Raw genomic sequence first — 72089 nt, 5'->3', positions numbered from 1 at the left:
CACCTGTGGAACGGTCGTTAGGACACTAACAGCTTAAAGACGGTAGGCAATTAAGGTCACAGTTGTGAAAACTTAGGACACTAAAGAGGCCTTTCTACTGACTCTGAAAAACACCAAAAGAAAGATGCCCAGGGTCCCTGCTCATCTGTGTGAACGTGCCTTAGGCGTGCTGCAAGGAGGCATGAGGACTGCAGATGTGACCAGGGCAATAAATTGATATGTCCGTACTGTGAGACGCCTAAGACAGCGCTACAGGGAGACAGGACGGACAGCTGGTCGTCCTCGCAGTGGCAGACCACGTGTAACAACACCTGCACAGGATCGGTAAATCCGAACATCACACCTGCGGTACAGGATGGCAACAGCAACTGCCCGAGTTACACCAGGAACGCACAATCCCTCCATCAGTGCTCAGACTGTCCGTAATAGGCTGAGAGAGGCTGGACTGAGGGCTTGTAGGCCTGTTGTAAGGCAGGTCCTCACCAGACATCACCGGCAACAACGTCGCCTATGGGCACAAACCCACCATTGCTGTACCAGACAGGACTGGCAAAAAGTGCTCTTCACTGACGAGTCGTGGTTTTGTCTCACCAGGGGTGATGGTCGGATTTGCGTTTATCGTCGAAGGAATGAGCGTTACACCGAGGCCTGTACTCTGGAGCGGGATCGATTTGGAGGTGGAGGGTCCAGCATCATCGGACTGAGCTTGTTGTCATTGCAGGCAATCTCAACGCTGTGCGTTACAGGGAAGACATCCTTCTCCCTCATGTGGTACCCTTCCTGCAGGCTCATCTTGACATGACCCTCCAGCATGACAATGCCACCAGCCATACTGCTCGTTCTGCTAGACAGGGATGTCAGTGTTCTGCCATGGCCAGCGAAGAGCCCGGATCTCAATCCCATTGAGCACGTCTGGGACCTGTTGGATCGGAGGGTGAGGGCTAGGGCCATTCCCCCCAGAAATGTCTGGGAACTTGCAGGTGCCTTGGTGGAAGAGTGGGGTAACATCTCACAACAAGAACTGGCAAATCTGGTGCAGTCCATGAGGAGGAGATGCACTGCAGTACTTAATGCAGCTGGTGGCCACACCAGATACTGACTGTTACTTTTGATTTTGACCCCCATTTGTTCAGGGACACATTATTCCATTTATGTTAGTCACATGTCTGTGGAACTTGTTCAGTTTATGTCTCAGTTGTTGAATCTTGATATGTTCATACAAATATGTACACATGTTAAGTTTGCTGAAAATAAATGCAGTTGACAGTGAGAGTACGTTTCTTTTTTGCTGAACTGTGTGGGATCACTGACAAAGTGTCACGGCCGTCGTCGGAAGGAGACCAAGGTGCAGCGTGGTGGGCGTACATTTTCTTTTATTTATAGTAAATGTCGCCAACAAAACAAGAAAACAAAGAAACAACCATGAAGCTTAACAGGGCATTAGTGCCACTAACAAAGATAACTACCCACAAACACCAAAGGAAAAAAGGCTGCCTAAGTATGATTCCCAATCAGAGACAACGATTGACAGCTGTCCCTGATTGAGAACCATACCCAGCCAAAACATAGAAATACCAAACATAGAAATAAAGAACATAGAATGCTCACCCAAATCACACAATGACCAAACCAAATAGAGACATAAAAAAGGCTCTCTAAGGTCAGGGCGTGACAGAAAGCACCATTTGTGGAACTTAAAATATTTATTTTAGCTTGATGTAAAAAAGTGTTTTGAAAAAGAATAATTTAGAAGAAATGAATCGAAAAAGTCTCATGATGTGCATTGACTTCAATATGAGTGTCACGTTCCTGACCTATTTTTATGTTATTTTGATTATGTTTAGTTGGTCAGGGCGTGAGTTGGGGTGGGCATTGTATGTTGTGTGTGTTTTGGTTAGTCTATGGGTGTTGTATGTGTATGGGATAGAGTATTGTTAGGTTGTCTAGTTATGTCTATGGCTGCCTAGATTGGGTCTCAATCAGAGACAGCTGTCATTCATTTGTCTCTGATTGGGAGCCATATTTAAGGTAGCCATAGGCAGTAGGCTTTTGTGGGTAGTTGTCTTGTTTAACGTTTGTTGCTTGTCTGGGCACTTGCGTTATTTAGCTTCACGATCGTTTGTTTGTAATATTGTTTTCGTTTCATGTTCATCTTCGTTCGTTTAATTAAAAGAAGATGGCTTATTTTCCTCATGCTGCGTTTTGGTCCGTCTCTCCTCCACACGATCGTGACAATGAGTTTGAAAGGTAAAAAGGTCCACCACTTTAAATGTACCTTGTGCGAATTTATTCTGACAATGTCTTTTTCATTGAAATTGGTAAAGCACATCCATACATAAATCATTTGAATATTTGTACCGTGCAATGAAAAACTAGAACAGCTTTGAAATGGGATAATGTGAAAGCTACTTTAGCGGCAAATTAAGTTCATGGAATTTAAGATGACAGCCCGAGGCAACATATAGGTCTACTGAGATATACCTTAAGATTAAATCAAAGGTGAATTTTTCATAAAAGTGGATGAATAGCGCATTGTTTATTTGCATTAAGACATCGATTTGGCCTTTTGCTTTTTTATGTTGGATATTTTATGAAACTTAGTACTGTCATGATCTAGAATGAAAGAACCTGCATCAATTGAAAAATACATATCCTATAACCCTGACATTGCTAAAAGCTCTAGGCATTGTACACTGATCTAAAATCAGCTGTATTTAACATAACCCTAACCTTCACTAATAGAGGTTAAAAAGCTAAACTGACCCTGGATCATTGCTTAGGGCTACATTTATTTTCTACATCAGGGGGATGGGGCAGAGGGGACCTAGGGATGGGAATATAATATGACCCAACCAATGAGAGACTACTTGAAGTACTTTGGGGACCATACAAAAATACATGGCTTTGAGATTAAAACCTTGGCCCTTCTTTTTGAACCTCGGTTAATTTGAACTATCTGACTCTTCGACCTACTGATATCCTTTGAATTACCCCCCTTTATTTTAAAAAAAGTGCTTGGTAAATGAAACCATAACAGCTTTCTTGGCTGGCCAAGCCATAATAGCAATGCATCTAGGTTACAACTAGCTAGCCATTGACAACTTTAATTAATAAAGAGCTACAATGTTCTCTCAAAGTTCAATATGCATTATTTATAGATATGGATACAAAAATACACTTCTAAAAATATGTATATATATATATATATATATAACCTTCATACAGTGTATATATATATATATTACATTTTTTTTCATATTGAAAATGAATAACAATCCATAGGGAAGTCTAACATGGTAATATATTTGGAAGGACCAGTAATTATAAAACTAGGCCATATACCAATGGGAGATAATTAACAGTAGCAAATCCCTATGAGGTTTTTAGGAAAAAGAGTCTTTGACAAAGCCATTCAATTATGTCCGTCCCACTGGGTCTGGGTATATAGAATATAGAATGTCTATATTAGGTAAATGACAAATGGAAGGTTCCAATAGGAATGAGCCATGTGAGGATATGGTGGACTGGTGGTGGACGTTGAACCCCCAATGAATAGGTAGCCATTAGGCTGATGTCTTTGCCACTTTCTTTGCATCTTGTCAATCTTGTCAATGTGGATTTGTAAGAAAACACAGTTACAACACAATTGAGTAATTAGTATAGTTAAAGGGATAGTCCACTTCCCCAAAAATACATTGTTGGTCATTTTTATACATTTGAAGTCGAATTGTGTCCATGTTCCACATTGTCTCCCACAGATTGAGCTCATTTGTTTTCTTCTAAAAGTGAAGATGTGCTTCATATGTATTGACCTGTATACAGTACCCTGCATCATGCTCATCTGTTTAATGAGGACTGGCATTAGTTAAGAAGTCAGGCTGATAAAGAGTGACTTGGCCCACTATATACAGAATAGACCTCAATGTCTAGTTGATCTTACGTACTCTCAGAAAGAAAACCTACTGTAAAAATGATACATAAATGCTTCACAAATCATTTATAAGCAAATGTCACAATATATAAGCGTGATATAACAGGAGCTTTCTCTCTCACACACATGCATGTGCGCACACACACTTTTTTGGGGGGTGCTATGGCGCCGCCAAAGATGGTGGATAAATGAAGATGACCCACTCAGGCCGTTTACTATTGAAAAAAAATGGTCAGTTCCGACCTGCATGGCTCTACCTTAAGGCACAAATGCATTAGCAGCTGGGTCTGGTCTGCTTAGTTCATTGACTGTATATGAACCAGAATTTTTTTTTTTATTACATTTATTCATATATTATTGTTTTTATCATGACATTTTTCTATCAGCATTTAGTTTTTTGATTGCTTATGTATAAGTTGTAATTAATTGGTCATCTTGAATGAGTTGAAGACACATTTTGCCAGTTTATGGCTAGCTAGCTTGGGGACTGTTTGGATTCAAGTGAATTATAATGCCACCGGCTTGGAAAGAGAAGCAGAAAAAGTGTGCAGAGATGGCTCGGTCTAGTGGATAAACTACCACTCTGACTGTTAATATGGTGTGGTGAGCTTCTAGCGCCTTTGTGGCAGCATAGTTTAGCATCACCCAAGTGGGTTCTACGCGGTGCTAGTGGAGAGAGGAGTGGCTAGCCAGCTAGCTAACTAAAGACCTACATCCCGGAGCACAGAGGACGTGAGCGGACAGCTAGATGTGGTGCCCAGACTCCGGACCTGACTGTCTTTCTACTCAGACCGGCTCCCTTCTCCATTCATCCATCAATCAATGCTTCCTCCTCTCCTAATGCCATCACATCTGCTTCAACTCTATCATCCATCATCTGTTCCAGTTCCATTGCGCTCACAATGTATTGTTGTTTGTTTGCTTGTACTTGTATATGCAATTCAGCTTTTAGCTGCCACGAATGCAAATAAAAACTAAACATGCACATGCACGCATACACACACACACCATCTGTTGTCATCCAGTCCATATGCAATTTCACTCAGCATGCGCATGGTTCCAGTGTACTAAACGGGAGGGATGGGGATAATAACTGTGTCCTCCTAATGGGCGGAAGAGACAAACAGTAGTCATGAAATCAACAAGCCGAGTCCAACTATGAAGCAACTATAATCTATACCTACTGTAATGTGTTGATCTATTTCTTTGGGGGAAAACGTGTCTGCTAATGGCATATATTCTATTACACAGAGGCACATGACTAGCTGCCATGACCTCTTTCCTGTGCACAAACCCCCTCTTCAAGTTGCATTACAAGCTCATTAAATAGCAAGAAAATGTTGCTTATAACATTGGGAGAAACATCAATCTTGGACGTCATATCAACTTCAATGTCTTCTTTGAAAGGGACACAGTTCAGAAGTGTGCAGGTTGTTATGGCACAGCATTTTCATTGGCTGACAACACATTTTTTACCCAACCAGAAAATAAGTTGTTGAACACATAAAGGTTTGATTGGCTCAGTGCCTGCAGTGATTTGAGATCCAATAGGTGAGAGAGGCAACGGATGTTCGGGTTCATGCTATGCTATTAACATTCAGTATGGGTGATAAATTCCCAAACACATGGTCCTGGGGCTTGCGATCGAGACCAAAGTGTCGCAGTGGATTTTAATTAGCCATTCTACTGCTCTAGCTCTTGTGGCAAATTAAGCCTTGCATGGTTCCAGAAGAACAGTGAGAGATCAGCTCAGGTATGTGCACTGAGTCTGTATCTAGCACGCCAGAGAGACAAAGAAATGGGTCAGAGCGAGAGAGAAACGGGAACATAATGCTTCCATGTTTGACCAGAGTCACTGTATACCAGCCCCCTTCAACACCTGCAAAAAAAAAACACATGTTGCCTGGCTAAAAATAAGCTCGCCACAAGGACTCGGAGACGTGTGCCAGGCCAGTTGGATATTCAGGGATGTACACTGTCCCTGTTAACATTTACAAGCTGTTTGTTTTTTTCCTAATATGACCTTCCCAACAGAGGCTCTCACTATCAGTTTCAATATCAGAAAGGAACCGAAACCAAGATAGTATTGCTAATAATGATGCTTTAGTAATTGGGATTAACAACCATGATTTTGCAATATCACCATTGCTATTATGTGTGAAATACTGGTGCTTATACATGGCAGTAGGCATTCACTTTGTATGCTGGGTGAGCACACACAAAAAGCCACCCAGAAGTACTGTAGCGGCAGGGAAGTTGCTGTTATTACAATGACATATATCTGTGGTGCATCACTGCTTTATTTTCCCCATTAATCTTCTTACTTCAGCCATTATTTCTGTTGGTCCCCATCTAAACCTAATCTTCTAAAAGGTGAGATTTATTCCCACACCATGGGGCTATTATCCCCAGCGTGAATTAAGAAAAGGACATGTATTTCATTTATCTGACACAATGTACTAAAGACCCCAAATTAAACACTGTGTATCTTCTAGTCACCCGGACATACCGATACACAACTGCTAATGCAAAAGAATGGGTTCTAAGTTGAGGAAAGCGTATACAGTACGAGTGAAAAGTTTGGACACGCCTACTAATTTTTACTACATTGTAGAATAATAGTGAAGACGTCAAAACTATGAAGTAACACATATGGAATCATGTAACCAAAAAAGTGTTAAACAAATCAAAATACATTTTAGATTTTAGATTATTCTAAGTAGCCACCCTTTGCCTTGATGACAGCTTTGCACACTCTTGGCATTCTCTCAACCAGCTTCACCTGGAATGCTTTTCCAACTGTCTTGAAGGAGTTCCCACATATGGTGAGAATTTGTTGGCTGCTTTTCAACTCATCCCAAACCATCTCAATTGGGTTGAGGTTGGGTAATTATGGAGGCCAGGTCATCTGATGCAGCACTTCATCACTCTCCTTCTTGGTCAAATAACCCTTACACAGCCTGGAGGTGTGTTGGGTCATTGTCCTGTTGAAAAACAAATGATAGTCCCAGTAAGCACAAACAAGATGGGATGGTGTATCACTGCAGAATGCTGTGTTAGCCATGCTGGTTAAGTGTGTCTTGAATTCTAAATAAATCACTGACAGTGTCACCAGCAAAGCACCCCACACCATCTCCTCCTCCATGCTTCACGGTGGGAACCACACATGCGGATATAATCCGTTCACCTACTCTGCGTCTCACAAAGACATGGCGGTTGGAACCAAAAAACTCAGATTTGTACTCATCAGACCAAAGGACAGATTTACACCGGTCTAATGTCCATTGCTCGTGTTTCTTGGCCCAAACAAGTCTCTTATTCATATTGGTGTCCTTTAGTAGTGGTTTATTTGCAGCAATTTTACTATGAAGGCCTGATTCACACATTCTCCTCTGAACAGTTGATGTTGAGATGTGTCTGTTACTTGAACTCAGTGAAGCATTTATTTCAGCTGCAATTTCTGAGGCTGGTAACTCTATTGAACTTATCCTCTGCAGCAGAGGTGACTCTGGGTCTTCCATTCCTATGGCGGTCCTTATGAGAACCAGTTTCATCATAGCACTTGATGGTTTTTGCGACTGCACTTGAAGAAACTTTTTAAGATCTTGAAATGTTCCTTATTTGACTGACCTTGATGTCTTGCTGGACTGTCATTTATCTTTGCTTATTTGAGCTGTTCTTGCCATAATATGGACTAGATCTTTTACCAAATAGGGTTATCTTCTGTATACCAACCCTACCTTGCCACAACACAACTGATTGGCTCAAACGCATTAAGAAGAAAATAAATTCCACAACTTTACTTTTAAAAAGGCACACCTGTTAATTGAAATGCATTCCAGGTGACTACATCATCAAGCTGGTTGAGAGAATGCCAAGAGTGTACAAAGGTGGCATCAAGCAAAGGGTGGCTACTTTGAAGAATCTCTAATATAAAATATATTTTGATTTGTTTATCACTTTTTTGGTTGCTACATGATTCCATATGTGTTATTTCATAGTTTTGATGTCTTCATTATTATTCTAAAATGTAGAAAATAGTAAAGATAAAGAAAAACCCTGGAATGAGTAGATGTGTCCAAACTCTTGACTGGTACTGTATGCATTGGAAAATAATATACACACAATAGTGTTCCCTGTGTTTCCATTGTGTATCCTCTAGTCACCCAGACCCACCGATACACACCTGCTAATGAAAAATAATGGGTCTAAGAAGCTGAAGAAAGCATACAAGAAGTATTACCAAACACTACCATTTCCCCCCATTGAGGTATGCTACTTCATGACACATAAAATACTGTATGTGTCTCTGAAAAGAGAAGTTCAACTGAGTAGGACTTTACATTAGACGTCACCATGTGACCCTTGGATCCCACAGTGCAGAGGTATTCAAACTGTACAGCAGCAGGACAGTGAATAGACATGCAGCCGGGGGAGAGGCAGTGGCAGGAAAAGCAGGCATAAGGGCACGGCTTTACAGTGTGTGTGTCCTGTGGGGGTGGATGGTGGATGTGCATGGCTGCGTGTCCCTCTATGACAGCTCCCTGCCCGTGAATCATTCCGAGCCCTTTGGGCACCATCCACAGGCTCCAAAAGACTGTAGAAAAGAGAGAGAGAGAGAGAGAGAGAGAGTCACAGGCTATGCCACCATGGCCAAGGCTAAGTCCTGTCCTCATCCTACAGCATGCCTTACAGAGGAGCCTTGGGATGACACTGTTCATGATATACAATACATGACGGTATGTATGCAATACTAGCTAATGAGAACATTAAGTTCCCCCTCAGCGAGGCCCAGCTGATAATCACTGTGATGTGCTCAATAGGGGACTATACATACTACGATGACTGTGTAGTCAGTAGCATACAACACACACACACACACACACACACACACACACACACACACACACACACACACACACACACACACACACACACACACACACACACACACACATAGCTGGTGGATGCTACATCAATCCAATGTTACATGCTCCCCTCAATGACATTGCATAATAGTTCATGTCTTGATACAGTGTGTGGGCAGGAGCTAAAATAGGACAAATCAACAGAAAAACTGAAGACAAAACAAAAACATGGCAGAGCTTTGTTTTAATCTAATTCTGCCTCTCTGCTGCTGCATGCAAGGAATGACATAACTATCTCATTTGGTTACTTCTCTGTTGTCTCAATCTTTCAATGCCCCCATGCGGTTACTTGGGATACTACAGCCTCACCCCATACTTTGTATTCAAACACAGTTCTTTGTGAGATAATTTCCCTCATTGGATGGATTGGTTAGAACGATGTAGAACATTCTGGTCCTTTAAGGCTATTGCGATTGTGATTGACAGATATGAGTACATACACTTGATTGTGTTGCTGGTGATATTCATTCCCCTTTGATCATGCTACACTATATGACCAAAAGTATGTGGACACCTGCTCGTCGAACATCTCAGTCCAAAATCATGAGCATTAATATGGAGTTGGTCCCCCCTCTGCTGCTATAACAGCCTGAACTCTTCTGGGGAGGCTTTCCACTAGATGCTGGAACATTACTGCGGCGACACGATCTCGACAAATCATTTATGTATGGACCTTACTTTGTGCACAGGTGGAGTATCAGGCTGAAATAGGAAAGGGCCACCCCAAACTGTTGCCACAACGTTGGAAGCATAGAATCATCTAGAATGTCATTGTATCCTGTAGCGTTAAGATTTCCCTTCACTGGAACTAAGTGGCCTAGCCTGAACCATGAAAACAGCGCCAGACCATTATTCCTCCTCCACCAATATTTACAGTTGGCACTCTGCATTGGGGCAGGTAGCGTTTTCCTGGCATCTGCCAAACCCAAATTCGGAATACCAAATGGTGAAGTGTGATTCATCACTCCAGAGAACGCGTTTCCACTGCTCCAGAGTCCAAGGGCGGCGAGCTAGACACTACTCCAGCCAACGCTTGGCATTGCACATGGTGATCTTAGGCTTGTGTGCGGCTGCTCAGTCATGGAAACCCATTTCAGTTCTCGTGCTGACATTGCTTCCAGAGGCAGTTTGGAGCTTGGTAGTGAGTGTTGCAACCAAGGACAGATGATTTCTACACGCTACGAGCATCAGCACTCGGCAGTCCCGTTCTGTGAGCTTGTGTGGCCTACCACTTTGCGGCTGAGCCGTTGTTCTTCCTAGACGTTTCCACTTCACAATAACAACACTTTCAATTGACCGGGGCAGCTCCAGCAGGGCAGAAATTTGACAAACTGACTTGTTGGAAAGGTGGCATCCTATGACGGTGCCACGTTGAAAGTCACCGAGATTGCATGGCTGTGTGCCTTATTTTATACACCTGTCAGCAACGGGTGTGGCTGTAATAGCAGAATCCACTCATTTGAAGTGGTGTCCACATACTATAGGTGTATGTTGAGTTCAGATTGACTCAAGGTTAATGAGAGGTCAATGCATACTATACCTTGGCATTAGACATCAAGTGGAGCACTAGGTACTTTGGGTAATAATGGATTTTCCATTTGTATTCTAAATATTTAATGCGCTAGGATATTCAAGGATTATTTCTCTGCATAATAGGTCTTTGGATATCAGTCTCCTCTGGTCTTCTTCCTTTGTAAACAGCCTTGTGTCCTTGTGTTGTGCTTAGGGGGAAATAAACAGTCCACTTAATGCAGAGAGTGATTTTTATTATTTATTTCCTGTCTTCCTTTGTCCTTACTTTTTCCACTTTTCGTTTTTTGAAACTTTTAATGCGGTCATACTTTTGTGTATGCCTGTTTCCAGTTCAAGTAGTGTAAAACTGTGTGGTTGCGGTGAAACCTCTGCTAATGTCAACGCTGGTCCGGACCAAAAAAAGACTGTGCTAATTTGTAGAGATCAAACCACACTAAGGATGTCAACAAAAGCCCATAGAATGGCCGATAGGATATCGTTCTACCATAGTCCTTGAAGAGAAGGGAGGAAGGCTGTCTGATAATGGTGGGTAACTGACGTCAGAAGCCTATTACTCTGTCCAGGGTTGCAGGGAGTCACTGAATGGGAGAGGATGAATGATAGAGACTTCAGAGTTAAGTAACTGCCATGATTAGAGTGCTCTGCATATTACTGGGGGAAGTCTGAAAGGGAATGGGGACTATATGCAGAGATTTCTGTCAAGCTATGTCTTTTTTACTGATTGAAGACAATTGAAAAACCATAGAATGTCTACATCAGATCTTTTTTTGTACAATGACATATAGCAAAACATTTGCTGTTTTCCAGATTGTGCATATCAATGTATTGATTTATTTTTTAAACAAGTGGTATGCAAATCCTTTAAATTGAATTGGGCCTTAGGATAGGGGCAGAGGGAGGCAGGACAACATGCATGGGTTTCTAGAGCTAGCATGTTCTCCAAAAGCCACACAGTAACTCATGGTTCTGGAGCACAGCAGGTTTACCATCAACTCCCATGCTCCTCTTCTGGTTCTGTAACAACTTGGCATGTTTAGGACTTGAGTCATGCTTTTGCTTGTTGCTGTAAAGGCTGGGAGATATAGTATTGTACATACGATTTACTGCCTCTGTCGTCTGAAGGGGGCGCCATGGAATACACTAAAGTGTCTATTGCTTTATGGAAACGACACTGGGAGCAGCCACATACAGCCAGAACAAGATTGTGTTTACACATTTTTATACAATTTTTACAAGCTATAGCACGTTCATGAATTTTAAAGCAGATACACTTAATCTGCGGTAGCCCAGAGAATGTTAGTATGGGTTCAGCATCAACATAACCTGTGGCGTTATCGCTAGGGCTCACATGTTGTCCTTGAAACAGTACAAAACTCCTGTAAACACTCGTAATCCCTTGAAAAATAGGTGGATAAGATGTGCACAATGATGTCCCCCCCCTAGATAACACCGTAGAATTACATAGAGCTAAACAGCCCTGTGCAACATTGTTGTTATTTGCTCTAAGAAGATGGACTAACTAATGAAAGGAATGTGTATGCAGGATTTGCTCCATAACTCTTTCTAAATGAGTGTTTCATCATTCTTATAGATGCTAACTGCTATCCAGTTGCACACCTCTAAATCGCAGTGCGGAGCATTGGGACTATCGCATTACTTCCATAATATTTTACTGTATAATTTCCGACGTAATTGACCTAAGGGCCCGCAGGGGTCATTAGAAACATACTTTCCCAGTATGTGTTTTATTGCGGCTGTTCATTTTACGACGGTAGTTAAGTGAAGTGGAGGTGCTACTGCCAGCTAGCATGCTGCTTGGATCAGCGTTTCATCCTCCCGAAAATATTTGCTTTTTCTACTTTCTTTGAGCCTCTGACGCTGCCGTATTTCAAGTGCTATTTAAGACTGTGGGGTATGATTTAAAATGTATGTGCCTCTGCGGGGACATCTCATCCAGGGGAGACAATGCACTCAGTGTTTCCTGGTCGTGTGAACGGCATGTTTATATCCCATGAATGGAGGAAGGGATCTGAGAGCGTCAACGCAGGTGGGCGTTGGGATATACAACCCGAGCCACTGGCAATCTGCCAAAATGGACCTTGACCAAAGATGCCCCACATTTAGCCAATACTACTGATGGAGTTTTGATCCACGATACGTGATGTATGTCAAGGCATTACCAAGTTGTATGTTATATGCAACGACTGCATTGACATATACGTATAGTCAGTCATACCACTACAGACTGTGATGTCATTGACATTTTAACAGCAGTCTAGCATCGCTAAACTCAGTTGATGGTTAATGTAACCAATCACGTCCTAAACTGATGGAGAGTTTTACATGTTTTGTATGTAGACCCCTTTACAGAGGTGAAGGTGACACTTAGCATATAACCATTTTCTATTTTTCTGGGGTGAAAAGCCAAAACCTCTCTTGGGTTTTTCATAGTCATCTCAGCAGTTAAGCTGGGCATAGACCAGCACTTCAAAACAAGCATTACCATAACACACCCGGGGAGATAATCAATAACGCCTTGGGGTCATGCACTGTCTGTTACAGAAATGTGCGTTCCATCACTAAAACAATTAACAACGGGAAGAATCTGTCAGTCAGCCTTCACCCTTCCCTTGCCTCAGCCCCCCTCTACCTCCCAACGCAACGCCCACACAATCGGGTAATGGTGGGTGTGCTAGCCAACCAGCTCCAATAGTCCCAGCCCCTGCATCGCCCTCAAGTGAGCGCTGTGGCGCTAAGCCTCTGTTTGCCTCCACAGCTTAGTCATTAATAATGGGAAGGGATCCACCCCGCGGTGACCTGGGAGATGTAGTCTGTTCCGTCACAGTGGTGTTGCCAACTAAGTGCGGCTAATTGAGAAGGACGGTGGGGGTGTCGCTGTGTGTGGGTGTGGGTGTCTTGCTGCATTATGTGCTATTAAGAACCTGGGAGCACTTGAAAGATTGAAAAATAATTATAATATTGTAGTAAATATGGGGGGTAGCCCCAACTGGGACTCCAACCCGGATCTAGCAACTGTCAACCCAAGACCTTAACCATCATGCTACGATGTCTGAGCCAGGTCACTAGGTGTTGGTTTAAGGTTGCTACATTGGTGTCAGAGGTGGGATGGCTCCCGTGAGGCCATCGGAGAGGCGTGTACACATGAGAGACTTGGAATAGAGAAGCACGGGGACATGCTCGCTTGAAAGAAGGAGGTAATGTCCTTCCTTCAAGAGAGCGTGTCCCCATGCTTCTCTATACCAAGTCCCTCACGTGTTCACGCCTCTCCGATGGCCTCACGGGAGCCATCCCACTTTGAATCGCCGCCAGGGACTCAAAACTGGGTGCAGCGACCATCAAGTCATCACCTTAACCATTACGCCAAGAGGTGGAACCGCTTCACGAGGTCGCTAGGGGTTGGGTTAAAGCTGCAATATGGACCTTTTTGGGTGACCTGACAAATTGGGCGAACTATTCTAATTTCTAGCAACCATGAAATGGCTGAGCAAAGAAGCTACAATATACAGATTTATGTGCGCACACACACGCACAAACAGCCTTCACCCCACACACACACACACACTCCACCCCCCCACACACACACAAACATATACATCCTCCAAATTCATGTACTTAGAGTGCTCATATTCTCCACAGCCACATGGTAAGTGCTTTGAGCACAGCCACTACAGTAACTGATGTATATATGCGTTTCCTGACCAGGGTGCAAAGACAGGAGATGAGCAGCTATCCAGGGGAGCCCAGGTTCCAGTGTACGTCCCACTTCCTCCCATCATTCACTCTGCTGCCTCTCTCATCGCTATGTGTTCACTCATCTGGGCACTCTACTTACAGCTGTACTCAGGCCAGTCACCATGAGCCAACAACTATTTCTGTAACATCCGTTTTGAGCAGTGCCTTCATCCGAAAGCTACAGTACCCACGATAAGGATGACTGTATTTGTCTCTGTTGATGTTGACAGTGGTCAAAGGATATCCTGCTCACTATGTGAATGTGGCATTACAGATTCTACTGTGGAATAGACTTGTATATTGTGTTATGTTATCACCTAACCAATCGTTGTGCAGGTCCTTTGTCACCTAGAGGGAAAACAAATGCAATCATCCAATCTGGCAATGCAGTAGGCTACTATATTGTATTATTCCTCACTCCATGATCCCCACATCATGACATACAGGGTTCTTTTTCAACTGCCGTGTGTCAGCACGTCTGTGTGTGTGTGAGCAAACAGCTATGGGCATCTTAAGTCTCCAAACACCCTGGAGAGCCTAATAGCTGTCCATCATCAACCAGGAGTGTGTCAGCTCTCAGCACTTAATCAAAGTGATGAAATCCTATAGATGCTCCTCAATGTCACCAGTGATGTGAAATTCAATTGATGGGTGTATTTGATTTTAAACGGCATCAGTAAACAATGGGGGAATTAAAATACAACTAATTCTAATTTTGTTTATTTGAGAAAGAAGATGACAAGGGGGTGGGGGGTGGGGTTGTGTGTGTGTGTGTGTGTGTGTGTGTGTGTGTGTGTGTGTGTGTGTGTGTGTGTGTGTGTGTGTGTGTGTGTGTGTGTGTGTGTGTGTGTGTGTGTGTTCATATGTGTGTACATAACATGAGTAGGGGAGGTATTTAATCCTCTATGATTTAATTATTTCAAAAATGTTGGGAAATTCAACAGTGCCCTCTCCTGTACGCCGATGGTATCCTCTCCAAAATGACCTTTTCCAGGACAGTAAAATCACCCAACACATATTTGCTTAGGGCTTTGCTCAAGTGAGAAGAATACAAACAAATCACATGAATGTAGCCCTGTAAATCTTCTAGTCTTAGGAATGTAAATTGAGGACTGAACAAGTGGGTCTTGCGTTACCGGTTGACCGAGCGCGTCGATCTTTAAAGCTCCATTTCCACCAGTGCACTTCAAGTTCACCCGTTGACATGGTTCTATTGAGCCATCTATTGTCTGACAATGCCAATGAGGAAGATTGAAAGGATTCAAAGCCGCACGAAGGAAGAGTGTGCTCTGTTTAACAAATGAATACACTAAAGTACATGTCTTTGTCGACTATCCAATTTAAATACATACTGGTAAGATAGTGTACCATAAAATATGGATAAATCCATGTAATGACAACCAAAAAAGACAACAACATCACTCGATTTATCCTGAAAAAGCTAATACACAATCTAGTCTGCCCCACTGGGCACAGACGTCAGTTCAACGTCTAGTTTTGATTAACATTTGGTTGAGTTGTCAACTAACCGTGAATTCAATGTGAAATCAACAACAAATGTCAACATGTCATTAGATTTAGGTTAAAAGTTGCGTTAAAAAAGGCAAAATGCCCTTACTTTGATGACTTTTTGCAAATCCAATCAGTTTTCCACGTCGATTCAACGTCATCACATACATTTTTGGGCTTGAAATTATGTGGAAACAACATTGATTCAACCAGTTTTTGCCAGGTGGGCAGTGTCTCGAACTACAGAATATTTGATGAGGTAATTGACAATCCCTAAACCAGCATGTATCCAATTTGAATACAGTGTGAAAAAACAAGACATGGACTGTAGTGTTGTAGACAAACAGATACAGCTGCTGTTTCCCTGATCTGCCCCAGGCCCCAAACGCCACATTTTACATAATGTTTACCTGTAATTAGGTGACAGATATCGGGCATTTGAAGAGGCTAGGCAAATCACCTTCATTACCAAAGCTGCTCATTATCGTAATGAGCCGATTTCATTATCGTTTGGAGGACTTTCATCTCTGCTACCAAACAAGACTTGTTGTTCAGCACTCCAGGGGTGCTACTTGAGTTGACTCACAAGGGGGTTTGGGTCGTGGTGATGACAGGTGTTGTGAGGAGTTTCTGACTGCAAATAACTAACTATAATCCCCTCCTGTTGGACTCTAGTGACGACTCTACTGCTTTCAGCAGGAATAGTCCTACTACATTGGGCCCCGGTGAGCTCTCTGAGTCTCTCTGATAAGTAGTCAATCTGTTTTATGACCTTTAATGGCGGATCAAACTGCTTAATGTTGAACAATTTTCAAACCCCACCACACATGCCTCCAAACCAAATCTTTGGCTTAATCTCCTCTCCCCGATGACCTCTTCTCTTTGTTTGCCTCGTCTGTCGCTAATTGTTCTCAAACGCTTACCATTAGCGTCACAAACAACTCACAGCCGACGCCAGGTCTTATCTTTTGGACTGATCTTTTCTTCCTGTGTACTCATTCACTGGCTGGCTCTAAAGAGCAAGGCCTCAGCTGGAGTGACCCGCGCAGTCGTGCAGGGAACGCTAGGTACTAAAGCCGTTGAGGTGCATTTAGGAGGATTTAACGTTTGATGGGGGCTCAGAGGAAGTGAAGGGAAGCTGTGGTAGACGACCTCTGAAGCCAGAACAGCCTGAGCTGGGTATTAGCATTCAACAGTGTGCCAGTCAGGGTCCCCAGGGATGACTTCCTGGTCACAGTCGGCAGATGAAGGTCATTGGCAATGGGAGGTGTACCTGCAGCAAAGGCCCTGTGTGTGTTGATGGAGGAGTAATGGAGGGCCACAGGAGCAGGGACTCAATGGGTAGGATTTGCAGCACAAGAATCTGAGACAAGGTACACACACACACAGAAGGAAAGAGAGAGAGAGAGAATCACAGCGTATACATTAAAACGTGCAGCAACTCTACTGCACATACGTTCTATGTGGAGCAGGTTGTGGATGCTCTATGTCAATTTAAGCAGTAGCTAAACATTGTAATATTTGTTCAAATTGATTCAAGAGCTTTACCAAACAGAAGCCCCCCCCCCCCCCCCCCCCACTGTGTACATATACTGTATGTATTTTAGATGAGGGCAAATACATCCAGAAATGGTTCTGCACACAATCACCATGCCTGAGAACATGCAGTATTTCCAGCACTCGTCCACAGTGTGCACTGTGCAGTGTACACACAGGTAATTGCTGTGATTAAGCTGTGCAGTAGACAAAGCTAACAAAAGTGTGTATCTCCTCTCACTACGGGTCCCCTACACACATATAATGCATTTGAATGACAATAGTATGGATTTGAAGGCTCTACTGACTCTTAATTTTAAGATTAGCAAATTGTCACATGATATACGGTATTGTGTTATATAAGTTATATAAAATGTATTGCTTCACATCCAACCCTTGTTTTTGTTTGACGAGCAACATCAAAATCAAATAGTTCAGCTGCCAGCCATCTGCATGAGCAAACTTTGTACAGACAGACAGACAGACACAATTAAATGGCAGGATTGTATTATTGGAATATATCAATAAGTACATATGTAGTTCAGACAGAAAGTTCTAAAAGCTCAAATGCTATCCCAAATAAACAGTTCTCTACTATGCTTTGTTTTGTACACTGCCCGAGTAGATACTGTTCAATCAGTAGGTGCAAGCAGCCACTGTAGTTTTGGATCCCTCATCCCCAAAGCTGCTCTCTGTTTGAATTTGTATGGCAAATCACCAGAAGGTGGCAATGCAAACCAATAGAAATATCATGCTTCCTGTGAATTTGATTTAGAAAGATCAAGCGTTGTAAAAGGAAGCATTAATCAAATCATCTGTGTCATTGAGAAAGCAACTACCATACTACTGGAGACATGTGCCTATTGTGCAAGCTGACAAAAACTTAGAAAAATAAATGTTTGTGTATAATGTCACTGACTGAACCTAGATGTACTTTTAGATAAACAAGGCTTGTCTGGTGTGGTCGACCAGGGCAGGCTCTCAGACTATTGTGATTCAGTTGTAACCCAAGCCCCTTTAATTAACACACAACCTGTCTACTTACAGGACCAATGGACCGCGCCGCCCACCCATTACACAATGACCTAAATGGGACTAGAGAGGAGTCTATTACGAGAGGGGAGGACAGGCCAGAACAGACAGAGAGAGAGCAGCATGTGGTGTGAGGCCTTACCCTGAGGCTGTCCAGCCCTTCTACACGACCAATAGAAGCTGTCCACTCTCACTGATCGTGCTTCTGTCCGCAATAAGCCACTTCCTGTCTAGAAACAGGAAGAGACACAAAAGTCAGTAAACATAGTAAAGTACACACAAAGGGCTTTCAATCACGTACAATAGAACACCAATTGTATTGGCGACCTTGGACCATACAGAGGTGTTTATTTTTAATTGAACAAGCCTCAGTGGGACAATAAACCGGATATTGCCAGGTAGTCATCTTTTGTCCTAGTCGGTGGAAGGAGAGATATTGCCAGGTACTCAAACTTTTGTTCTATTCAGTGGAAGGGGAGCTATAGTCTGTCACACGACTATTAGTGAGCAGCGTATCAAGTGAACGTCTCTGGGGTAATAAGTGTGTAGACAGGTGTCTCGTTGTCCAGTCTTCTGGAAAATAACCACTAAAAAGCAATATCAATCTTACTGTGCACGCTGTTCTTATTTATCGTGTAGTATGATTCTGCACAAAGAAAGCCTACCCTCGGTTTATCATACACGCATAGTCACTTTAACCATATCTACATGTACGTACTACCTCAATCAGCCCGACTAACCGGTGCCTGTATATAGCCTCGCTACTGTTATAGCCTCGCTACTGTTATTGTTCACTGTCTTTTTACTGTTGTTTTTATTTCTTTATTTACCTATTGTTCACCTAATACCTTTTCTTTTGTTAGTTGCACTGTTGGTTAGAGCCTGTAAGTAAGCATTTCACTGTAAGGTTGTATTCAGTTGTATTCGGCGCACGTGACATATACACTTTGATTTGATGTGAGCTTGCTAAGTCAATAATAGGTTCATATTCAGCGGTGTGTAGCAGAGGTAATTTGGTGAACGAGGCTTGAATGATGACTAACCTCATACCTGAAGCCTGGAGACTTTAGTTCACTTCCAGTCAGAGTTAGTCTGGAGTTGCCTGGGTGACTCCCGTTTTGATATTCGGTCAGTCTCATTGGTGCATGTGACTCAGACCACTCAATTGATATCTGTCAGCCGTTGCAGAGAGGGGGAAGAGATGAAAGAGGGATTAAGTGTACCACAGGGTGTTTCCAAGATGTAGGTCTTCAGTCCTCATGCAAGGTTACCAACCACAAATCTCAATTCTCTTTCCTTGATTCCACAAGTCCTCTCTCCACACCTTCTCAAATCACATTGGAGGTTCCTCCCGTCTGGCCTTCTCTGATGAAATTTGCGAAGGAAATGAGGAGATGCAAGAGACGAGGAGACACGAAGAATCAAGGAAATACAATTGAGATTTACCCATATACTTGTGTGTTAGGCAACCGTGCATGAGACCTGAAGACTCGTGTTAGCTGCCAGGGCTAATGCCTACGTCTTAAATTGTTTGCGGGTTCAACACATTCCACATGGTTTGATTAGTCACATTAAGCAGTAAACAAGAGCTCAACAGATCCAATACCGATCAGCTGATGTGCAACAATATACTGAAAAAAGTCCAACAGCCAACCTACTGTATTGCACCCTTGCAGCCTGAACATGACCTGAAAATATCACATTATGTGCTAGTGCCAGTGGGCCTGTGTAATCATGCCTATCTATCCGCTGTTGATGGAACAATTTGATCCAACTTCCTCTTTCTCCCCCTTGTCCATTAAAGGTATTCTCCAAAATGCTTAATTTATTTCAAATGTTGCACTTCTGGTGATATTGTGGTGTTGATCCTTTTTGTCTCGAATGTTTGTGTATGCAATTTGTGTATGCTTTTGGCAATCATATTACTTTTGTGTTTTTCTACCTCAGGGTACATCGGTTGTGCTTTCCCAAATGAAAGCAGAGCTAACTTGGTCACACGCTGTGACGCTCATGGAAAACTTTTGTTTGCTTTTTCCTCACAGGTCACCTGCCCAAAGCTTTTCTGGACACAGAGATTGTTTTTCCCATAAATTCCCTTTATCTCTGTTCTCTGTTTGCAGATAACATATTTGTTCTGCCAACAATTCATCTCACTGAAGATTACATCCCAACAGATTTGCAACCACTGCAATGACCCAGACTGCACGTGCAGTCGAGCTGATAGACCAGCCACACACTCTCAGGATAGTATTATAAACACTATTTCCTCACAGCAGGTTTTCAAAGAAATTGTGCATTTCCGTACTATAAAAACAACAAAATCCCCTTAGAGAGTGATATATTTGATCCACTCTATTATCTATTAGTAATGTCTATATGATGCTGCCTATATAAAACAAGAGATATGTGCAAGGGGATCTACAATGTATTGATGCTCTAAGGTAATACTGCATCAATGAGTGGCACCGCAAAATGTATTGAATTACAACATCTAGACTTGCTTAACAACTGTAGGTATGTACAATGTTCAATGGGAATACTATACCAGACAAATCAAATCAAGTGTAATTACAAACAATCATGATATGTCATAAAGAAGGAGAAAGATAACCCTTAGAGATGTTATTTGCTATTGGACAGGAAACACAACTCACTATACCAAACCTTCACGTTCACTTCCCTCATCATTGGTAGCCTTCGAGCTAATTTGAACTTTGACACAAGCAACATCAAAAAATATACAGCATGCTACAGCCTAGTGTTTTGTTGATATGCATCATAATATAGTTAAATGCTTGTTATTTGGAATAGAGTCAGAAAGCAGTAGTCATGTTTGAAATACTCTGTTGTAATTTAGGGATTTAAGAATAGATCACAGAACAATCTGCTGTGGCTCATTTACCATCTTTCAGACAACATTTTTGGTTTGCTGTGGAGATGTTCCACTGTTTTATTCCAAATGGTCCTCAACTGATGCTTCAGAAAAACAAATCAACCATATCAGTGACATGGCAGCAGTAGGCCTGAGGTATATTGACTAGGGACCGAACTGAAGCAATGTGGCCGAAACGAGAAGGGCCCTTTCTGACCTTTGTTGTCTAACAACAAATAGGTGATTTTGTTTTTCTGTTGCAAAACGTTTGTTATGATGCAAAAACATTTTGATACGTGTCCGCAAATGAATAAACACATGGGCCGTTCATTTCGATCATGATAGGCAGAGTCCTATCTTGAGATGTACACTGAGTGTACAAAACATTAAGGATACCACCCCCCTTTTGCCCTCAGAACAGCCTCAATTCGTCAGGGCATTGACTCTACAAGGTGTCAAAAGCGTCCCACAGGGATACTGGGCCATGTTGACTCTAATGCTTCCTTTTTATGTAAAGTTGGCTGGATGTCCTTTGGGTGGTGGACCATTCTTGATACACACAGGAAACTGTTGAGTGGCACCTACTACCATACCCCGTTCAAAGGCACTTCAATATTTTGTCTTGCCCATTCACCCTCTGAATGGTGCACATAGACAATCCATGTCTCAATTCTATTAAATCTTTAAAATCCTTCTTTAACCTGTCTCCTCTCCTTCATCTACACTGATTGAAGTGGATTTAACAAGTGACATCAATAGCTTTCACCTGTATTCACCTCATCAGTCTGTCATTGAAAGAGCAGGTGTCCTTAATGTTTTATACACTCAGTGTATGTCTGCAGTGCAACACATCTCCCATTGATATTGACATTGGGATTTACAATGCAATTAAGGGGATGTCTGAGTCACATAATCACATCTTAAGTTAGTGTCTACGAAGTGTCTCAGAGTAGAAAATTGGTTGTAAGTGCTGAAAATAGACATTTTACTCCTACTCTCATGGGTAAAAATAAAAGCTATGCATGAAGCCTCTTTAGGCATAAGACTTCCATCTAGTTGACAGATATTTAGGAGACCTCATGAGCTGGCCTAACCAGTTAAGAGTTAGCAGCAAGTGTCTTGATAATAGAAAAAGGCAGTGAGTCAGTGGTTCCTGCGCTACATGCAATTGCTTTGGAGTTGTTGAAAGAATGTTTGGCTATTTCTATATGATCAACCCCTAAATAATCTAGACCTACATGCAACAGCGTCTCCTGCACTTGACAATGATTTCAAGTGAGGCCTATTCCACACGATAGGCCTAAATACCTAGAACCACAAGGCTAATACATGAACAGGTTGATTTCTTTCAATTATTGGATTACCTACGTTATGTTATTTCAAGTTATACCTATTGAGCGCAATATCACGTTGTTAAAAAATATGCCTAAATTGGGCATGCCACTTGAAGGCATCTACGGCTTATGTTAACTTTGATTCTGTTTGATTAATATGACAGACCTTTCAAACGTTGTATGCAACATTATCGGCAAGTTACTTGATGCCTAGTGTTCCAAAGCGATTTAGCGTTATTAAATGGTGTGATAGAAGAGCGTATTGTTATATCGGTAATATTGTCAAGATTTCGCTTTTAACAACCATCAGAATTGATACAGAAAAAGGTTATGCATGCCAACATATCAGGCAAGAATAAAGAGTAGGCAAAGTGATCAACTGACATTATTGACCCCTTTAATAAATAAAAAATTCAAACATTATGGACTAAATGTTCAAATCATGTTGCTGCTGGATTATTTTGCTGTGACAATATAGGGCAAATTAAGATCCTATCATTGTGGTAACTTTGTGGTACCTCAAACTGTCATGAGAGAGAGATGAGAGTTGACTTTACTGTCTGAGCAGTGTCTTAACATCATCCTAAAACCTACTCTGAGCTGGGAGTTTTTTTGGTCCTAAAACAGGTTTTTAAAAGGATTCCTTAGGACCTTTTTTGAAACCCTTTGTGGATGTGGCCCCTGGATTTATAGAACCTGTATGTCACATTGTTAGTGTCTGCCTCTGATGATTGAAACTGAAAAGGTCAGAATTTCAACTGAGTCTGGACATGTCTTCATGCATTCCTGTATGCTGAGAATCTGTTATTACACTGCCAATGCACAGTAATACTCATAACCTATACATTTTGTTGTACTATTTGCTAGTGTTGGATGCATGATTTCTATGAGATTATTATTAACATTTTTATAAAAGATTACAGTAATATAATACAATTATGATTTTCTCAAAAGTTTACATTGTGATGACACATTCCATCTAATTACTACAATAAATCAAATGTTCCCACACTTCTGGCATCAGAGAGAAGTAAAGGAATGTTTATTTTCTTTTCCTACCCTACCGTATCACCATCAATTAGATAGAAAACAATCCTCTGTCAATGTAGCTAATGTTTTACTGGATTGTGAAACTCTGCCAGGACAGGTTATTCTACTAGTTACTGAGAATCTGACAAGTTGGGACCTGGTTCCTGTGTATTAGTTTCTCATCAAGGGAAATGATGTGCTCACCTCACTAACCTCCCTCATTTCACTAGCCCTCATTGTTATAATTTCATGTTTGATGAAGGCTGGGCCTTGAAACCAGCTCCGTAGATACGAAACAGAGAAAATAAATAATGGAACTGTTAGAAGAAGCTGTAATCTAAAGCTTTGAATTTACATATATAATACTTACTGTATATAGGCATCAGTTGATACCATTTTTCATCACAAATAAAGATAGGCGGCCACCTTGACTGTCCCCTTGTCACGCCCTGACCTTAGAGATCCCTTTAATTCTCTATTTGGTTAGGTGAGGGTGTGACTAGAGTGGGTAGTCTATGTTTTTTATTCCTTTGTTGGCCGGGGATGGTTCCCAATCAGAGGCAGCTGTCTATCGTTGTCTCTGATTGGGGATCATACTTAGGCAGCCTTTTTTCCACCTGTAGTTTGTGGGATCTTGTTTTTGGAACTGTGCTGTTTAGCCCTACTAGACGTTACGTTTCGTATTTGTTGTTGTTTCGGTGTTCATTTAATAAATTAAAATGCACGCCTACCACGCTGCACCTTGGTCTGATCCTTCCATCGACGAACGTAACACCCCTAAAGATACATATATTAGTACACACTGTAATTGATTGTCTGTGATCTCTACTATCAAAATGTGATCTACAATATCACTGTGTTAGGGTATAAGTTTAACATGTTTACCCTGAATATGATCTTTGAACTCATTTGGGGGGTCTGGGTTGATGTTATACCAGTTTACAGACACCTGTGTTGCCTACTCAGATTAAAATCCCAGTATTTTATTGTTTCCCAGTTTCTTTTTATTTCTACAGGGTGAAGTGGGGTTCTCATGGAAAATGGCCAGTAGTGACATGCCTACGAGGAAGACAAAAAGGATCAGTGGGGGGTAGCACGGTTGAGTCAGACTGTGACAGTGTGTGGGGAGAGTCAACAAAAACAATGAGGCACATCGTGCCTTCAGGTCAAAACAAACAAACTCTCAACAAATGTAGAACTTCCAGTGAGATTCGGTTTGCTCAAAGGTGCTATATTTGCATCACCATACGAAAACACTGGAGCTAGACAGCTGGGCTCTAAACTTTGTGTGATACCTGCATATTGATATTTTGTCAGATATTTACCTGAAAGGCTGAAATTCAATCGATAGTGGATAATGTCTCAAACCACAGAAAACATACAAGTGTGATAATGCACACAAACGTAAACAGTCCACATCTGTGATTCAAACAACAAGCCCAATGGCTTTGATTGAATTCTAGCTATATCTTCAAATATTGAACCAGTCTCATTCAAATACTTCCAAGACCTCTACTTTCGAAAGCTGTTCATGAGTAGTTAGTGAGGATTCAGATAACTGTTATTTACTTAACGGGGGGACAAATTCTGATTCAAATGAGATGTTACGAAGCAGTAAACCAAATGAACAAATGTTGGACTAAATAATCCAACTGCAGATGGATTATTCTAGGTGTTATCTAAATATATCTTACCCCATGAGAGTATAATATTGTAAGTGAAGCCCAATGCATCTTCAGATCAGACAATCATTCTTTGAACATCTTCAGATCAGACAATCATTCTTTGAACATCTTCAGATCAGACAATCATTCTTTGAACATCTTCAGATCAGACAATCATTCTTTGAACAGTTTCCAAATGCGCCTGGCACAATCAGACAGAGATCTAGTAATGGTATAACTGTGAGATTCAATTGGAGTCAGATCCCATCCAAGCTCATGCACTACTGACCAGAAAATCCAACCATTGATCTTTCACATAGGATGAAGTATGCACAGGGTTCAATCTGTTTGTATGTATAGGCCATTGTATCATAGACTGTGTACGGACAGTTGTTATAAGGATGATTCCTTAGCTGCCTTAGCTTCAGACCTTCACACATAACTTCCATTGTATGAGGTCTCAGTGAGTGACAGGTAGAATTGTAATGGAAAGAATGCACTAACAGGTAGTGTTGACATATTATTGGTTATTTACATTCTATGTGCTTTCAGGATAAGAAGACATTGTCAATGGGGGTGTCCTAAACATGTATACATTGCATTATTCATTATTCATGACAACTGTCAAACATGTCAACTGTCTTTAATATCTAGAAGGTGAAAACAGATCCATTGTCTCCTGTTATTTTGAGCATGAATAAAATATGATGCCTACTGCTAGCTTCCCTGATAGGAACTGTAAAAAGCCAGCCACGGTGAGGGTTTATTTTACTGTAAAACATAGAGTTTATGAGACCAGGAAACATATGTAAACACCTTTACAAGGTACTCCCTGAGCAGTAAATATTCCTTGTAGTTCACTTGAAATATTAGGATTCATGCTTACCACACATACCCATAAAGCACACGTCTACATACACGCCTACACGCACACACACCATTGAAATACTTTAGAATCTGCCATTTCTGACAGTTGCATGACCAAAGGTGATATTCACTGTGATCAAGGTTCTCAGGAAATATTTATATTTCCCCAAAACAGTAATAGTCACACAAACAAAAACATAAATAAAACATAGCAATAAATTACATTACAGTTCCAGATGAATCTCTAATTAATCTATATATACATAATGATATATATCATAAATAATGATATTATATCAACACTTGTACGGCTACTGTGGGCAACCTGACTTTCAGAACCAGATACTGATCTCCTAAACGCGTTCCACAACGCCATTCAATGTCATAAAAGTCAGTGAGTCTCGGGGGGAGGAGCCCAGAACAACTACAATACTTCAGAGCTTTCCGTGGCTCAAAAGCATGCAAATTATAAGGAACTATGCGAAGGGTCAGTATACCAAATAGACTCTACAGTTACACTCACACTTTGGTGGCTGGTAACTAAGCGCACAAGAAGTTAACAGAGAGGACTGACTAAGGAGAGACTAATAAAGATCTACATTAATTCATTAAAGATAAAGTGGACAGGCCAACACATCCCAAAATTGCCTCGGACTAGGATCGTGTCGGGTGCAACACTTTGCAATATCATGGAAATATCGGATTTGTAAACGCCGACAAGTCTTCTACAAAAACAAGAGAGAACAAAGGTAAACGTTAGTTACACCGGTATGCCAAGTCTATTCTCTAAAGAAGATGCTGTGAAATTTAAATAAACAGTTTGAGGGGACTTTTGATGATTCGCATCCTTACGTCTCCACATGGATCAACCTCTCTAACCCAAGCATCATTTGGATTAGCCACAGTCTTTCTCACTCTGCACAACGGGTAAGTAGCCTATCATATCATCCGAACGAGAAGTCTCACAACTGTAATAAATTCGTTACTTACTTCTCAAATTAGTTTGTTGACAACCTTTCTTTAGACTGGTAGGACATACAGTCACTTGAACTTCCTGCGTCTATCTTGTGTGGTATCCAGGTGTCCGTTCGATATGTCGAGGCTTGTTCGGACTAGCTGGGAGCTCGCTTTCCTCCAAATAACCTGCAGACATATCGATTTTATTATATTGTTATTTTAACGTCCGGTGTGTTCTGGCCAATGCTTTGCGTTTTTAGAGATTGCAGTTGGAAAGACAACTTAAAAAATTGTTATCCTCCATTTGCAAATTGAATTGTCTGATTCAATACGTGTTTAGTTTGTGAGGGCAGTTGAATTACTCGAAATCAAACTGCTAAAGTAACGTTACACCTGGGTCGACAGACACGTTCAGGTATTTTACGCGCACCTGGCGCACCGCCATGCATTACATTCAGCCGTACGTACTGCAAATCTCCAGCAACGCATAGATTTACCCTACTACAATGAATCGTCCTTGGAACATGTAAAATGATTCAGCATATGCTCACCTAAAATGTTTCCTAGCGATTTCCATTGGTAATAATAGCACACACTAGTCTTACCATTTTACTTGACTCAAAATGTATTTGTGCAGACGTTCTCATTTCAACAAGTTTTGTGTGTAAATCAGTCAAGTTAGGCTACCACATAAATGGGGGGCATTTATAACATCAATCTAATATGGAAGGTACCTCCATGCAACCAGAATGCAATTACTCAGCTGTGCACTGTAACTGCAGATGGAATATAGTTTGGTAATGTATAAAATACGCAGGCCTAGGTTTTAAATTAACTACATTGTAGACATAAGTGTAGAAGAATATAATACATTGGGTAAAAATAGAACCGAATGGAATATTACTATGGATTCCATTTAAGTGCACGGTCTTTGAGCTAAAGGATGACCAAGTTGAGTTGGTCATCACATTTATGCACTCACTGTGCATTGAAATCTAACTTAAAACATGAAGAACGTGGTTACAATATATGGTTATTGTGCTACATTGTATTCATGCTCTGGTAGGATCATGTAAATTCCCATGTGGACTGTTCACCCGTGAACACTCCCACTAACTGTATTCCTGGTTAGGCAAGTCATTAAGTATTAATTAATGGAGGTGCAAATCAAGGCACATCCACAACATTGTTTATTTGTCATAATTCAGAACAGGGTTCTTTTTTAATGCTTAAATGATGCTACCCAGACCGTAGAGTTTGTCTTTTTCCCCCCCAAGAACAGGAAACAAACAAACACACAAACCGTATGAAATAGTTGCAATGGAACAGAGAGTGAGTGACCTTTCGTCTGTCTTGAGTGGGTGTGTAATTATCATCCTTGGACTGTGGGACTGAGGACCATGGTGACGTCTCTATAGATGCATGTGGGAGTAGTGGTTTCCCTGTAGGGCAAGCACATCACTTCCAATACACTGGAATAGAGAACTGTCCTTCCATTAATTGACCTGGGAACATTGTGCAGAGGTCCTCTACCGGGTTCATATTCGTGCACACAATACGGTGTGCAGAAGCTCCTAATTTGCTCTCGTGGCTCTCAAGTTGAGTTGCTCTCTGCCTTGCCTCCCTTAGAGTCCTTCAGCCATGAGCGTAGCATCCGGTGTGCAGCCGTAACATCCTCTAGTCTAGCCTCTAATCTGCTGGCTAAGCTACTTCTGTATAGAGACACTGTGGCCCTTATCTTTCAACACTATGTCTCCATAATAGAACTAAATAAGCAATTAGAGGTCATGTTGTCTTATGGTGAACATACACTGAGTATACCAAATATTAGGAACACCTTCCTAATATAAAGTTGCACCCCCTTTTGCCCGGGGCATGGACTCTACAAGGTGTCGAAAGCGTTCCACAGGGATGCTGGCCCGTGTTGACTCCAACGCTTGGCACCTACTACCATACCTGTTCAAAGGCACTTCAATCTTTTGTCTTGCCCATTCACCCTCTGAATGGCACACATACTTGAGACCCTGTCTCAATTGTCTCAAGTCTTAAAAGTCCTTCTTTAACCTGTCTCCTCTCCTTCATCTACACTGATTTTGAAGTGGATTTAACAAGTGACATCAATAAGAGATCATAGACGGACCAGGTGAATCCAGTTGAAAGCTATGTCATGGAAAGATGTGTTGTCCACTCAGTGTGTATGTCAATACACAAATGCCAATACCATACAGAAATACATAACATCACAGCACTTATCTATCCAGAGGGGCCATTTGAATCATGGTGTTGATTTGAAACTGGCAAGTTGGTGTACGTGACTTGAACATGTCATTTTGTTTTGAGTTGGGTTTAAGTGTTCTAATCTTGGCTTGTGTAATGGATCTACACAGATTCAAAGGATGCCAACAACTAGGCTACGTTAGGTCATTTCAACGTCACGTGGTTTTAGATGATGCTTCTGTAGAAAACAAGATGTGTCGTTGAGACTTTTACTGTCACTACTTTGTGTGGTGATGAAAAATTGTCACTTGCCAAAGTTATTTATCATGAGTCATTTAAAGTTGACAAGTTTTACAAGATCTCCCAGGTTTGGGCATGTCTGTGGTTTTGGTCATGCAGCTCAGTGCTATTATGATAGATTCTCTTCCTTTTACCTTAATGACTTGAGTAAAGACAACTCTTAAACAAGTGATGAGTCTTCTATAATCCAATGACTGCTTCTGTCAGTGTTTGTGATATTCTCAAATGATCTCATCCAAAGTCTCCTTTAAAACAGAATAATACTAACTAGGGAGTAAGGGAGGGGTATTCCTTTAGACCAGATTCTGCAGTGTTTTACATTACTGCAGAGCCAAGTGCCTTGATTGTGACAATGATTCGCACATCTGCAGATATCTTTCTTGCAAAACATATTTAAAGTCACTTGGTACATCTGACTGATAATCCTTGTGAAAAACAATTGCACCAAATGAGTTAAACAGACCATTTGAAATGCACGCCTGCTAATTCGGCTTTACCAGGGGAGCTGGGTGCCCCCCTGTCGCGCTGCTATTATTAGCTTATCTCGCATATGCTCGCTATCAACGAGGAGGGGCCCACCAGCCGAGCGCAATGTGAAGATATGTGCTGCATTGTTTATTGTGGCAAGTTGTGTGCACGGTGGTGTTTAGTCGATCAGGCACCAATTATAGCTATCTCGTCGGGGGATCAGCTGTGTGTGTGTGTGTGTGTGTGCTGTAAGATTGGCCGCCTGAGTGGAGCTGGGTTCGCAGCTGACGTGATGTAACATCATGGACGCCTGCTATCGCTCATCCGCTGTGTGTCCGTTATCAATGCTGTGGTGGGGCATCAGTGTTTGGTTGTATAATGGATGACATTGCTGTGGAAGACCACCTGCTCTGGAAGAAATGCCAAAATATGGAATATTTTGGGTATATTTCTGTGAAAGTCAAAGCCTCTGTTGATAGTGTTAAAGACACATCTTGGCCATTCCATTATTAAAAACTATGCAAAATACTGAAGCCTTTCATAACCACCCATAATTATACAGTGAGTGGACAAAACAGTAGGAACACCTTCCTAATATTGAATTACACACCCTTTTGCCCTCAGAACAGCCTCAATTAATTGGGGGCATGGACTCTCCAAGGTATTGAAAGCGTTCCACAGGGATGCTGGCCCATGTTGACTCCAATGCTTCCCACAGTTGTGTCATGTTGGCTGGATATCCTTTGGGAGGTGGACCATTCTTGATACACACAGGAAACTGTTGAGCGGGAAATACCAAGCAGCGCTGCAGTTCTTGACACTCAAACCGATGCGCCTGGCACCTACTACCATACGCGGTTCAAAGGCACTCCACAATCCATCTCTCAATTGTCTCAAGGCTTAAAAATCCTTCTTTAACCTGTCTCCTCCCCTTCATCTACACTGATTGGAGTGGATTTAACAGGTGACATCAATAAGCGATCATAGCTTTCCCCTGGATTCACCTGGTCAGTCTGTCATGGAAAGAGCATGTTTTGCACACTGAGTGAATACAAAAGTAGTCTTGTTAGTGTTGTTGATGGTGGTAGAAGTAACAGTAGAAGTAGCAGTAGCAGTAGCGCTTGTATCCTGCGTCTGCAATGCTTAGAGGCAGAAAAGAGCAGCTATATGAGATAATGATTGACGCTTTAGCATATATGTCATTCCCCTTTACGGAGGATGAGTCAACAAGGCTATATCAGTGCAATGTAACCTGCTCTGCTCAGGCAGAGGAGAAGCATTAGGAGCATCAGTCACAGCAAACAATGGTCTCAAACGGCAATAGCTGTATTAGCTATGCAGGTTACATTGCTATGACTTAATAACAGGGTTGATACACTACATTGTAGTATACGCACCACTGTGACATTTACATTTGAGTCATTTAGCAGGCACTCTTATCTAAAGCGACTTACAGGAGCAAAATAGGGTTACGTGCCTTGTTCAAGGACACCTCGGCAGATTTTCCCACCTAGTCAGCTCAGGGATTCGAACCAACGACCTTAAGGTTACTGGCCCAACGTCCTTAACCACTAAGGTTACCTGCCGCGGTTATGTTAATACACCATCAGCGATGCAGGATAAGGGTGCGATGGAACCATCAAGCAGGAAGCCCCATTTTGGCGCGAGCACTCTGCCTAACAGATTGCACTTGAGAGCAATATGAAGCACACAGAGCAAACAGTGTGAATGACCTATTTGTCTGGCGATATATGTACCAGGATCATTGTGTATACTACAAGGGCCGCAGGGGACGAGTGATACACGTTTTATTTCCGAGGTTTCTCGCTCTTTTTCTTTCGTTCAGAATGCACCGTTTTCCCAGTAATTGTTTTATGACCTCTTACTAGCACAGTAACTGCTTGGTGATGAGTTGGCCTTGCTTACGTGCACGAGAAGGCATTATAAGGCTTCACTGGCCTCCAATGGATCTGTGTAGTCGCTTCGCCAAAAAGCTATACACATTTGATTCTGAAAATAGATGTGGGGCTGTTTTTTCCACTATCCACACCCTGTTGTCATCCATTGTATAATACCACCCAGTTACTTTTCAATAGTATACATTTTCTTTTTTTATTGGGTAAAAAATCGTAGATTTTTAACTCTACCCCCCCCCCCCCCCAACCCACATGAAGCATTTAGTGATAAAGCATTCAGACTTCGATCAGTGTACTTTTTTTTCTTCCACCAATGCAGTGCAGAGCTGTCATCCAACAGTGAGGCCTGTCATACCGCACAATACACCCAACCTACAGTATCAAGCTAGTTCGGTATCTAGGGAGAATCAATTAAATAGCACCTCTTCGTGTGATGATCACACATTGCTGTCTGAGAGATTTCCAATAAGAAAATTGCATGGGTGAGAAAATAATGTTTGCTCATTTGAGGGGGGAAAAAGTATTTTATTGATGCTACCTGTTCTTTAGTTAAAAACATGGATCAAATCCATTCTAGGCCATACCCAATTGTATTATTTAAACAGATGAAGTTTTCTACATTACCTTGTATATGAGGTATTGTGGCCATGTAAACACCATTCCAATGTTCACTAGGCCATGCATGTTTAAAGAATATGAATGTCACGCCCTGGCCTTAGTATTCTTTGTTTTCTTAATTATTTTAGTTAGGTCAGGGTGTGACATGGGGAATGTATGTGTTTTTTGTAGTGTCTAGGGTGGTTGTAAGGTTTAGGGGGTTTATTAGAGTAGTTGGGTTTATGTTTAGTATAGTAGTCTAGCTGTGTCTATGGTTGAGTGTAGTTATCTAGGAAAGTCTATGGTTGCCTGAATTGGGTCTCAATTAGAGACAGCTGGTTATTGTTGTCTCTGATTGGGAGCCATATTTAAGGCAACCATAGGCTTTAGCTGTTTTTGGGGAATTGTCTATGTTGAACGTAAGTAGTTTGTGTGTGCACTTGCGTTTGTAGCTTCACGGTCGTTTGTTGTTTTTGTATAGTTTGTATAAGTGTTTCGTTTCATGTTCATCTTCATCGTTATAATAAAAGAAGATGGCTTATTTTCCACATGCTGCGTTTTGGTCCGTCTCTCCTCCACACGATCGTGACAGAATTCCCCACCAACATGGGACCAAGCAGCGTAAATCAAGGCAGAGTGACTGGAAGCCCGAGAGGCTACCCCAAAAATTTCTTGGGGGAGGGCACACGGGGAGTGTGGCTGGGTCAAGTGGGAGAATTGAGCCAGTTCCCCGTGCTTACCATCAGGAGCAGTTGGCTAAACGAAGGTATGAGTCGGAGAATGTGGAGGAGTTATTGGACAGATTGGAGGAAAGTGAAAGGATGGGAGATTATGAGACATTTGAGGAGTTATTGGTGTTATTGGAGGAGAGCGAAGAGAGAGAGATGTTGATATGGGGGAGCATACAACCAGGTAAGGTTGGGAAGCCTCCTGTGCGTCTCCTGAGCCCTGTACGCACTGTTCCTTCTTCCCGCACTCTTCCTGAGGTGCGTGCCCTCAGCCGGGTACCACCAGTACCGGTACCACGCACCAGGCCTATAGTGCGCCTCGAGAGTCCAGTGTGCCCTGTTCTTCCTCCACGTACTAGCCCTATGGTGCGTGTCTCCAGTCCGGTACCACGCACCAAGCTTCCTGTGTGTTCCCAGAGTCCTGTGCGTCCTGTTGCTGCTCCCCGCACTAGCCCTGAGATGCGTGTCCCCAGCCCGGTACCACCAGTTCCGGCACCACGCACTAGGCCTAATGTGCGTCCCCAGGGTCCAGTATGCCCTGTTCCTTCTCCCCGCACTAGCCCTGAGATGCGTGTCCCCAGCCCGGTACCACCAGTTCCGGCACCACGCACTAGGCCTAATGTGCGTCTCCAGGGTCCTGTATGCCCTGTTCCTTCTCCGCACACTAGCCTGAAGGTGCGTGTCCTTAGCCCGGTGCCTCCAGTTCCGGCACCACGCACCAGGCCTACAGTGCGCCTCATCCGGCCAGAGCCATCCGTCTGCCCAGTGCCATCTGAGCCATCCGTCTCCCCAGCGCCATCTGAGCCATCCGTCTCCCCAGCGCCATCTGAGCCATACGTCTCCTCAGCGCCATCTGAGCCGTCCGTCTCCCCAGCGCCATCTGAGCCATCCGTCTCCCCAGCGCCATCTGAGCCATCCGTCTGCCCAGTGCCGTCTGAGCCATCCGTCTGTCCCGAGCCATTAGAGCCGCCCGTCTGTCCCGAGCCGTCAGAGCCGTTAGTCAGTCAGGAGCCGCTAGAGCCATTCGTCAGACAGGATCTGCCAGAGCCGCCAACCAGACAGGATCTGCCAGAGCCGCCAACCAGACAGGATCTGCCAGAGCCGCCAACCAGACAGGATCTGCCAGAGCCGCCAACCAGACAGGATCTGCCAGAGCCGCCAACAAGACAGGATCTGCCAGAGCCGCCAACCAGACAGGATCTGCCAGATCCGTCAGCCAGCCATGAGCAGCCAGATCCGTCAGTCAGCCATGAGCAGCCATATCCGTCAGCCAGCCATGAGCAGCCAGATCCGTCAGCCAGCCATGAGCAGCCAGATCCGTCAGCCAGCCATGAGCAGCCAGATCCGTCAGCCAGCCATGAGCAGCCAGATCCGTCAGCCAGCCATGAGCAGCCAGATCCGTCAGCCAGCCATGAGCAGCCAGATCCGTCAGCCAGCCATGAGCAGCCAGATCCGTCAGCCAGCCATGAGCCGTCCAGCCAGGATCCGCCAGAGCCGTCCAGCCAGGATCCGCCAGAGCCGTCCAGCCAGGATCCGCCAGAGCCGTCCAGCCAGGATCCGCCAGCCAGCCAGGATCCGCCAGACCCAGCCAGCCAGGATCCGCCATTCAGTCCGGTGCTGCCCTTCAGTCCGGTGCTGCCCTTCAGTCCGGAGCTGCCGTACCTCAGTCCGGAGCTGCCCCTTATCCTGGTGCTGCCCCTTATCCTGGTGCTGCCCCTTATCCTGGTGCTGTCCCTTAGTCCGGTACTGCCCCTTAGTCCGGTACTGCCCCTTAGTCCGGTGCTGCCCCTTAGTCCGGTGCTGCCCTTCAGTCCGGTGCTGCCCTTCAGTCCGGAGCTGCCGTACCTCAGTCCGGAGCTGCCGTACCTCAGTCCGGAGCTGCCCCTTATCCTGGGGCTGCCCCTTATCCTGGGGCTGCCCCTTATCCTGGGGCTGCCCCTTATCCTGGGGCTGCCCCTTATCCTGGTGCTGCCCCTTATCCTGGGGCTGCCCCTTATCCTGGTGCTGCCCCTTATCCTGGTGCTGCCCCTTATCCTGGTGCTGTCCCTTAGTCCGGTACTGCCCCTTAGTCCGGTGCTGCCCCTTAGTCCGGTGCTGCCCCTTAGTCCGGTGCTGCCCCTTAGTCCGGTGCTGCCCTTCAGTCCGGTGCTGCCCTTCAGTCCGGAGCTGCCGTACCTCAGTCCGGAGCTGCCCCTTATCCTGGGGCTGCCGTACCTCAGTCCGGAGCTGCCCCTTATCCTGGGGCTGCCCCTTATCCTGGTACTGCCCCTTATCCTGGTGCTGCCCCTTATCCTGGTGCTGCCCCTTATCCTGGTGCTGCCCCTTAGTCCGGTACTGCCCCTTAGTCCGGTGCTGCCCCTTAGTCCGGTGCTGCCTCTTAGTCCGGTGCTGCCCCTTATTCCAGTGGGGTTAAGAAAGCGGGTAGTGACTATGGTGGGGTGGGGACCACGACCAGTGCCGGAGCCGCCGCCGTGGACGGACGCCCACCCAGACCCTCCCCTAGACTATGTGCTGGTGCGCCCGGAGTTCGCACCTTAAGGGGGGGGTTATGTCACGCCCTGGCCTTAGTATTCTTTGTTTTCTTAATTATTTTAGTTAGGTCAGGGTGTGACATGGGGAATGTATGTGTTTTTTGTAGTGTCTAGGGTGGTTGTAAGGTTTAGGGGGTTTATTAGAGTAGTTGGGTTTATGTTTAGTATAGTAGTCTAGCTGTGTCTATGGTTGAGTGTAGTTATCTAGGAAAGTCTATGGTTGCCTGAATTGGGTCTCAATTAGAGACAGCTGGTTATTGTTGTCTCTGATTGGGAGCCATATTTAAGGCAACCATAGGCTTTAGCTGTTTGTGGGGAATTGTCTATGTTGAACGTAAGTAGTTTGTGTGTGCACTTGCGTTTGTAGCTTCACGGTCGTTTGTTGTTTTTGTATAGTTTGTATAAGTGTTTCGTTTCATGTTCATCTTCATCGTTATAATAAAAGAAGATGGCTTATTTTCCACATGCTGCGTTTTGGTCCGTCTCTCCTCCACACGATCGTAACAATGAATTCCTCACATTCCTTCCAAGATAACTGTATGCTCCCTTCATGCATTTGATACATCAAAAAAGGCAATTGTATTTTATTGCATTCAATGCATAATTCATTTTGAAGTTAATTGTGTATTCAGTTTCAAGTTCATTTCTATACTGTGAGAATTGCATTGACCTTATAATCGAGGATTAAAAGTGTATGCACAGTTCAGAAAGAATGGGTGAATGTGTTTTCTATAATTGGTGACCATGCTTTATTGTCTGTCTGAAGGGACTGATAATCTAATCAAAGTAGTTAAGATACTTATAGAAAAAATATATAAACAAATACTTGTGATTATTGATTTAACCTATGATTTTATGTTGTTTTCCAATTCCATTCTATGTTGGTAACATCTCCCTCCCTCCCTCTTTCTGTGTTGCAGATACAACGGACAGAAAATGCTACCCTGCATCGTTTTCCTTTGCTCATTTTTCACTGCTGCTTGTTTCCAAGACATCCAGCCCTCCAAGGCATTTCTGAGTGAATCCTGTGACTCATTGTGTACTTGTGAAGAAAAAGATGGCATCCTGTATCTTAACTGTGAGGAGAGAAATATCAGCAAGATCTCCCAAATCAAAGTGCCGTCAGCTCTACCTTTCCACCTCAATCTGTACAAAAATGACTTGGTGGAGTTGCGGGCAGAAGACTTGGAAGATTTAAAGAATGCCGTTTCACTTCATCTCGGGGCTAATAGCATACAAGAGCTTGAGCCTGGCGTCTTTAGTGCACTGGGCTCCTTGAAGAAGCTCCACATCAACAGTAATTTCCTGGTCATGTTGAAGGAAGACACTTTTCACGGCTTGGTAAATTTGGAGTTTCTCCAGGCGGACACAAACTTCATCCGTGTGGTCGAGCCGGGGGCATTCAGCAAACTCATCCGCCTCAAAGTTCTGATCCTCAACGACAACGTCATCGAGTTTCTTCCCAGCAATATTTTCCGGTTTGTTCCGCTCACCCACTTGGACCTGCGGGGGAACCAGTTACAGACCCTGCCTTATGTTGGCTTCCTGGAGCACATTGGGCGGATCATGGAGCTTCTTCTGGAGGACAATGACTGGATGTGCGATTGTGAGATCCTTCACCTGAAGATCTGGATGGAGAACATGCGTGCCCAGTCGGCCATTGGGGAGGTGGTCTGCAGCAGCCCCCAACACCTCAGGGGCACCATCCTGGCCAAAATCAAACGGGATGTTCTCTGCCCTTCTCACGCCGATATCAACTTAGAGGAGCCTTCCAAGTCACTGGACATGGTGGTCACTCCGTCTTCCAAAGTGGCAGAGATTCCGAAGTTGGAGGACGCCAAGGACGACGCAAAGATTCCGACACCTGCTTATGTTCCAGGGAGTCCTTGTGTGGACCACTGTTCTTGTCACAGTCACCCTGTGGCTGGGTTTTTAATGCATTGTCAGGACAGAGGAATTCAACGGATTTCAGATATTGGAATACTTGAGCAAAGCCCCACCAAGCTGGTGCTCACAGGAAATATGATTCAGAGACTGTTGAAATATGACTTGGTCACATATGATGGTTTGGAGTTATTGAATTTAGCCAACAATCGAATCGATTACATTGACAATGAAATTTTTCTCAGCTTAAGCAATTTGAAAAAACTTTATCTCAATGGCAACAGAATTGAAACCCTTTCCGCAACCATGTTCATTGGACTCCACAACCTTGAATACCTATATTTGGAATATAACATTATCAGAGAAATTGTTCCAGGAGCTTTTAATCCTTTGCCAAATCTCAAACTCTTGTCTTTGAATAACAATCTGCTGACTAGTCTCCCATTGCAGATATTTCGCAATGTGCCCCTCACCAAACTGAACCTAAGAAAAAATCTGCTCATGCACCTGCCTGTTAGCAACGTGCTGGACCAGCTTGACTCTTTAGAGCAGATTTATTTAGAGGACAACCCCTGGGACTGCAGCTGTGACTTAGTCAGTCTCAAACAGTGGGTTGAGAAGCTGAGGAAGGACACAGTCGTAGGCTCCATTTTGTGTCACACACCGAGAAAAGTGGCGAAGGCTGAGCTGAGAGCCCTCAGAAACGAGTTGCTGTGCCCCGGCCTAGTGACCTACTCCTTGCCCACGGACGTGGACGAGAGCGTGACAACCACAGTGGCGACTGACGGCACTAGGAGCGGTTTCTTCAGCTCCATCACAGACTCAGTTCCACTCTCCGTTCTGATCCTTAGCTTGCTCGTCACCTTCCTCATGGTCATCTTCTGTTCGGCGGGGATCGTGGTTTTCCTCGTGCACAGACGGCGAAGGAGGGTGAAGAAGAAACAGGCGGAGGAGCAGCCGCGGGAGAGCAGCAGCCCCATCCACCTGCAATACAGCATGTACGGCCAGAAAACCACACACCACACACTGGCGCAGAGGACCGGAAGCACCGTGTACGATGAGCGCTCACACAGCCCCATCATCCAGATCTGCCGCAACCCCACCTACTGCACTCAGCATAAAGAATATGAGACCGACCTCAATGAACTGGACGAACCAAAGCACACCTGTCGTAGCATCATGGAGACAGAGAATACTTCCCCTCTCACAGGCTCTAATTTGAAGTTCAGAGCTGTGACGTCCGACTGCCCAACTGAGTTCGTAACACTCGGAGATGCGAGCTCCCTCTATAAAAACATACTAGAGAGGGAGAGGGTTAGGGAGCTGCAGCAGCTCGGAATTACTGAATACCTCCGGAAAAACATGTCCCAGCTGCAACCAACGGTAGAGATGCAGGTCCCAGGATCAGGACACCACGAGGAACTGAAATTAATGGAGACTATTATGTTGTCGAGACCGCGGAAGGTCATGGTGGAACAAACGAAAAATGAGTACTTTGAACTCAAAGCTAACCTACACACCGAGCCAGATTATTTGGAGGTTCTGGAGCATCAAACTGCGTTTAACTGATAGAAAAATACAATTCATGGTTTTATATTCAACTCGAGAAGTGCCTTGTCCAAAACTGCCATCTTATATTTTCACAATCTAAGACCTACATATCCCACAGCGGTCTTGGACACACAAGTCATTTGTAGCACAGAATGTACTGTAGAATTATCTATTTTTTTGTTATTTTGTTTTCCTATAGACATACCGCACTTGAAGTTGCTGATATAACAGATATTTTGCCCAAATGTAATTATCGGGAAGGCAAATAGGTACTGCAGGGGTACGTTTTTGTTACCAGTTCAACTTAGATCTTTGGCAGGCCTCAATGTTTTCCATCAGCTCTGTCAGGTTGTTTCCATCATATGCCATAATCAGCATGCTCAAAGTGCCGTAGACTTAACAAAATGCCAACATGTATTCTGGGTCGCAATGATGGAGTGCACATTAGTCCTGTCGTTCATTAGATTTAGCCCTTGCATTATTTCAATACCACATTTTGTATTCCAACCAGTGGGGAACGTGTTTAAACAAATCCACTTTCTCAAGACATAGCACTTAAAAGTCCCAGTACATATATAAATCATATCTTGTATCTGTAAAGAAAAAATGCATTGCACTAATCAAATGCCATTTAAAAGATGGTGCATGACAATCAACTTACTGTTCAACAACAGTTTCTGTGTATCGTTGTTCCTTTCCTGCTACTGAAGGGGACACAACTACTGATGTGTATAAGAACCTTTTGTTTGAGTGTAATTTTTACAAATCAAAACCGACCAGTTTCTCTCAGCATGATAAATGTTCAGGATATATGCGTTCACTATATTATTCTGATTGAGTAAGCAACCCTGTTCAACTCTGAAAATGTTTTATGTGAACGTTATTTTTTACCAATGAAGATTAAATTATTTATTCTGTAAATGTTGTATATATGTTACACATTCTATGTTATTTTGTGCCTTCAGTGTTGTGCAGGTGAACATGTATTAAATGTAAATAAAGAATTGCAATACTGCAAACTTTGAACAATCAAGATTCAATACAATCGATACGCTCTTCAGTCCTCTAAACAGATTGGGTGCAGGTATATTCCAGAGCCTGTTGCAAAAAACGACATTCTGTCATTATCAGTTGAGCATAAAAGTGACCAAACATCTAATATTATAGCACATTACGTGCTCAACAGGGGCGTGGGTGAAAGTATGATGCTATTCTGCGCAGAGGGCACTTAAGATAGTAATGACATTACATTGTTATTCACACTCTTATGCATGTCCTCAATGCTGCTGCATGTTTTGTATTCCTCCCATGGACATACAGTATAGCATTATATACCATCTGTGTGCTTGTTTGAATAAATCAATCTCATAGGTAGGTTCATCCTGGTCATTTGACACAAAGTAGAATTTCAAATTAATTGCTATATAAATATATCCACACAGACGCACACACCGAAAATCTCTTTAGTGTCAAATCCGTGCTCAAGCCTGGCTTCCCTAGTCACTCCCTCATCGCCCAATATGGCATGTCAAGTCTTTCCAGTTCTCTGCCATGCAAACACAAGATTTCCCCCTTGCATTATTGGACCCCCTTCTGAGATTGCTTATCCACAGTGCTTAATTACTGCACAACAATGGGGTATAGCAAATTCCCTCTGCACTTCTCCACACGACTTCCATCTCCATCCTAGCCGGTGATTTAGTAGGCTGTTCCGGTGCTTCCATTATACATCGTAATTGATAGAACTAAAACTTCTCACAAGGCCCCCCTCTGTGAACTGGGGTTGGAATACGGACACAGCGGTAAGGCTTGGGATTTTCTCCTTTGAGAATTAAGGGAAATGTGCTCCGGTAGGTCTTTTGGTGTGACGTTTACCAAAGTGCAAAACAATGTTCACTTTGAAGGGAAATGTTTTCAGTATTTTGTGCCCATGAAACCGTCGTGGGATGTTAATATTTCAGCAACGGAAGTCGAAGTTAGAGGTGGAAACGGCTCAACATACAGTGCGCCGATACGGGAGTTGAAAAAGTGTATTTTATGTCAACATTGGAGTAGAGATAAATTACGTAAGCAGTGATTGCCTAACTGGCTCCACCTTAAGTCTATATGAAATGAATCCAGCCCAATGCCTATTATGGATGACTAAGCATGAGGGCAAGGAGCTAACAATGGACAATTCTAAACATGTGCAGGTACAGTATATTATTTCCAGATGCTACATTTTGGTGCAAACTAGCATGTACAGTAGACAATCCCAGCCCTACTATTTTTCAAAATATATTATACATGGAATACAAAACCACGATGACTTACTCATGTGTGGTGAAAAATAATATAAAAGCAAATATTTCATGGGCGGAGACCACGGCACATGAAATGTCAAAGTTATGTTTATATAGAAGTTGAAACTTCAAGCCTGTTATTTGACAAGACCTTGCCGACATGAAACCTCTTGTTCAGCTACTGTCGTGCCGACAGTTCAGTCTTTGGAGGACGTCACAAAATATACATACTATAGGCACTGACAGCTTGAACTGCGAGAAAAGCTGGCATTAATATTGGAACACACACCAGACGTACGCCTCTACTGTAAAATCAATCTTACATTTCTTTTCATCGAGAAATAAACTATTGTTCCCCGTGTCAGAGTAACTACATGAAAGTATCAGTGCTGAATATCTTACCCCTTACCCCCCTCTCCTTTATACTCAAAGGTAAATTTTATTTCAGTAATAGACCTAATTGAACAGCTAGCCAAAGTCAATCATATGAGCCATAAATAGAGTGCGATGTGAAATTGCCAACCCATTTGCTAATAGCAACTTTTCAGACAATCTACAGTGGATCTCTGGACATTAGACTTTGTAAGTAATGCCCACTGGCTGATATCTTGTATATACCATTTTGTATTACAGAATGCCCTCTACCCTGCAGTTTTGGCAGTACACTGGTGCCTATAGTTCCACTACGACCCAGCTGAGAGTTACAGTATTTGTACGGTATCACTGCTCTCAGTGGTGTAGAGAAGCTAGACTCATGACCCCAAATGTAACTGTGAATTATGAATATTTCGTCTTTTGGTTTGGACAAGAACACTCTACCAGAAATGGTCTAGTTGGATTATGTAAACCATTGAAACGAGGGCACCAGGGTCACTGCTGTTTATATACTCCTACTTCACAAAGTTAGCAGAACATCAACGTTTCACATCCAGTCACAGAACAGACAACTGAATTTTAACCCCGGTAATATAAGTGTATATACGGCCAATTTAGAGGTTAGTTTGCAGGTGATGTCACCTCATTATTTGTAGAACGCTCCGACCTTGCACCGCAGTAAACATACTGAAAAAGCTCTTCTTAGCCACTCTAAAGCGTCAGTCGATACGATACACTTTTTATGCTTGAATTCATCCATTGAAGTGAATTCCACAGAGGTTTCATTAGAACACAGATATTTTTTTTCCAGACGAGGTCTGGATTTAGATATTTTTTTCAAATGATCACTGATGCTCTTTCACGGCTGAGACTGGAGAGTGTAAAGCACCCGTTCTTATACCCAACCGATGATGCAATTAAATGTTTAATGGTTTGCCAACATATTACTATCTGTGCTTGCTCCCAGCTGTCCCATTCACTAGCCACAGTCACACAAAGAGCTCTCTCTCTCTCTCTCTCTCTCTCTCTCTCTCTCTCTCTCTCTCTCTCTCTCTCTCTCTCTCTCTCTCTCTCTCTCTCTCTCTCTCTCTCTCTCTCATTATTTAATAAAAAATTATTTTTCTCTTTTTCTTTTATTAATTTTTTAATTTTTTCCTATTATTTATTTAAAAAAAAAAATATATATATATTTTTTTTTTTGAGGAATCCGTCTTTTTCGATATTTTTAATTTCAGCATTGCTTTAGTGTAAACCTATACAAAAGTTAAAGGTTGAAGTCAATAGAGTAATATCTCACCACTGTACTGTATGGCCTTTGATTGTCTTACCTTCAACAATAACATGTTGTGTCCTTCTTAGTGTGTATTTTTGTCCTGACAGAAAAGAGGTGAAATTTTGGTGAGGCGTTCGTGACGCATCCCAGATGTTCCAGCTCGTAATCACCATTGTCACTCACGTCCGTGTTGCTGGAAGCTAAACTGTACATTTTCCTTGAAACATTTTTCACTTGTCCGTTTCTACATCGTGGTATAGCTTAATACTTGTGTTGTTGTTTTTATTGTATTTTTGTAATTATTTTAGAATATAATAGTTATGTAATTACACACCTTTGCCATTAAAATGTAACTACATTGTGATATTTCAATCATCCTATATGATGTGTCTGAATCTGGGACAACTACATTGTGTTTCAATACATGTAATTGGTTATCAGCCTCGGGGGTCTATTTGATGTTCGCTTCCCTATTCCCATGCCAGCCACCCAGCCCTATTAACCACGATGCACAATTAAAATGTGTACACATATGCGCCATTCAGTTTTGTTGGCATGCTGATAGTAATTTTATAATGAGCAGCTCTCAGAACCACAATGGTACTCTGTCTGGCATCATATGGATTCTGTGCATTTCACATATAATTTGCTAGATTAGCAAGCAACCACTATGGAACACTATAAAAACAGTGTTGTATGTCAGTTGTGCTGCCACATTCATACTGGCTGGAAAGCTAGAATCCTCATTATCTCACATTACTATCTTAGTTATTCGATTTAGTCCATCATGTTTGTTACTCCCTGTATAAGTTCAGAGTGAATGTCTCTTTGAGCGTATGTACCTTTAAGCATCAAGTGTCCCCGCTATACGCAGTACTTCGTTCATCACAAGTCACAACAAGGAAGTCAGCCATCACCTTTTTAGAGACCCCCATTTCACTAACAGTTTAATTTACTCTCTCTTGACAGAGACGGATGTATAAGTAAGCAACAACGCTAGCCTTCCTGTGCCGTCGTCACTTGTAAACGTGTTCTACGTGTTCTACGGGTGTAAACACTAAATGGGACGCTTGGCCGTGTTACCATCCCCAACCGACTGGCGTGTTGTTGTGTCATCTAGGGGGCAACGAGTGGTGAGGAATGAGCGCTCAGCTTTAGTTTACACCATCGCGAGTTTCAGCTTGTTTAGAGATTAATGGTTGGGCCTCGTTGCTACATGGCCCAGTCCATATCCTGCACAGACAGGCACCATCAGCCCCCCCCTACTTTGACATTCCGCCATGATGGAAACCAAAACGTGTTCTCTATACCGCCAAAGCTCTCAGATGAGTTTAATTTGTTCATGATGAGGCAGTTTGAGGAGTAAGCTGGAAGTAAAAGTGGGCTGTTGTCGAGAGTGATGATGGACTTCACCGTTTTTGTACGCCCGCACACTGCATCTGACTCTTAGCATTGTGAATCATGGTTGCAAAGCTGCGTACTCTCTAGTTCTATGTGGTTGCACAAAGCCCTCAGAAGTATAACTTTTCTGGCTCATCAATTAACGATATGACCCTCGATTCAGCTCTCAAAACCTTTCTGACCTCCACAGCTTACATGCAATGTTCCCAATGTAATCTTTTCTACTCTCTTCACAGACTGATTTCAAGGCTTTTTTTGAAAGACAACTGATCTGAAGTGGCAGGTCATTTCCTGCCTGCGACACACAGGCCTTTTCTTCTGAGCCAACCTGATTTGAATGTGGTGTGTGCGCCAGGGTGAAGAGGACACGGTTAACACCGTTGACACTGTGCTGACATCCATCTCCGGCTGTGTTCCACCCCCTCCCCTCCCTACCACCCCACTCTCCTCTGTAACCCCTCTTCTCTGCTGGAGACTGGCCTGTCTGGTCTGTGATGGCGGCAGTGAGAACCAGAGTTAGACTCCTCCTCTACCCTCCTCCACCAAGCCCCATGCCCCACCTCTGCTGTGTTCCCCCCCCTCCCCTCCCCACCAACCCACCAACCCACTCATCTCCTCTGTAACCCCTCTCCTCTGCGGGAGACAGGCCTGTCAGGTCTGTGATGGCTGTAGTGAGCACCAGAGTTAGACCCCCCCCCCAGTTTGAGGAAGCTCCACGTGGACTGTCTGCTCTGTCACCCCCCGAAGCTATTTTTAGCTGCCTCACTGCACCTTCAAAATGAGCTATAACCTCCCCAACTTAAATTGAATGTGATTATGCAGTCGCGATGCCTCTTCGAGAAGTTAGACTGGTAAGCTCTCCTTGAGATACAACGGCGGAAGGTCGTCGACTCTAAATTCCTTTGCAACGTTGGAACTTGTTTGGCATCTCTTTGTGTACTGTACCTCACGTAGTCAAAATGACTTAGGCATGTGAACAATTTGTAAAACCGTACTCTAAGCTGTTCAGACATCTCAGCGTTCCTGTCACCTTGAGAATGTTCCACTGAGGCCTTTTCATCCATCAGTCATAACATCGTTTTCCTTACTGTAGCCTTGTCAGCTATTAGACTATGGTGAGATAAGGAAGGTATTTGACATGTGTTTGGAGTGTGTTAGCGCCTGAGAACACAAATGTAAGTTTGACCTTTGTTTTAATATCAGCATTATTTAATAATTTTTGTCTCTGGCTTGGAGGCACATGTATTTTGGGATGTGTTCTGCTCTCACAGAATGAGCTGATGTGCAACAACCCTAAGAAAGAATATGGGTGTAAACGCATTGGACGGCTAGGACAATACAAACTGAACCACTAACTGAGGCACTGCAGGCAAGAGCCCCAATGGTACAAATCTATTCAGGTAGAATCTGAATATGAAGAATGGACTCAATTCTCTGTCATGTGAAATAGAGAACTGTGTCCTTGTCAGTTTCCCAATTATATCAGCAACATTATGTAACATTCCTCCTGCGAAATATGACCACGTTTGGGATTTGTCTTCTTCACATGTGCTTGCATCTCCATACCCAGTACCCAAGCCCACTCGTTTCTGTGAAACACGCCACATCACAAATGTTCAGGCAAGGCATGGCTGTGTTATCCTGTCAGCTGTAAGGTTGCATTAATGTTTCGCAGGTGTGCCTCATATTCAACTCATGACAGCTGCCCTTTCATAGAGGAACAAAGGCTAAATCCCTTGGGGAGATCTCATCCACAAATCACATGCCCAAAGGTATCTCCTTATGCTCAACATAGGAGATGTACTCCCTTTACCTCAAGACATCAAGAAAGACTATTACAGATGGATGTGTGGTATATTTTATGTTAGAAGAAGAATATAGGTTAAAAATAACAGCCCAGAGGCAAGGCAAGCAGATGTGTACAGTACATCACATTCATTCTGTGTTGTTCGGGTCAGTGGTGACGGTGTAACGGCTGTCGCTCTCCTCATCCTCGGACGAGGAGAGGAGAGAAGGATCATCAGACCAAAATGCAGCAGTAGGGAAATAGGCCATATCTTTATTTGAAACGACGATGATGGCAACACGGGAAAAACAAAACACTTTCAAAAATACAAAACAAGAAAACGAAGTAGACGAAACCTGAACATAAACTTACATAATTAAACGTAACACTTACGGACAGGAACAGACTACATCGAAACGACACGAACAACCGAACAGTCCCGTATGGTGCAAGACATAACACAGATACGGAAGACAATCACCCACAAACAAACAGTGAGAACACCCTACCTAAATATGACTCTTAATTAGAGGAGAACGCAAAACACCTGCCTCTAATTAAGAGCCATACCAGGCAACCACAACCAACATAGAAACAGATAACATAGACTGCCCACCCAAAACACATGCCCTGACCTAAACACATACAAAAACAACATAAAACAGGTCAGGACCGTTACAGACGGAAAGATGGCAAATCAACTGTGGGAAAGATAATCCCATGCATACACATTGATTTACATAGCAATGTATGCATTTTTCTAAATACGCATGACTAAATGCTTCCTTCGAGATCATTTGTTAGGTTATAAATGAGATTTGAATGATGCAGCAAAAGGTTTCTTCCATTTTTTTCTGCTCGCTAATTTCCTTGACGGACGTACTTTATTCCAGCCAAGTGGTTGTGAGAGTTTGAGGTGTTATGTGGAGATTATGGCTCAATGGCGTCCTTCTTCTTCGCACCAATGTTCTTGTTCAAAAATGATTCAAGTAGAAACGTTACATTTGCAGCTTCACTCAGCTGGAATGCTGTGAAAGGAGGGAACATGATCAACGCTCGGTCTGTGTTTGTGTGTGTGTGTGGGCTCGTGTGTGTCACAGTGACGTCATTCCCATAGGGTGCACAAAGGCACGTGCCCCCTCAGATTTGTCCTGTTTTAAAACATTTCAGATGTTAAATGAATAACTCAACTTTAAATCTTGGGTTATGGTGCTATAGACCAGCAGGGCAGGTCTTAAAGAATCAATGTTTTACGGTTTTCATGATTATACATATAATTGGCTATATAGTTATGTTTATGTTGGAGAACAATGTGTTTATGCAAGCTACTGTGTCTTCTACCGTACTTGATACCAATTTGCTTTTATCACACGAGAATTTTGATTCTCTAATTAATGAAGCCAACTCAGGCATGGCCACATTTTCTGAATGGTTCCAGATAAACAAATGATTTTTAAATGTTAAAAAATCCAACAATCCAACTTTATTGTAGTTACTAGTAAGAATAAGAAATATTGTTTAAAACAAAGAGCCAGAATCTCAATTGGTGGGAATGAAATGGAACAAGTCACATCCACTGGATTCGTCTGAGTTCTAATTGATGAAAAGTTATCTTGAAGAGATCATATTCAGTTTGTCTGCCGCAAAGTGATGAAATCTGGTTTGGTTCAACAGGCTTGCTTCCTAACTCTATACTATAACTTAATTTCCCCATATCTCATTTACTGTAATATTGTCTGGGCCAGTACATACATCTCCTACCTACACAAATTACTCATCATACCAAATACATTTGCAAGACTAGTCACCTCCTCTAATTACCTGGCTCCATCTGCACCTTTGTTTAAGAAACACAATATCTTATCTATTTACAACATTAGTGTATTAAAACCATGCACTTTCATCTATAAATACTCATACCTCCCAGACAGTTTACCTAAACCCTTCAATGGATTCTTCCGGGTTAATTCTGAAATTCATCTATTTAACACAAGACACTGCGATAACCTTCACCCTCCCCAGTGTCGCACCTCACATAGTCAATCAGATATAGAGGTACCATACTCTGGAAATCGTATCATCACATTGCCAAAATGTCATGATCCCTCAATAAATTCAAGTGAAGACTGGGGGTCAGCCTGGTGAACACAATTACTCAGTAATCGCCTCCATATAGTCTAACTCTCACACACTCACATGCACACAAACATTTAAACAAAACCAAAAATATATACTGTATATATTTTTTTACGTGATTACTGATTAATTCATTTATACATTTATAATTATTAGGTTTCGTTATCTGTTTTAACAAACCTTTTTTATTTTTCTACTTATGTATTATATATTGTTTTTGTGTGGTGTGGTTTTCATATAAGCCCTTGGGCTTCCAACCACAACTGCACAGCATTTTATTTTATTATTATTTTCTGTATTGTTGTCTATCACTTCTTTTGTTTGGTGCAAATAAATAAAATACATTTGCATCATTCGTTAAAATGAGATTTGAACAGGTAAAGAGATATGCTTAGATAAAGTAAGGAGACAAATATACATTTGTTTCACACATATAACTAGGCATAATGATTATGGCTCTAGGTTGCAGGAAAAGGCTGTTTCAGGTGTTTGAAAAATGCAAAATTCTCCAAATTCCAGACCCCCCATGTCCATCCTCAAAGACTTCGAGCCCCCACTAAAATAATGTGTGTGTGTGTCTGTGTGTGCGTGTGAGTGTGCTCTGTAAGACTCTGTCTGAGCTCAGACTGCAACTGTATATCAACCCATATAGTCTTTACATAAATCTGAATGAATAACTTAAAATCATAATAACATTCATGACACTTTCTACATCATCTAGCCATTTGAGAGCTTTTGGCTGTAGCCTAAATGCTGTTGCTAACGCAGTCGCCGTGAAAGGCCACACCAAGTCAGCAATGACAAAGAGGCAGCATCTCCCTATGGAGGGACTTCATGCACTCAACATCCAAGGGATTTGCGACATGAATTGTGTGAACTCAGTGAGAAGCCAAGTTACATTTGATTCACACATTCTGTGATGGATCTTGTGATTGAGTCCTTGGGAAAAAGGACACGTGTGTGACACGGACAGAAACTTGGCTCTTGAGTAATTGTCACGCTATTGTCTGCCAGCAGGAAGTGGCAACATCGTCCAATGGAGAGTCTCTTGGCTTGTTTGCGGACGACTAAGTTGGAAGGTGGTCTGGGCTAAGGGAATAGGTTCAGTTAGCCATGCTGTAAAGATGATGGACTCAACAGGATGTGGCATGGACAAGATTAAATACATTTTTTAAATACATTTTTGACTAATCGTTGTACCCATGTGGTCCATTTTGCCTTATAAAGTCCACCTCGCCACACCATGAACTCCTTTGTTTAGTTTTTTCCAAATGTGGAAAAAAGTGTCAGCGTGAGGCGACAAAATGTGCCGTAATGATACCACAATTGTCCTCGTCACCCACGTTACATCCTGCTATCATTAGTTTGTGTTGGATAATGACCTTGTGTGTTTGTGTGTTCTGGGGCTGTCACTGGCTATCTCTCTAATGGCCCTCAAGAATATATCTCAGACTCTTGCTGACGCCTTGGCTCCTTCCCTCAAGGATTGACTAGCCGGTGGCCGAATAACACTTTGCCCAGTCCACTGATACCCTGTCACAACCCTTCCAACCATCTATCTCACTTCCTTAACACACTCTCAAATAACTAATGTTATTAATGTGACGCTGTTTAGCACAGGGCTGATTGTGGTTGTGGATTAAGCAGGGTGTCGTCGAGGGAAGTGTGTCTGCAAGAGAGTGGAAAATAAGGTTGTTAACACCTTGAGGCTCCGTTTGAGAAAGAGAGAACTGTCAATTGACAAGTATGAGATCCATTTGACTGTATGTGTGTATCTCTCTGAGTTAAGCTCTGCTGTTGTGAGTAGACATTAATTGCCGGGCCTGTGCATTTCCCCCCATAAGTCTACAGACTAATTGTCAATCTGCTCTACTCCATAGTGCACATATGCAAAGCCAAGTCCATTTCTGTGGAAACAGTCAAGAAGGTGAGGTACCATATCAACTGCCAAAATGTAGCATGGCTGCTATATAACACGGCACAATACTTTTCAGAATACAACACATTTAACAATCCAACACTGGGACCTTTATTTCCACACAATAACATTGGCTGGGTGTAATAGAGGTAGTGGGAAGGGAATACAGCCACTACCTCGCTCTCCAAAACAAGCTGCATGAATTGAGATGTAAACTGAAGTGAAAAAGAAATTCAGCACCTCTCAGAGGGCAGAGGAAGTTGACAAAAACGCCTCTTTACTGACAAAACCAACACATTTCAGCCCTTAGCCTTCGTCACCTTAGCCTTAATCAAACCCTGATGAAGGCTAAGAGTCTAAAAATAAAATAAAAGTTAGTGAAAGTTAAACTCAGAGTGACTGCTTCCTTCCTACATCACTCGTCAGTACAATGCAGTGCAATTTAATGAGTATAGACCAACCCGGATGGAGGATGGCACTACCTATAGCAGTCCTCTCACATTATCCTGACAAAGAGAACAGAATTTAATATTTCAAGACTGTCCTTCCTTGTAACCCCCTGAAGGTTTCATGAGGTATTAGTGGTGCCTGGACTCAGTGTATCGCTCTGGGGGGTTTGAAGCCAGATACATCTGCCCGTTGTTTACACCTAACCTCTAAATTGCATTTTTTTCTCCATTTGAGGTTTTCATGCTGTTCTCCTTTTAAGGATCGGACCCTTTTTTTTTTTTCTCTCGCCTAAAATGACATACCCAAATCTAACTGCCTGTAGCTCAGGACCTGAAGCAAGGATATGCATATGCTTGATACCATTTGAAGGGAAACACTTTAAAGTTTGTGGAAATGTGAAATTAATGTAGGAGAATATAACACATTCGATCTGGTAAAGATAATACCAACAAAAAAACATGTGTTTTCTATTTTCCATCATCTTTGAAATGCAAGAGAAAGGCCATAATATAATATTGCAGTTTAGGCGCAATATAGATTTTGGCCACTAGATGGCAAGCAGTGTGTGTGCAAAGTTTCAGATTGATCCAGTGAAGCGTTGCAATACTGGACAATATTTTGTAATAAGTCTGCACAAATGTGCCGAATTGGTCAATTGATACATTTTCAAGTACATAACTATAGAGAACATACAAAAATGATATGGTAATACAAAATGTAAGTTTACACACTCCCAGGAATGTCATACATGATGGATCATTAGCTTATATACTAACTTTCACACATCTAGATGGCCAGGTATGGAGCCAGAGACAGCAGGGGTTCAAACTGTGGAACCCAGTTCCTACATTTGAATATGAAAATTGATTTTATCAAACAAAACAATGCTACATTTTATCTCTGGGACCCTCAGGATGACAAATCAGAGCAATATTACTGAATGTAAGTACATTATTTACCTTCAGAGGTGAATGTATCAAACCAGTTGCGGTGATAAAAGTTTTTGTTGTTGTGCACTCCCCTCAAACAATAGCATGGTCCTTTTTTCACTGTAATAGCTACTGTAAATTGGACAGTGCAGTTGGAATAACAAGAAGTTAAGCTTTCTGCCCATATTAGACATGTCTATGTCCTGGAAAGTTTGATGTTACTTACAACGTCATGCTAATCACATTAGCGCACGTTAGCTCAATTATCCCGGTATAGGGACAACAATCCCGTAGAGGTTCATGGGGTGGATTTAACTGGACAATACTGCAAAGTCACGAGGAACTATACAAGGAACCAACAATGATACCTCAGTTAATTAATGGGGCAATTGCTGAATTGTAATTGAAAGTCTTCTCATTACATCCTTGGATTATTTATGAACCGATTCACACAATGACAGTAGTGTGACTGAAGTGTTCCTGTTAAGAGGTAAAACATAGGCCTACACTTTGTGGTTGGGGTTAAATAGGTACTGTGTGTACATTTCAGAGGCAACATGTTTTGCTCTAGGGACGAGCTGCCCCTCAGCTTTCCCACGATACCATTTAACTGTAACCATTACGAGTGAAAACGCTAACCTGACCACGGGCAAGTGAATAACCCACACCAAACATTTTGAACTACATTCACATAATCAGAGCCTGTTTTTATAATATTGCATACATGCAATTTTGTTATTACCCCAAACCCAATACTTCCATTAAGCCGTATGAAGATCGAACCTGGGTATTGTATTGTGTAAACAAAAGTCAACTTGGAATGATTGAACCCAGATGAGAGCGGACACACATCCAGGGAGATTACTTAAGGAAGTTGCCATAGATCTGTGAGAAAGGAGTATTAAGCACTCAGCCTTCCAGATGGCTGCTCTGCAAAACCTATGCACAATTACCTTCCGACATCTGGGGCCCATATTAGACCCCCTCCCCCCTCTCTTCGATTCTCTTCTCTTCTTCCATCAAGGTTTACCTTTCTCTCTTTCTACTTCCCCCCCCAGCTTTCACAGACTTGCTGCTCTCATTTCCCTCTCCTTTGACTCCTGCCATAACACTTGTCCCAGAGCAGCAATAATATAGCTACTTTGCTGTTCAAATGACAGTGTTATGTTTTACATTCAGTATGTTTCTAGGGACTTTATGTGTCCAAGTTTGGCTGCATTGGTAATGGACATGAGGCAAAGATAGATTTATTCGGAGATAATGCAATGTTTTTATCACATGAACTAACATGATTTATTTATTTGGGGATTTTTTTAATCTTATTTGCTAATAGTTTTTTTTATTTGATTTTGATCTGCATGGTTGGGAAAGGGTGCATGTATTCGGCGCATGTGACAAATAAAATGTGATTTGATAATTCAATTGATTCACTGAACTACCTAATTTAATTTATTGTATGCCGGCATCATATACAGTGCCTTGCAAAAGTATTCATCCCCCTTGGAGTTTTTCCTATTTTGTTCCATTACAACCTGTAATTTAAATAGATTTTTATTTGGATTTCATGTAATGGACATACACAAAAAAGTCCAAATTGGTTTAGTGAAATGAAAAAAATTACTAATTATTATTATTTTTAAGTGGTACGTGCATATGTATTCACACCCTTTGCTATGAAGCCCCTAAATAAGATCTGGTGCAACCAATTACCTTCAGAAGTCACAGAATTAGTTAAATAAAGTCCACCTGTGTGCAATCTAAGTGTCACATGATGTGTCACATGATCTCAGTATATATACACCTGTTCTGAAAGACCCCAGAGTCTGCAACACCACTAAGCAAGGGGCACCACCAAGCAAGCGGCACCATGAAGACCAAGAAGCTCTCCAAACAGGTCAGGGACAAAGTTGTTGAGAAGTACAGAACAGGGTTGAGTTATAAAAAAATATCCTGAACTTTGAACATCCCACGGAGAACCATTAAATCCATTATTAAAAAATGGAAAGAATATGGCACCACAACAAACCTGCCAAGAGAGGGCCGCCCACCAATACTCACGGACCAGGCAAGGAGAGTATTAATCATAGAGGCAACAACGAGACCAAAAATAACCCTGAAGGAGCTGTGAAGCTCCACAGGGAAGATTAGAGTATCTGTCCATAGGACCACTTTAAGCCGTACACTCCACAGAGCCGGGCTTTACGGAAGAGTTGCCAGAAAAAAGCCATTGCTTAAAGAAAAAATAAGCAAACACGTTTGGTGTTCACCAAACCAAAAGGTGAAATAAAAAAATATTTTACATCTTCAAAGTGGTAGGCATGTTGTGTAAATCAAATGATACAAACTCCCCAAAAATCAATTTTAATTCCAAGGGGGTGAATACTTTCGCAAGCCACTGTAATGCCATTTATTAAAGGTAACATTGCTTTACAATCACCAATTGTGTGTTACAATCATTAAAACAACATTCTGCAAGATTAACCAATTACTCATTTCAATCTATTTTATGGATTCTCAAGCATTGGTTTATTCTGGTTACAGAAACACTGGGATCTGAACGTTGAAGCAAACCAAATAAAATAGCAGAAAAACTCTCAAAGGGTATAGTAAGACAAATACGCTTGGGTAGGGGGGATTTGGACTAAAAATAAAGAAAGAGGCTTGAAGCAAACGCGTCCTGTTTGTGCCTTGGAAAAGAAAATAAGAAATCATTTCTCAGTCACAGGAGGTTACATCTCCTTGTGATGATTATAGGAGCCAGAGGAGTAAACCTATCCCATGAAAGTTTACCATGGCCCAGATACCACAGGTATCTGTCCTTACCATCTAAATTAAACCACAGAGGAAAAGTCTGCATTATCTAGCATTTTTTTTAGGTTCTGGTTTATAAACAGCACACTCGAAAAGTTTAGTTGACTCAAAGTTCTTACTCAAGTTCTTACTCAAGTTTACTCTTTGCTCAGTGTGTGGTTTTAGGATAGCGGGAACATTCCAGTCGAGGACCATGGTACCCCTTGAGTTGATAAACACTAGTCAGAGTTTGTGAGTTCCATAATGATAAATTAGCTTTAGAGCTGGAGCCTGGAACAGGAGTTTCTTCACCTACAAGAGTATTGACCCTTCTGTTCCCTGATGGCTTTCATGAAAATGGGACATTTATTCTTAGATACTTTAGGGAGTAACTGAGCCATAGGTCATCAGCATTTTCATCTCAAACACCTTCCTTTGCCTTATGTTTCAGTGTAATCACCTCACAACTACATACGGACTTCAAACATCTACATCATTGTCTATCTCTGTAATCACTAATGAAAGGAAGAATACAGAACAGACTGTAAAGTGTAAGATCTATTTCCTTCATTAAACAAGACAACCAGCACATCATATGCCACTGGAGACATTATATTAAGCTTAATGAATTGTGTAAATATTGAACCATTACGAAATATTGAATTATTACCCAATATTGAACCTTTATTTAATGTGTGCAAATACCAGATCCTAATGTGATGAGTCTGACGTCTCGTATAGATCAAACTTGGATATGCTTAAAGGGATGGATCAACATATCTGTTAATAAACCAAATGTCACGCTCGTCGTCCTCCTCGTCTGAGGAGGAGTAGTTGGAAGGGTCGGAGGACCAAAATGCAGCGTGGTGTGTGTTCATCATGAATTTAATAAACAGAGAACACTGAACAAACTATACAAAACAATAAACGAACAACGAACGTGAAGCTATATAAGAAATGTGCTGACACAAGCAACTAACATAGACAATCACCCACAACCCACAATGACAAAACAGGCTACCTAAATATGGTTCCCAATCAGAGACAACGACTAACACCTGCCTCTGATTGAGAACCATATCAGGCCAAACACAGAAACAGACAAACTAGACATACAACATAGAATGCCCACTCAGATCACACCCTGACCAAACAAAACATATAAACATACAAAGCAAACTATGGTCAGGGCGTGACACCAAAGGCCAGCAGCCAATGGCAATGCATGCTATGCTCAGCATGCTAAGCTCAGTTGCTTGTGCTGTTCATGTAGGGATGTCTAAATAAGCTCCCTCTTACCAGGGTTGGGTTACTCTAAAATAGCTTTTACTCTTTGTCTCCTTTCCTTCACGAAAACAGATACATAAAGCTGTCACTCTGACTTCTTTAAACCTATCAACTGAGGAAAGGGGATGAATAGAGTGAACTGTCTATGACTGTTGAGACATGGCACGTGTCTATTTCCAGAAATGGGATAGTGAGTCTGTCACGTCTGTCACGTGACTCACTGACCTTTGACCCTTGACAGTGGCAAGAAGTAGGGAATGTGAAAGGCCAAGGGCAGAGTGCGTAAATTATCTCTAAAGGAAATTGGTCCCAAGTGCTGGAAAAATCATTCAAAGAGTAGCACATTGCCCATATCATCATAATACCTCATTGGAAGTGGATTGAAGTCCAATGGAAACCATGCCCAATCTGACTGACTGTCATTCTACACCATTGGAATGCACCATGTAGGCTAATCGAGTTACATCAGCCACATACTGCAGGAAAACAACACTGAAGTGGTCAGGTTATTGTTATATTTATGTAAGCATTTAATATATCTACTAGACATTTTAATAGATATCTACTAGACCTTACAGCATAATAGATCTTCTAGACTTTAAAATAGATATCTACTAGACCTTACAGTATAATAGGTCTACTAGACCTTATAATAGATATCTACTAGACCTTAGAATAGATCTACTGGACCTTTTAATAGATATCTACTAGACCTTAGAATAGATCTACGAGGCCTTAGAATATATCTATTTGACCTTAGAATAGATCTACATAACATCCTCCAATGAGCAAGTCTCAGGTACAGTAGGACTTTTTCTGTGTCCTACAATTGCTTTAGAATAGGTTCTAGTAGCTTCGATGAGATGATTTATGCATGCAGGCCCAGTTCAGCAGAAGAGATGACACCAAGTGACAGTCCACTCTATGACTAATGCATGAGTCACACCAAAGCATGTTTATTTAAGTCAGTGTAAATGTGGGCTTCTCTCATGTTGGGATTGGTTCATTTACAACAGGAATGGGCAACTTTGATGAGGAGCAGCAGTGGCTCGAGGGTCTGCAAACCCACATAGCAGTCAGTGCCCTAGCCTTTTGGAGGCTCTAAGCCAAATGTTGTTGGGAGCCCAAAAAACCCTGGGAGCCCAAAACATTTGTCCCCCCCACCTCTTGACAGTGAATATTTTTTTTTAAACAATTTGACAGTTCATGTACTGCAATTTTTTTGGGTTGCCATGGTGTCTAGAGAAAATGTTGCAAGTTTACTGCAGTTCTACACATTTTGCCAAGGGGTGGAGAGAAGATTTTGCAATATTATAACTCATTTCATGCAATTCAGCTCATTTTGACATGGGGCCGAGAAAAAAATGCACAGTTTTACAGGTTATTTCCTGCTTATTATACACATTTTGCCATAGGGTGGAGACAAATGTTTGCAGTTTTAATATGATATCTGATGAGCAATGGGGCCCGCCCGGTCGGTAAATCAACTATTAATTACTAAAAGTTTTGATAGCTGGTCGCTAAGATTAATTAACCAATAAAAATAAATTAAAAAGTCACTAATTGGGTGGCTGTCAGTAGCTAGGTTTTCATCCAATTTGCGACAGATTTTCATGCTAATATTAAAAAATGTACCTAAAACGATATGCGCATTTTCTAAGAGAGATGTTCGATACGATGGTTATTATATCAATATTTGTGCAAAAAGGCATTTCCACCCCCATTTCTTGCATAATGGAAATGTGCTTAGCGACTGAGAAAAACTGCTGATGAATTTCATCGGAAAATAAATTGTAAAAATAGATACTTCACCCAAAGCTTAACATCGGCTATTATTCCATTGTAGTCTCTCCACAGCCACTTGTACGCTACAACTGGTAACGGTAAGCAAGTCTATTACTACCCCTGTATGTACCCTAGCCTACTCTGGACAAAGGCCAGGTACAGAGTCCTTCGTGGGAACTTCCTGGTTGTGTAAACTTTGGGCAATGGGCGCCATAACTCATGTTTGAGGGGAAAAACAAAAACAGATCAGTCTCCTGGCTGTGACTTAAACCAGACCCCACCACTCCATATGACCACATAGACCCACTGTCGACTGTAAACATTGTCCATTTTTAGAACCGTTAATAGTCGACATGAACCAGAACGCGGTTTAAAACCTTGTATAAGGGTACAGTCTGATCTGATCTGTGAAGCACTATTAGATCCTGTTTTATTATTGTAATGGCACTTTAGGAACAGTTATGATCAAATCAGAACTGTCATCCAATGGTGATGAATGCAAAGGGAAATGGTTTATTCTTGAGGTTTGTAATGATTGTTGCTTTAGCTATTAAAGGTGCAATCAGCGGTTGAAAAAATAACAAAGTGGTTTTCCCACCTCTGTTTTAGTAAAAAGCTGATGGAAGGCCTGTAGAAATGTAGGCTAAGCACTCTAAAATTCATAAACCGAGCTATGGACTGACCATCCAATATACAGTGCCTTCAAAAAGTATTCAGACCACTTGACTTTTTCCACATTTTGTTACGTTACAGCCTTATTCTAAAATGGATTAAATAAAATAAAAAACTCAGCATGCTATACAATACCCCATAATTAAAAAGCAAAAACAGTTATTTTGAATTTTTGCAAATGTATTAAAAATAATAAACAGAAATACCTTATTTACATAAGTGTTCAAACCATTTGCTATGAGACTCGATATTGAGCTTAGGTGTATCCTGTTTCCATTGATCATCCTTGAGATGTTTCTAAAACTTGATTGGAGTCCACCTGTGGTAAATTCTATTGATTGGACATGGTTTGGAAAAGCATACACCTGTCTATATAAGGTCCCACAGTTGACGGTGCATGTCAGAGCAAAAACCAAGCCATAAGGTCGAAGAAATTGTCTGTGAAACAACTTATTCACAACTGAAAGTGCATCGACCGTCTATAATGAAAGCATGACAATTGTTGTTGTCCTCTAAGTTTACGCTAAGGCAACAAACGCATATGCACACACACACACATACACCCACATTACCATAAACACACACACACACACATATACCCACCCACACACGCACATACATACAGTGCCTTCAGAAATGATTCAGACCCCTTGACTTTTTCCCTATTTTGTTTAGTTACAGCCTTATTCTAAAATTGATAAAATAAAAATATATCCCCATCAATTTACACATAATACCTTAAAGGAATTGTCCGTAGAGCTCCGAGACAATATTGTGTTGAGGCACAGATCTGGGGAAGGGTACCAAAACATTTCTGAAGCATTGAAGGACCCCAAGAACTCAGTGGCCTCCATCATTCTTAAATGGAAGAAGTTTGGAACCACCAAGGCTCTCCAAGAGATGGCCGCTCAGCCAAACTGAGCAATCGGGGGGGGGGAGAGCCTTGGTCAGGGAGGTGACAAAGAACCTGGAGGTCACTCTGACAGAGTTCTAGAGTTTCTCTGTGGAGATGGGAGAAACTTCCAGAAGGACAACCATCTCTGCAGAACTCCACCAATCAGGCCTTTATGGCCCGACGGAAGCCACTCCTCAATAAAAGGCACATGACAGCCCACTTGGAGTTTGCCAAAAGGCACCTAAAGACTCTCAGACCACGAGAAACAAGATTCTCTTTTCTGATGAAACCAAGATTGAACTCTTTGGCCTGAATGCCAAGCGTCACATCTGGAGGAAACCTGGCAACATCCCTACGGTGAAGCATGATGGTGGCAGCATCATGCTGTGGGGATGTTTTTCAGCAGCAGGGACTGGGAGACTAGTCAGGATCGAGGGAAAGATGGAGAAAAGTACAGAGAGATCCTTGATGAAAACCTGCTCCTCAGACTGGGGCGATGGTTCACCTTCCAGCAGGACAATGACCCTAAGCACACAGCCATGACAACACAAGAGTGGCTTCGGGAAAAGTCTCTGATTGTCATTGAGTTTCCCAGCCAGAGCCCGGATTTGAACCTAATCGAACATCTCTGGAGAGACCTGAAATAGCTGTGCAGAAACGCTCTCCATCCAACTTGACAGAGCTTGAGAGGATCTGCAGAGAAGAATGGGAGAAACTCACTAAATACAGGTGTGCCAAGCTTGTAGCATCATACCCAAGAAGACAAAGTACTGAGTAAAGGGTCTGAATACTTATGGAAATGTGATATTTCATTGGGGGTTTTGTAAAAAATGTGCAAACATTTTTAACACATTTTTCTTTGTCATTATGGGGTATTGTGTGTAGATTGATGAGGGGGAAAAGTATTTAATGCATTTTAGAATAAGGCTGTAACACAACAAGATGTGGAAAAAAGCCAAGGGGTCTGAATACTTGCCTTCAGAAACACCCCTTGACTTTTTCTACATTTTGTTGTGTTACAGCCTGAACTGAAAATGTTTCTAATGAAATAAAAATGAAAATCTGAAATGTCTTGAGTCAAAGTATTCAACCCCTTTGTTATGGCAAGCCTAAATAAGTTCAGGAGTAAGTCACATAACTGGTTACATGGACTCACTATGTGTGCAATAATAGTGTTTAACATGACTACCACATCTCTGTAACCCACATACAATTATGTGTAAGGTCCCTCAGTCAAGAATTTCAAACACAGATTCAATCACAAAGACCAGGGATGTTTTCCAATGCCTCACAAAGAAGGGCACCTCAGGAAATATTTCATTTTTTGGACACATATTTTACTTTTTGTTGTTGTTGGCACAAAACTACCTGCATACCTCCATGCATTTTTTTTAACTGGTACCGAGGTACCTTCAGATGAGTCCCGTGAGAGATATGGGGGTTGTAGTGTAAAATGGAGAACACCATCGTGTTCGAGAGTTTCATCATTCAATAGGGGCGGCAGGTAGCCTATTGGTTAGAGTGTTGGACTAGTAACCGAAAGGTTGCAAGATCGAATCCCCGAGCTGACAAGGTAAACATCTGTAGTTCTGCCCCTGAAAAGGCAGTTAACCCATTGTTCCTAGGCTGTCATTGAAAATAAGAATTTGATCTTAACCGACTTGCCTAGTTAAATAAAGGTAAAAAAAATAGAATAGTCATATTTTCGGGATGTCTCATGGTCTGACAAGTAGCTCTGCCACTTTCTGTGGTGGTTAGAGATGCAGCCCATGCAAGAAAACAACATAAACAGACAGATTTTGATGTGAATATTTTATTATGTTAAATAAATTGATGCACGGGTGAGTCAATAGACTCTGAAGGCATAAAGTATGGTAAAAAAAAAACACTGTGCAACACAAGCCAAAGCATAACACAATGCTCTCTCAAAATAACTTAGCCCTATTTTTAGGTTTTTGTCATATTTTTCATTTAATATGACACATTTATTTCAGTTTACATCCTGAGCTCAGTCGTCATCCCAATTTTTTTTTGCTGATGACATAACTGTCAATTTGACATGCCCTAGCCATCTTGTCTATGGTGGGTTCTGGAACAGAAGCCTGAGTCTCACTATGGCATTTCCTGTGAACACTGGTGCCCATTCATTCATAGCAAATTAACTTTGAAATCAACAGCAATGATCTGCGGACATCTGTGTGACTGCATGAGAAAGCCCCCAATGCTTATCACATCAAAAGAAGGGGAGTTCCATAGACAGACAATGGAATGGAAAACCCTATCATGACATATAAAGTCTAGTGTATTGATGTGATCTCAGAATAATTACGTATTGATGTTCATTGTTCTCAATGTGAAAAAAAAGTTACAGAATAACCTACTAACAGTAACACATTGAGTAGAAACTGCAATGAACAATGACCAGTTTAGTGATCTTCTAAACTGCAATAAACTTATTAAATTGATCTTAAGTAATTGCCTTTTGGGGACAATCAACTTTCATTTAATCATGTGATGTGATGTCCTACCTTAGACCACTACAGAGAACAGCAATGTTTGATACAGTATGGTAGCTAATTCTCAGCCGCAGTCACCGGTTACGTATTAAGACAATATGAGAATGACAAAGGGAGATATTTTCCTCAGTCTGACCCGTCAACTGACTGGTGCCTGCTCAGAGGGACACTCCAGGGGCATCTCCGAACGCTGGCATGACAAGTATTGTACAGATCGGCAGTTTTTGCATAATTGCCCTGGAATGGTCTAAATGACTTGTGCTCGCCATGAATATCAATGTCAGCTATGTCAGATGATATCAGATTTGAGATGGCTTGATTTGTGTCATCCCGCTGCATAATTAAGTCAAGACGCGACTCTCTGCTGGACTGGAAGAGTGATGTTGATGCAGACCTATGACATGCATCTTATCATATTATGTAGGATTTATAATAACCACCTAATACTGTTACAGTTTGTGTACTTTGAGACATTACTCTGATCATTTGCATATAGTCGATTTAAGGACTTAGCTTTCACTTATCAGTCAAATCAAGTTCATATCTTTGGGACAAAATGTGAAAAACGTGATTTGCATTAATCAAGAATAGAATATATCCGTGGTTGCCACGGCACTGTGAGGTCGCCTAGGCAGAGAGCTCTGTAAATATTGTACATGTTGTTGTTATTTAAGTGTTTTTTGTTAATTCATGAATGAATTACATTTGTAAAGCACTTTCATTATACAGAATAATCTCAAAGTGCATAAAATATATATTTTTTAAACCAAATATAAAAATGTTCACAACTAGACAGGGAAACTGACACAAAGAACACAGCTGACACTACAAGGGACAAGGACACCAAGGAGCACAGTTATCAATAGAAAGCCTTTCAAACGAGAAAGGTCTTTAGGCTTGTTTTCAATGAGCCTAGAGTCTGTGGGTCCTGCAGGTGTGGTCTGGGAGGGCATTCCAGTGGCTGGGAGGCTTATTGCATTTTTAAAATGATATTTTTTGGGGTTTGACTGCTCTGGGGTTTGATCACTTACATTGTGTGGTCTTGACTCTCAGAATTGCAGAATTGGGACGAAAGTCTACCTTTTTGGCTTATAGCTAGCTAGCTATCTGGCTGTTTGGTTGTTTAGATTTAAAATAATGCAGCCCCAGCTATTTTGTTTCATCTGTCGGGAAGAATAACAGTCAAGGACTGCATGCTTGGTCCAGAGGTGGCAGAGGCTCAGGGGCTGATGTTAACCACTGCCAGGCTATAGTGGCTTTTTATGCACTTTTCATTAGCCGTGGTATCGCCAAGGTAGGTGCTACATGTTCAGACAAGGAGGACCAGTACCTACAGAGGAGCGGCTCCTATGGCGGAACTGACCGTCGGAGAAGGAGTTGTGGTGCACTAATAAAGAGCTTCGGGCCTCTTTGTCAGACTCTTTCTTTCTCCCTGGCTTTACCATTGATGCCCCCTCTGTTGAAGCTACACTTAATTCCCAATCCAAACTACCTCCCAGCCTTTTCATCATCTGAAGCCAAGTAGAGACATTGAAACCATAAGGTCGAAATTGAAATGTTTCCTTGTTAGTTTTGTTCCATGCACTTTAGGGATCACAATGGAAAAAAGCCTTTGACATTGTGTTATCCCTGTCACGTTTTTAAAATGTATGTTTGTTTTTTAACTGCAAATACACTCAATCAAAAGAAAATTGGTTTCTTTTTGGGACTGGGAAGCCAAGGGTAGACTTAGAACCAGTGCACTTTGAATAGTCTGTTCATGCCAACTCTCAACAAGCAAGGCTACAGGTTCTGGCCTTATTTCCTTTTGACCTCGTTTAAGAGCTGTAGAGTACATCATGCATTAATGATTATAACAGTAGGGCTGATCACACACAGTCTTAAAAGGTCTTCATCTGTAAAAGAATATGCAATTCTAATGTCCTATTGTGATATCAAAACACTTGGGTGAGACTGAAATAAGCAAAGCCAGAGAAAGTAACCATCTGAATTCTCTTGTGCCTTTAAAAGTATAGACCAAAGCTGACTTGAGCTATTTACAGTCATTCTATAGAGTTGTCATTGCAGTGATTTTGTTAGATATTCAAATTAACCGAGATTGTCCATCTGCAGAAACTAAACCATGTCTCCAGGGAGATGTTTCTACCTTGTATTATTGGTTCTGACAGTATTTCAAGGGAGATTCACAGCCCCCGTTGTTATTTTTAAGTTAAAATGAAAGTTAGGACCCTGTTTTTCGCCCTCGGTTCAATTGTTGGGTGCACACTATCCCTCTCCGGGTTAATTGCATAGACAAGCACACAGTGTGAAACTTGAAGAAGTATCTATGATTTTGGAGATCTCGTCCTATGTCAGAGTTTAGGAACAGTGGCTTTGAAAGTGATTAATTTTTGTGATGGATTCTACTGTTTCACAGCAGTGTGGATGGGTCCCTTGAAACCCGCCATAGCAATGTTCACGCGGTAACTACTCCCTGTGCGCACACACTTCTTGTAGGTTTGGTTCATAAAATGGGTAAACACAATAATATATGCTGAGATCGTGAATCAAATATTCTAATTGGCTGAAGATTGAGTTAACATGTCTAGTAATTATTAATATTTAAAATGCATACAGTGCACATCTTTCCCTATGAGCACAGCAGGGACAAGACATTTAGATACATATAGAGCATGATGAAAGCTTAATGAATGAATGTAATCCTCACAATGTTATTACTTACAATTGTATGGATAGTGTCCTTTGGCCAATATTATGTAAGCTGGTTTACCTGTCAACTTCACGCTGTGTGTATAGTTATATAATGCATGCATTATGAATATAAGCTGTGTTAAGACTTTTTCAGATGTAAATTGTTCCTCATTCTGTCGTCTCACAGGCCTTAATAGTGTCTTTCAGGTGAATTATGTTTTGAACAAGCAATTCATAATTCATTGCATTTTAAGTTAGAACAAGCTGTGATAGCCTTCAAAGAGAATTGTGTATTCTCACAGTGTTCATTTCCTTCCAAACCTTCATTTAAGACTTGTTCGTGGGGCTTTTTGGTCCTGGTAGACTGGTAAACTTAAATATTTACAAAAATCGATTTAATTTACTCTCATTTACTTTTCAGTCAAAAAAATAGCCGGTTTCAGTTCTAGCTTTTGAAAAGTTAACAGTGAAAATGAATGGTAGCATATTGTGTAATTGTATGAAACATACAGTCATTTCAGCCAACCACAACCACCGTGATACTGATTTTTCTCCATGGTAATCTACTTGAAGGGAAAAGGCATATTATATGATGGGTTTTTTTGCAACCAAGATCAAGGTCCTTTTTCATGGAGCAACACAACATCAGTTTAGCATCACAATTCTGAGGTGGAACAGAGTAAACCCTGATTTAATTAACTATGGATTAAATCCTGTGCAATAGAGATACAAAGATATAGGAAAGCTATGAAATGCACGTTCCAATTTATCATTAGTGTTGTATATTTACAAACTGAAATTGGGGGCCTCAGTGAGCAATGAGCAAAATACACTGGACACGTGCCACCCAAAATCAGCTATTTGTGCAAAAACTGAACTGTAACGTCAACTAGTTGAAGAGTACAGTAGCCCTGTGTTGACAACTCAACCTATTAGTAAAAAGGAAATATGTAACATGCATACCAAACAGGTCTGTGTAAAAAACGACGTATGCTTCTCATATGTTCAAGAATATCTCCATAACTGGAGTGTTTAGTCTACAATACAACTGACACATCAAAAGCAGTGATATAGCACACGAAAGGAAGATATACAATATATAGCAAAGCATGTTATACAGTACTCTACACATGCATTTAAAATGTAGAACCGTGATAAGCTACACTACATATCCTTGATTCTTCTTCCCCCAATAAGTCAGTCCAGTTTCTCTGGAGGAGCAGGCTGACATGTATTTTACATGATACATGTTCGACGAAGTGGACACCAACCCCCGCAATGCATATACTCTAAAAGGCGAGACATGGCCCCAGCATACAGTAAGGGCCTGTACAGTAGATTAAACATGACGTCTTTCCCATTACTCATAGCATTTGTGCAGTGGATCACGTGTCAAGCTTCCATGGAGCGTTGGAACCTTTAATGTCACAACGTCAGGGAGAATGGACGAGAACCAATAGGAGCCTAGATCAGGGATGGGCAACTGGCGGCCCCCCTTTTGAAGGCCCTCGGATCACCCCCCCACCCCCCAAAAAAGTATATATATATATATATATATATATATATATATATATACACAATTAAAGTCGGAAGTTTACATACACTTAGGTTGGAGTCATTAAAACTTGTTTTTCAACCACTCCACAAATTTCTTGTTAACAAACTACAATTTTGGCAAGTCGGTTAGGACATCTACTTTGTGCATGACACAAGTAATTTTTCCAACAATTGTTTACAGACTGATTATTTCACTTATAACTCACTGTATCACAATTCCAGACACATTTTTTGTGTACCCATCAAAGTTGCCCATCCCTGGCCAAGATCATGATAGGATGTTTCCTTTGAGGACCAGAGGAATGATATACTATTTATTCTACCGCGTGAACTTGTCATTACTCACTTTATATTTGTAAATACAGTCCTTTATTACTATGCAACTACTTCTATTACTTCTGATAGTGATTAATGTACTGCATTGTTGAGGGCGCTATCACATGTTGTAAACTGTGTATGTGATGAATACAATTTGATTTGATTAAGTACAGCAGAGGGAACGACAGTGCAATTGCTGCCATTTCCCTCAGCCCCATCTCGGGTTGTGTTAATCTACTGTTTAACCTCTACTGGATCGGTGTCCCCCCTGCAGGACGGTTGAGCTAACATAGGCTAATGTGATTAGCATGAGGTTGTAAATAACACAAAAAAATCCCAGGACATAGACATATCTGATATGGGCAGAAAGCTTAAATTCTTGTTAATCTAACTGCACTGTCCAATTTACAGTAGATATTACAGTAAAATAGAACCATGCTATTGTTTGAGGAGAGTGCAATTATGAACTTGAAAATTTATTAATAAACCAATTAGGCACATTTGGGCAGTCTTGATACAACATTTTGAACAGATATGCAATGGTTCATTGGGTCAGTCTAAAACTCTGCACCAAAATCGAAATTGCGCCTGGGCTGGAATAATATATTATGACCTTTCTCTTCTATTTCAAAGATGATGGTACAAAAAAAACAATATTGGCAGAGTTGCAAAGAAAAAGCCGTATCTCAGACTGGCCAATAAAAATAAAAGATTAATATGGGCAAAGACCAAAGAACCTCGACAGAGGAACTCTGCCTAGAAAGCCAGCATGCAGGAGTCACCTCTTCACTGTTGACGTTGAGACTGGTGTTTTGCAGGTACTATTTAATGAAGCTGCCAGTTGAGAACTTGTGAGGCGTCTGTTTCTCAAACTAGACACTCTAATGTACTTGTCCTCTTGCTCAGTTGTGCACCGGGGCCTCCCACTCCTCTTTCTATTCTGGTTAGAGACAGTTTGCGCTGTTCTGTGAAGGGAGTAGTACACAGATTGGTATGAGATCAATTTCTCGCATGGTGTAGCCTTCATTTCTCAGAACAAGAAAAGACTGACGAGTTTCAGAAGAAAGTTCCTTGTTTCTGCCCATTTTGAGCCTATAATCGAACCCACAAATGCTGATTCTCCAGATACTCAACTAGTCTAAAGGACAGATTTATTGCTTCTTTAATCAGAACAACAGTTTTCAGCTGTGCTAACATAATTGCAAAATTGTTTTCTAATGATCAATTAACCTTTTTAAATTATAAACTTGGATTAGCTAACACAATATGCCATTGGAACACAGAAGTGATGGTTGCTGATAAAGGGGCTCTGTACGCCTATGTAGATATTCCATACAAAATGAGCCGTTTCCAGCTATTTTACAGCTATTTTATTTTACAAGATTAACAATGTCTACGCTGTATTTCTGATCAATTTGATGTTTTTTTAATGGACAAAACGTTTAGCTTTTCTTTAAAAAACAAAGACATTTCTAAGTTACCCCAAACTTTCGAACGGTGTTGTAAATATCTGGGCGAGCAATGTCAGAGCAGCGTAGACTAAGATACAGTAGAATAGGATATTTTTCAGCTGGAGTGTATAAACATATCAGAAATATCAAGACCTTTCTCTTTAACTTATCCTCATTCAAGACAGAAGCCATAATGTGCTCAATGATTGCTTCAAGACTGTTTTTGGCTGTGTTGTAAATTGACAACATTTAATTTGTTGAGGTTAGGTGAGTGGACTTAGGATCTATTAACATGAAACCTTAAGTGTAGAGATTATGAAGCAATTTGTCTCTGGGAATTACTGCTTGTTTTAGGGGTATTTTGGGGAAGACAGGATGAAGCTTTTTCCTCGTTGCTTGCACTGAAGATTAGCATGTTGGAGTCGTGAGTTGGCCAATCTAATTTGATTTACATAACATCAATTTCCTTTTTTCCAATTTTCTAAATATTCAAATATGCATAATATTTCATCACAATCAATTAACCACAGATTAGTATGACACGCCTTTAAATATGCACTTTTTCCCCTGCATAAAAAAATGCTTAAGGCTTAAACAGAAAAAATGGACACTTTTAATTTACACTCATTTTAATGCGTGAACAGATCTCAAGGGTCTAGTCCCTGAGAACATACTTAAACTCTTGTGTATCTAAGTGAGTTGCAGAAGAGACTATTAGACAGCATATAAGGAGTGTTTATTAAGATTATGTTGGGATTAAGCTTGTATTTAGTTTCAGTTGGTTATGATTGGAGATACAGGATTTATCCATATCATGTTTCTCCTGTTTTTGTGCACTGCTATGTGCAACATAGAGGTACTTCATCTTTATAAGTCACAAATAACCAGTCACACATAACCATGGTCCAATTACATTACACACATATTACACACATTTACCACAATGCCACACGATACTGTAATTGTACAACATACTCTACTCTAGGAGTCACTTTCAAAGTCACACAACCTTGTAAGACTATTGTAGACACAAGGCTGTTGGTAAGGGATCAACATTTCTATTCTCCTCAGTGAAACACAATCCTCAGAAGGGGTTGCTGGAAGGTGAAAGTCAAACTGAAAAGCATTCCACAGGTTCGGGAGCTGTTGGGCATATCAAAGCTCTATACCTAGGCGGTGGCACGAAACAGATACTGCGTTTCATTGCTGAGGTGTCATCTTTGTTCCAGATTATCAGGTTTTGAGGTGTATTATTGCACTCTGTGGTTTAATGGTTTGGTGAGACTTGATTTGACCCAACATGACTGAGGGGGGTTCATTTTGGGTCAGATCAAGTCTCACCAAACCATTAAACCATAGAGGGGGGTGTTAATGCACATTTAAATGTATTGATTTAAAATGCCATTGGTTACCAACAATCTGTGTCTTTCCAGAATGTTACGTACTTTCCATAGTGTGGTTGAATATCAACCTAATTTTACTTGGTGTGTGTGTTTCTGTGTGTACTGTGCATTCGGAAAGTATTCAGACCCCTTGACTTGTTCCACATTTTGTTATGTTACAGCCTTATTCTAAAATTGATGAAATTGTTTTTTTCTCTCATCAATCTACACAATACCCCATAATGACAAAGCAAAAATTGCAAATGTATTTTTTTTTTTTTAATAACGGAAATATCACATTGACATAAGTATTCAGACCCTTTACTCAGTATTTTTGTTGAAGCACCTTTGGCAGCGATTACAGTCTCATGTCTTCTTGGTGCATCTGTATTTAGGGAGTTTCTCCCGACCTTCTCTGCAGATCCTCTCAAGCTCCGTCAGGTGTGATGGGGAGCATTGCTGCACGGCCATTTTAAGGTCCCTCCAGAGATTATCAAAAGCAGAGGTCTGGGCTCTGGCTGGGCCACTCAAGGACATCCAGAGACTTGTCCCAATGCCACTCCTGCGTTGTCTTAGGGTTGTTGTCCTGTTGAAAGGTGAACCTTCGCCCCTGTCTGAGGTCCTGAGCGCTCTGGAGCAGGTTTTCATCAAGGATCTCTCTGTACTTTGCTCCATTCATCTTTCGCTCGATCCTGACTAGTCTCCCAGTCACTGTAGCTGAAAAACATCCCCACAGCATGATGCTGCCACCACCATGCTTCACCGTAGGGATGTTGCCAGGTTTCCTCCAGATGTGACACTTCAGTCCAAAGAGTTCAATTTTGGTTTCATCAGACCAGAGAATCTTGTTTCTCATGGTCTGAGAGTCTTTAGGTGCTTTTTGGAAAACTCAAAGTGGGCTGTCATGTGCCTTTTACTGAGGAGTGGCTTCCGTCTGGCCACTCTACCATAAAGGCCTACTTTGTGGAGTGCTGCATAGATGGTTGTCCTTCTGGAATGTTCTCCCATCTCCACAGAGGAACTCTAGAGCTCTGTCAAAGTGACAATCGGGTTCTTGGTCACCTCCCTGAACAAGGCCCTTCTCCACCGATTGCTTAGTTTGGCCGGGCAGCCAGCTCTAGGAAGAGTCTTGGTGGTTCAAAACTTCTTCCATTTAAGAATGATGGAGGACATTGTTCTTGGGGACCTTCAATGCTGCAGACATTTTTTGGCACCCTTCCACAAATCTGTGCCTCGACACAATCCTGTCTCGGAGCTCTACGGACAATTTCTTCTAGGTATTATGTGTAAATTGATGGGGAATTATTATTTTTTTAATCCATTTTAGACTAAGGCTGTAACTAAACAAAATGTGGAAAAAGTCAAGAGGTCTCAATAATTTCTGAAGGTACTGTATGTCTGTGTGTGTGTGTGTGTGTGTGTGTGTGTGTGTGTGTGTGTGTGTGTGTGTGTGTGTGTGTGTGTGTGTGTGTGTGTGTGTGTGTGTGTGTGTGTGTGTGTGTGTGTGTGTGTGTGTGTGTGCATTTGCATTTGTTGCCTTAGCGTAAACCTAGAGGACAACAACAATTGTCGTGCTTTCATTATAGACGGTCGATGCACTTTCAGTTGTGAAGAAGTTGTTTCACCTCTTCCACAACATGCCAGTGATACTGTGACTTGTCAACATAGTAATACACCTTAATGCTGTTCCTTCAGATAACAGTGTTCCAAACTCAAGGGTATTTAAATGACAAAAACATCTGATGACAAATGCTGCAAAACATATCTAAGAACATAAGTCATCTTTACTTCTGCTCGCCCCTCAACAACAGTGGTGTTGGAGGTAGACAGTTGACTTTCAGAACAAAAGCACAACGATTCAAGAAGTGATTTGAAGGATAAAGAACATATTCTAAATTCTAAATGAATTTACATTCCAAACACAAGTTGACCATCACATGCAGTCTTCTTCGCTGGGAAATAACAAATAACAAAATGTTGGTATGGTGCATAAAATCATCTTATGAATATATCAAACTTGTATTGTTTGTTTGCAGATCCATTTTTATCTCTGTACATCTAGCCTATGGGCTATGTGTTGTTGCTAATCTGTGACGAGAGGTCAAAAGACACAAACTCATGTTACACTATTTAGTACAGATTTAGGTCCACACTCACGGCACTGAGCCTTCGGTCTACTGTACCTAAACTCACGTACACTGTGCACACCTAATTGCCAGGGTCAGTCTTGTCTGATTCACAATGCAAATCTAATGCACTGTGACTACTCATTTGGGCTAGAGCCTGTCCCCAGGACTCCAGGTCAATCAAGACTATTAGCATGAGAGACCAAAATACCCAGATGGAATACCCAGGTAAGAAGCTCATGATTAGGGATGATGTCTTTCTGTTGTTGTTTTTCATCATACATTCGAAGGTAATTTAAATGTGGGTTTATTGGGTACATTACATTGTATTTGACAGAAAATTCATTACAGAAAATGATGTAACCACAGTGACATGAGCTAATGTACAGTTTTTTGTTGTTGTTGTAAGTTTACAAATCCATGGTTTGTTCATCTGTCCTTGTTGAGATCAAGTAGCAGTCAGGTCATGGGGTTTTTGCAGAGCTTGCACGAAAGCCAAAATCCTCAGTCATGCTGACGTCTCTATACACCATGACATTACAGAGAGCCTTTTTTTATACTGGTACTAGTTTGAATGCAAAGCTGAAAGTTAGCCTATTGACTGGAGGGATTGAGATCAGGCCGGATACGCTCCTGACTGCACTGCATCGCGTCCTCTTTGTTTTGCTTTACGCCTTATTTGCATAGACTGAACAAATAGTACTATGTGTGTCAAAACAAGTCAAACCTGAATGGCATGGTGTTTATTTCTATTCTTTAATACTTCCTCTTGCACATATGTTAGGTAGAATACTAATTCCAACACAAAAGTGAGGAACATTGATTGATCTCTCGAAATTCAGCTTTGTCTTTTTTTCAACTCTGGATATCCAGCACCAGACCAGTGTTTACATATGTGAAAACAGCGCGTTTCTACGATCTGTGGTTAAAAA

General features: G+C 41.7%; 1 protein-coding gene across 1 annotated transcript; it reads left to right on the top strand.

The window, feature by feature from the left end:
- The first annotated feature begins 26406 nt into the window (after positions 1-26406).
- Positions 26407-40156, top strand: LOC139532250 (SLIT and NTRK-like protein 6). The gene is made up of 2 exons (XM_071329630.1): positions 26407-26915; positions 36623-40156. The coding sequence occupies exons 1-2, from the start codon at positions 26824-26826 to the stop codon at positions 39153-39155; spliced, it is 2625 nt and encodes an 874-aa protein (XP_071185731.1). The 5' UTR covers positions 26407-26823; the 3' UTR covers positions 39156-40156.
- The last annotated feature ends 31933 nt before the right edge of the window (positions 40157-72089 follow it).

Source organism: Salvelinus alpinus, chromosome 10 (assembly GCF_045679555.1).
Source record: "Salvelinus alpinus chromosome 10, SLU_Salpinus.1, whole genome shotgun sequence".
In the NCBI taxonomy this organism is placed as follows: Eukaryota; Metazoa; Chordata; class Actinopteri; order Salmoniformes; family Salmonidae; genus Salvelinus; species Salvelinus alpinus.
The sequence above is the reverse complement of the archived record's forward strand: the minus strand, read 5'-3'. Positions and strand labels throughout refer to the sequence as shown.

What these genes read in the sequence shown, in the direction of transcription:
- LOC139532250 (XM_071329630.1), top strand. Translation starts at nt 26,824, where the DNA reads ATGATTCGCATCCTTACGTCTCCACATGGATCAACCTCTCTAACCCAA. An exon ending in TTTCTCACTCTGCACAACGG is followed by an intron (nt 26,916 to 36,622) that starts GTAAGTAGCCTA and finishes TCTGTGTTGCAG; the next exon opens with ATACAACGGACAGAAAATGC.